At 43.3% G+C, this 72,089-nt stretch overlaps 3 protein-coding genes across 3 annotated transcripts in view; 2 read left to right on the plus strand and 1 right to left on the minus strand.

Moving 5' to 3' along the window:
• Positions 1-17,995: 17,995 nt before the first annotated feature.
• On the plus strand, positions 17,996-18,838 carry cldn2 (claudin 2; the record flags this gene model as incomplete). The annotated part of the gene is made up of 1 exon (XM_084320695.1): positions 17,996-18,838. One exon carries the CDS (start codon positions 17,996-17,998, stop codon positions 18,836-18,838), a length of 843 nt encoding a protein of 280 aa, XP_084176821.1.
• A 15,510-nt stretch (positions 18,839-34,348) lies between these two features.
• On the minus strand, positions 34,349-45,222 carry rbm41 (RNA binding motif protein 41). Its single transcript, XM_084319989.1, has 7 exons — positions 45,177-45,222; positions 43,721-43,837; positions 39,267-39,468; positions 38,788-38,992; positions 36,757-37,355; positions 35,712-35,859; positions 34,349-35,046 (listed from the first exon to the last, which is right to left on the minus strand). Exons 1-7 carry the CDS (start codon positions 45,182-45,184, stop codon positions 34,853-34,855), a joined length of 1,473 nt encoding a protein of 490 aa, XP_084176115.1. The 5' UTR covers positions 45,185-45,222; the 3' UTR covers positions 34,349-34,852.
• Positions 45,223-63,332: 18,110 nt separating this feature from the next.
• The window catches only part of klf8 (Kruppel like factor 8), a 112,374-nt gene continuing 103,617 nt past the window's right edge, over positions 63,333-72,089 (plus strand). The window contains exon 1 of the mRNA XM_084320739.1: positions 63,333-63,652. Coding sequence (XP_084176865.1) covers positions 63,626-63,652 — 27 coding nt within the window. The 5' untranslated portion in view covers positions 63,333-63,625. The remainder of the gene's footprint in view (positions 63,653-72,089) is intronic.

A 72,089-nucleotide genomic window follows, 5' to 3' on the forward strand; every position in this document is an offset into this window, starting at 1 on the left:
AATAATAATTATAGATTATATTTGTAATGTGCTTTACAGTTGTGGGGCAAATCTCAAAGCGCTACAGTTAAAAGAACTTAAAAACTAGCGAGAATAAAGGAAAGAAAGAATATAAAAATAGGCAAGACTAAACATAGAATAACAGAGAAACATAGAATAAATAAAACTGATAAAAGAAATTGGTAAAAGAACATAAAATGTGTGGAGCTAAGAATTTGATAAAAAGTCAACAGAAGGCTCTACTAAAAAGGTGAGTTTTGAGGCCTTTCTTGAAAGCATCCACAGTCTGTGGTGCTCTCAGGTAGTCAGGAAGAGCATTCCACAGACTGGGAGTGGAAGAGCCCGATCTCCCATAGTGCAGAGATTGGTCCTTGGGCGCTGGAGGAGGTTTGCCTGGCCAGAGCGGAGATGTCGAGAGGAAGAGTGAGGGGTGATGAGTTCTTTGAGGTATAGGGGGGCGTTTCCGTAGAGGCATTTGTGGGTGAGCAGGGAGATTTTGAACTCAATCCTGAGTGAGACAGGGAGCCAGTGAAGGGACTTGAGGATGGGAGTGATGTGGTGGTATTTCCACACTCTCATCAGGATCCTAGCAGCGCTGTTTTGGATACATTGTAGCCTTTGGATGTTCTTGCTAGGGATCCCGATGAGGAGTGCGTTGCAGTAATCCAGCCTGGAGGAAACAAAGGCGTGGATGAGCTTTTCGGCATCTGACAGAGTGAGTGAGGGGCGAAGTTTGGCGATGTTCCTAAGGTGGTAGAAAGAGTTTTTGTATAATTGATTTATGTGCGCCTCAAAGGTCCATTTTTACCCCTAGGTTGGTGATTGTTGGTGACAGGGTGATGTTTTGGCCGGAAAAGGTGATGGTGATGGTGGATGAGCGAACCTGGTGTGGGGTGCCAATAATAATGGCTTCAGTTTTAGAACTGTTTAACTGTAAGAAGTTGTGCTTCATCCACGCCTTGGTCTCCTCAAGGCAGGTGGTCAGAGTGGAAGATGGCAGAACTGTGGATGGGGTAGGGTGTCATCAGCGTAGCAGTGGAATGATATTCCATGCCGGCTGATGACAAAGCCAAGGGGGAGCATGTAGAGGGTGAATAGGGTGGGGCCGAGGACTGATCCTTGTGGGACACCACAGGTGACATGATGGGTGTCAGACCTTGCCTCCCCCAGGGAGACATACTCCGTTCTTCCGGTGAGGTAAGATCTGAACCAATCAAGGACAGAGTCTGAAAGTCTGATGGTGGATTGAAGCCGGTGAAGGAGGATGTCATGATCGACGGTGTCGAAAGCTGCTGTGAGGTCAAGGAGGATGAGGAGGGAAGGAGAGCCAGCATCAGCCGTCATCACCTTGACTGGTTAATATAGTTAACTGGTATACAGTTTATCAGACACTAGGGCGACAGTCTTAACAGTGTTCTTAAAACAACGGGCAAGGTCCAGGGCAGCTTGACTTAGGCCTTGGTTACACTGGGGGAAAACAACAATGTTGTATTTTCAAATTATTTCGTTAGATATGACACGTCCAAGAAAAATCACATCTTGTTCTTTTCTTGTTAGTCTTCATATCAGTCTTCTTGTCAGACATGACAAAACCCCTAAACCCATCTTTTGTTTGAATTTTTTCATCTTTGTTTTCATTTGTCATTCCCATCTGGTATAATTGAGCTCTTTCTCACTTTCTGGTCAGACGCTTGTGTTACACTTGTCTCTGATTGTAAACTGAGGAAACTGTGGCCACAGAAATAAAACAATGTTCTTTTGATACAATTTGAATTTGAATCTGAATTTCTACAGTTCCACTGTTTGGCTCCTTTAAAATATTCCACACCAGTACATAATAGCCTAGGTGCTGTTGTGGGAACAGAGTGTGGCCCCTGGGAGCCCAGTGTGTTTCTACTGAGGGTGAGACTCCTGACTCTAACAAGGTGCTAGGAGACAGAGAGAGAGTGCTGACCAGGCAGAGGTGTCAGGACAGAAGTGTGTCCTGGACAAACCACCAAATCAGTCTTCATTACAGGGTCACAGGTTTCCTTCTTCAAAATATCATCTCGAAATATCATCTCCTTCGACAGGCTGAGGGGGACAATGTCATACTACAAACTCTAAACAATAAACTGGATGAAAATAAGTGTGTGTGTGTAGGGGGTGGGGCTGCCTATTTTCACACCATTTCATCCCAGGGGCTATGGGTTTGCTGGACAATTATCACTATACAATATATTTTAGGGTTAGGCTTATGGTAAGGGTTAGGTTTATAAACAACTGCCCCTGGCATGAAATGACATAAAGATATGGAGTATAATAGTGGAAAATTATATCTATATCATATCTATATCATATGCTTCTCACATCAAAGTTCACCTGAGGGTCAGCAACTACAAGTTTGTCAGTGTGTCTGCAGTGTGTCAAGGCATGTTGGGGTGTGTGTATGGTAGGTGCTAATGTGTGTGTGTGTGTGTGTGTGTGTGTGTGTGTGTGTGTGTGTGTGTGTGTGTGTGTGTGTGTGTGTGTGTGTGTGTGTGTGTGTGTGTGTGTGTGTGTGTGTGTGTGTGTGTGTGTGTGTGTGTGTGTGTGTGTGTGTGTGTGTGTGTGTGCGTGCGTGCGTGCGTGCGTGTGTGTGTGTGTGTGTGTGTGTGTGGTACATATAGCCCAGGTGCTGTTGTGGGAACAGAGTGTGGCCCCTGGGAGCCCAGTGTGTTTCTACTGAGGGTGAGACTCCTGACTCTAACAAGGTGCTAGGAGACAGAGAGAGAGTACTGACCAGGCAGAGGTGTCTGGACAGAAGTGTGTCCTGGACAAACCACCAAATCAGTCTTCATTACAGGGTCACAGGTTTCCTTCTTCAAAATATCATCTCGAAATATCATCTCCTTCGACAGGCTGAGGGGGACAATGTCATACTACAAACTCTAAACAATAAACTGGATGAAAATAAGTGTGTGTGTGTAGGGGGTGGGGCTGCCTATTTTCACACCATTTCATCCCAGGGGCTATGGGTTTGCTGGACAATTATCACTATACAATATCGTTTAGGGTTATGGTAAGGGTTAGGTTTATAAACAACTGCCCCTGGCATGAAATGGCATAAAGATATGGAGTATAATAGTGGAAAATTATATCTATATCATATCTATATCATATGCTTCTCACATCAAAGTTCACCTGAGGGTCAGCAACTACAAGTTTGTCTGTGTGTCTGCAGTGTGTCAAGGCATGTTGGGGTGTGTGTATGGTAGGTGCTAGTGTGTGTGTGTGTGTGTGTGTGTGTGTGTGTGTGTGTGTGTGTGTGTGTGTGTGTGTGTGTGTGTGTGTGTGTGTGTGTGTGTGTGTGTGTGTGTGTGTGTGTGTGTGTGTGTGTGTGTGTGTGTGTGTGTGTGTGTGTGTGTGTGTGTGTGTGTGTGTGTGTGTGTGTGTGTGTGTGTGGTACATATAGCCCAGGTGCTGTTGTGGGAACAGAGTGTGGCCCCTGGGAGCCCCAGTGTGTTTCTACTGAGGGTGAGACTCCTGACTCTAACAAGGTGCTAGGAGACAGAGAGAGAGTGCTGACCAGGCAGAGGTGTCAGGACAGAAGTGTGTCCTGGACAAACCACCATGTCAGCCTTCATTACAGGGTCACAGTGAGGTTGACCATATCTGCAGGTTTCCTTCTTTAAAATATCATCTCTTTCGACAGGCTGAGGGGGACAATGTCATACTACAAACTCTAAACAATAATGGATGAAAATAAGTGTGTGTGGTGGGGGTGGGGGGGTGGGCAGCCTATTTTCACAACAATTCGCCCCAGGTTTTGCAGGACATAATTATCAAAATAATAAGTTTACTGTTACGGTAAGAGTTAGAGACAGGGTTAGGGTTAGCTAGGGTTATGGTAAGGGATAGGTTTATAAACAACTGGCCCTGATGTGAAATGGCATAAAAATATCGAATACAATACTGGAATATCATATCTATATCATATGCTTCTCAATTTTTCTCTCTGTTTGATCAAAGTTCACCTGAGGGTCAGCAACTACAAGTTTGTCTGTGGGTGTTTGCAGTGTGTCAAGGCATGTTGGGGTGTGAGTATGGTAGGTGCTAATCTGTGTGTATATGGTACGTGTAGCCTAGGTGCTGTTGTGGGAACAGAGTGTGGCCTAGGAGACAGAGAGGAGGTGTTGACCAGGGCCCTGGACTGGGCCTGTGAGAGAGAGATGGGACACCCCAACACCTCCCAAATAAAGAGACAGAGGTGTCAGGACAGAAGTGTGTCCTGGACGAACCACCAAGTCACCCTTCATTACAGGGTCACAGTGAGGTTGACCATATCTGCATGTTTCCTTCTTCAAAATATCATCTTTGCCCTGATATTTTTGAATGGCTCTTGAGTCCTGGGGCCCTCATTTATCAATGTTGCGTAGAAAGTGTTCTATATCCGTTCCTATACACACGGAATTTAGAATGTGTGTACGCACAGAAATATTGGGATTTATCAACCGTGCGTACACGGGTCCTACGCACACTCCGTATTGATAAATACCATTTGTTCTTACCGTCAATGCTCGTGCATGATTATCCATATATGGTAATGAAACACCCCCCATGGGATGTGAAATAATGGACTAACCCGAGTGAACTCTGAGAAACTCCACGAGTGAGATTGTTCACGGAGGCGCTGTCGAACCAAGAAGACACAACGCGTGTTATGGGATAAATAAAAGGCTGGCGGACTTGTACACGGTGATGTCAGGTATCAACGACTCCCTAAGACCATTGCTGCAATTCTGCCTGGACAGCTCAAAATACTAATAAAGACCGTTAACTACTGTTTGGTGTTGGTGTCATTCTAACCATGCTGGAATATGAATGCCATTATTCGTTTTGTTCGATTGGCTACCGGGTATAATATGATTTGTAGAGGCAAACAATCTATTTTGTTGTCGGTATTAGCTAGCCTATATGAATTACATATAATAGCAGCCATAGCCTACATTATGCAACAGTAACTTGCGTATATATAATATATCATATTCCTATATGTCTCCCAGGAATCGTGGGGCTCTGGGGAATAAAGGTTGGGAACTCAACAAATAACCTCTGTTCTCGTTGCAATGTGTTTTTTATTCTTTCTTATACAGTAGGAAGGGGGAAGAACACTATATTGTGCGTGTTCATATGACTTGTATTCTGCTTACAGCTTCGAAATTCCACTTATTTCATTTAACAATGGCAAAGCCTTTTAAATATAATCAAAATGTTCCCGTATTTCTGCAATCTATGCGCAAAATAATAACGAGTTGAGTTACACGGAGCGCAGTCAGTGCACCCCGTATATTCCGATAGCGCTATATATAAACCATGCTGCATTCATTCAGAAGGAAAGACCTATTATTACAAATGCTATTTATAGGGTTTTGACCATAATTACGCTATTTTACAATGAACTATAATGAATTACGGGGGTCATACAGAACACGTCAGTCAAACTAATGAACGAAAGCTTATTTCGGCGTTGAAACGAATGCATGAAACTGATGAAAGCATATGCCGTCCGTCTGCAGTATCCATATTCTACCGCCGGGTGCCAGGTACGCATGCCCTGAGCTGAGCGTAAATATACGCACAAAGTCAAGCACACGTTCAAATTGATAAGTCACACTTTGCTTAGAAATGATCGTACGCACGGGTTACGCACATATCTGTGCGTACGCAACATTGATAAATGAGGGCCCTGGACTCAAAGCATAGAATTTAAAATGGAGGACCCTGATGTAAACAAGACGAAAGTATTTTTCTGGTCTGCATCCTCTTAGCAGTTGTATTGAGCCGTACTGTATTGTACCCATTCTGCAATTTGTTAATAAAGTTTTCAATCAATCAATCAATCAATGTTTACATATAGCCTAAACTAGATGAAAATAAATACAGAATTGTATTACTGTTAGGAACCGGTTACTGTTAGGCTCAAATGCACAACACAGGAGACAGGAAAGTTCAACCCCCGAAGGGCATTTAATAATACATGTGATGTGCGTGTCTTGAGCCTGGCGGGTTGTTGTAGCCCCTTTCGGGACTGTGATGCACGCCAACATGGTTGGACGAGTGAATACACCGTCCCTTAAGGCTTATACGACCATTGAAAAATCCTACAATTAAAGTGGAGATGAAGCAGTGCGATAAATACATATTCATAGCATCACATTAGTATTTAGATAAGCCACAGAAGAAATCACGTTATAAAAATAAGCAGTTTCTAAGAAAAAACTATTTGTTGTGTGCATTTCTGAAGCATTTATCATTATGGGCGCGGCCATTTTGTTGCTGACGTCATGGGGCTTGTTTGGTGTATACACTGCTGGTTAGCTGCCTATAGTGAATGGGTCAGTCAGTAAATAAAATGTTGCCTACAAAACAACGGGACCGCGGTGGTTCTGTTTGTATTGCTCCTGGCTGTTCAAACTAATTTTACCATGTGAGAGAGAGGAAAGTTGGTTAATTTCCACAAACTACCAGTGAAAAAAACAGTGTTGTTGGTATGTTGGCTCAGGCTGGCTGCACTCAGGCGGCGCGACCAGCCTGTTGGACAGGGAAGGAGGATCTGCAGCGAACACTTCATTGCCTCGGATTATGTTGTTGGGGTGGGATGTTTGTCCAGAAGACCACTAATCAGCTGAAGCCGAACGCGGTTCCCTCAGTCTTCGACAGACAGACCGGCCCAGGCAGTTTAGCGTCGCGGAGCATTCAGCCTGCTGGCTACCTAGATCCACTTCAACCAGCGTCGCGGAGCATTCAGCCTGCTGGCTACACAGCTTGTCGGTGTGCTAATAGCCTCGGCAAGCTAACGGTAGCTGGCTACACAGCTTGTCGGTGTGCTAATAGCCTCGGCAAGCTAACGGTAGCTGGCTACACAGCTTGTCGGTGTGCTAATAGCCTCGGCAAGCTAACGGTAGCTGGATACACAGCTTGTCGGTGTGCTAATAGCCTCGGCAAGCTAACGGTAGCTGGATACACAGCTTGTCGGTGTGCTAATAGCCTCGGCAAGCTAACGGTAGCTGGCTACACAGCTTGTCGGTGTGCTGGAGCCTCGGCAAGCTAACGGTAGCTGGCTACACAGCTTGTCGGTGTGCTGGAGCCTCGGCAAGCTAACGGTAGCTGGCTCCAGGCTATTAGCACATCGACAAGCTGCTGGAGCTCCCGACGCTCGGCTGGTTGAAGTGGATCTAGGTAGCCAGCAGGCTGAATGCTCCGCGACGCTGAACTGCCTGGGCCGGTCTGTCTGTCGAAGACTGAGGGAACCGCGTCCGGCTTCAGCTGCAGATCCTCCTTCCCTGTCCAACAGGCTGGTCGCGCCGCCTGAGTGCAGCCAGCCTGAGCCAACATGCCAACAACACTGTTTTTTTCACTGGTAGTTTGTGGAAATTAACCAACTTTCCTCTCTCTCACATGGTAAAATTAGTTTGAACAGCCAGGAGCAATACAAACAGAACCACCGCGGTCCCGTTGTTTTGTAGGCAACATTTTATTTACTGACTGACCCATTCACTATAGGCAGTTAACCAGCAGTGTATACACCAAACAAGCCCCATGACGTCAGCAACAAAATGGCGGCGCCCATGTTGAAAACAGGGATATTATATTTGATTTTTCAGACAAATAAGATAGATTTCACATTTGATTATAGAACCCTGTCTTACACAAGGTACACAACAAACAAACTAGGATCACATTGTTCACTGCTTCATCTCCACTTTAAGCTAGGCGTTGCTAATAAATATTTTAAATAATTTTTTATAAACTGGTCAACACGGCTTTATTTCCGGCTTTGGGTGCCTGAAATAAAGCCGTTTTGAGCAGTGTTGACCAGTTTATAAAAAACATTTAAAATGTTTATTAGCAATGCAGAGCCTTCAAACCCTAGCGTTTGTCTGTCCGAAACCCTTGTGCAACTGTGAGTACCTTTGACATTTCTTTGCGACACCTGTACGACAAGCGTTTTGATAGAGAAAAGCGAAAGACAGACTTAATTGAAGGATTTTTCAATGGTCGTATAAGGGACGGTGTATTCACTCATCCAACCATGTTGGCGACGGCGTGCATCACAGCCCCGAAAGGGGCTAGGCGGGTTGGTATCCGTGACCGGGGGGAAGCAGAGGGTTGAAGTTGTGGGGATAACGGAGAGAGAGACGGGGTAAGTTTTCCACGGAGAAACGAGGGGAATCACACGGAAAAAATACGAGGTAAAAACACGGGGAAAACATCGTCAAAAATCATGGAATTGATTGATTGATTGAAAACATTATTAACAGATTGCAGAATGGGTACAATACAGTACAGCTCAATACACACAATTGTTAAGGGGATGCAGAACAGAGAAAGACTTTTGTCTGGTTTACACCAGGGTCCCCCATTTTCAATTCATCAGGACATATATGACATACATGACATACAGATAGACAGTACTGCTACATCTATACATTTATGACGTACCAGATTTGCAAATACAGTACTGTTTGTGATACAAAAAGAGTCTAGAAAAGAGTATATACATTTGACGTAAAAACTGTACATTGGGGGAGGTTGGGTAGGTGGGGGGGGGGTGCTGTACATTGGAGGTGGTTCGGTGGGTGGGGTGGGGGTTGGGTAGGAGGGGTGGGTGGGGAACACTGTAGAACTGTACAAGCAAAACTGTACATTTGAATATTGACAAAACCATAATTGGTCATTTACTGTACATTGGAGGGGGTTGGGTTAGGACATTTACATGGGCCAGTTTCGGATTGCAGTCTCCCGTAGGTGTTCTTTGAGAGTGTTTTTGAAAGTGGGTAGTGATTCACATTCCTTTACAGCTTCCACATTGATGTGGCATAATTGCGAAACGTGTTTAGTCCCTTGTTTGAGCCGAATCTGGGTTTAACATGATTTATGGAGCTCCCTCTGGTGTTGTGATCGTGGTATTCACTGACCTTTGGGAAGTATTTTGACATGTACATGGGTACCTTGGTCGTGTAGTGTATCTTGTAGACCAGGCCCATTGCAAGTTGCTGTACTCTGTCGTCTACTCTAAGCCATCCTAGGTTGTCAAAGTGGGCAGGGGTGAGGTGGGTTCTAGGAGTAAGGTGGGGTGGGGACACGAAATAATACAATGGGAGTAAGGTTAGCATGCTGATGGAAAAAGCATAAGCAATAGAGGTAATAATAATAATAATAATAATAATAATAATAATAATTCATTTAATTTATATAGCGCTTCTCAATGACCCGAAGTCGCTGACAATAGTCGGGAGCAAAGTAAAAACAAAGAAACAAAAACAAAGAAACAAAAACAAAGAAACAACAAAGAAACAAAAACAAAAGGAACATGAGACCATGGGGGGAACAGGGAAGACAGCATGATAGCACAAAAAGACAGGAGACAGACATCAATCAGGTTGGAGGGGGGGGGGGGGGGGGGGGGGGGGGGGGTTATGGGTGGGGGGGGGGGGTTGAAGGCAAGGGAGAACAGGTGGGTTTTGAGGCGAGCTTTGAAGGTAAAGAGTGTAGGGGAGTCTCTGATGGACTGAGGGAAGGAGTTCCAGAGTCGGGGTGCAGTGCGAGAGAAGGCCCGATCACCAACGTTTTTGAGTTTGGATGTCGGGACAGTGAGGGAGGCAGAGGAGGAGGACCGGAGGGAACGGGTGGGGCGGTAGGGAAGAAGGAGATCGGTCAGGTAGGGGGGGGGCAGGCTGTGGAGGGCTTTGAAGGTGAGGAGTAGTGTTTTAAAGTTTATGCTGTGTTTGATCGGGAGCCAGTGGAGAGAGTGGAGGACAAGAGTGATGTGTTCACGGGACCGGGTGTTAGTGAGGAGGCGGGCGGCTGAGTTTTGGACCATTTTCAGTTTATGGAGGGAGCGGGAGGTGATGCCAGTGAGGAGGGAGTTGCAGTAGTCCAGTGTCCAGGCGGGAGGAGATGAAGGCGTGTATGAGGGATTCAGCAGCAGGGGGGGAGAGGCAGTGACGGATTTTTGCAATGTTGCGGAGGTGAAAGTATGATATTTTTACGATGGAGTGGACGTGGGGGTCAAATGAGAGGGTGGGGTCAAGGAGGACACCAAGGTTTCGGACTAGGGGGGAGGGGGTGATGGTGGAGTCATTGATGGTGAGTGTGATGGGTCCGGATCTGGTGAGGGTGGTTTTGGTGCCAATAATGAGAAGTTCCGTCTTGTCACTGTTCAATTTGAGGAAGTTGTGAGTCATCCAGGTTTGGAGTTCGGTAATGCAGGATTCGATGTGACTGAGGGGTGGGCTGTGGGGGGATTGTGTACTGATGTAGATTTGGGTGTCATCAGCGTAGCAGTGGAAGTTGAGGTGGTATTTACGGATGATGTGACCAAGGGGGAGAATGTAGCAGATGAAGAGCAGGGGGCCAAGGACTGAGCCTTGGGGGACCCCCTGTGTGACTGGGGAGGGGGAAGAGGTGTGGGCGGAGAGGGAGATGAATTGGTGTCTGTCTGCCAGTTAGGAGGAGAACCAGTCAAGTGCTGTGCCCTCAACACCCAGTTGGTGCAGCCTTTGGAAGAGGATGGAGGTAATGTCAAGATACTTGCCAGACCGTCAATAAACGAAGATCTGACGCTGATGCATGGAGATCGTCTTCTTGTAGGTGGTGAGGTGATTAGATGGCAGGTGTGGAGTCTCCATCCATCAGTGTGATGATTATCAGCTGTGCCTTTTGCGCACCTGTAGAGCGCGCACCGAAGTGCAGGGAGTGAATGGGACAGACACAGGGTTAGAGACAGTCAGACACGGGGGTGTGTGAGGGAGACAGAGAGGATTGTGCAGGTGAAACCGTAACAATTACATTTTAAAACGCTAGCTGTCTCATTCTCTGAATCTGAATAAAAAATGCTCCTTATTGTCTATGCATACCATGTCCTTCAAGAGGAGAACTTGACAAGGTTAGATGAACAATGCCAATTATTGTTGACAGCTGGGAGTGTATCCCTTAGCACCCTCCGCTCATCCTCTACTGGGGATCATCCCTATGTTCCCCGGGTCCTATGTTCCCCGGGTCCTATGTTCCCTGATTGATTGAAAACCCATCTGTTTAAACTCGCATGCATATTCACTATAATCTATCTCACTGTTCTTCATCCCCTGCTGTTTGTTTGTTTTGTTATTTTAACTTCACTGTTTTATACTTCCTGTTGTTTGTTTTGTTTTTAACCTCGACTCTAACTGCCTTTCTGTGTTTTTATGATCTGTAAGGTGACCTTGGGTTGGGTGTCGTGAAAGGCGCCACCAAATAACATTTATTATTATTATTGTTATTGTTATTGTTGTTGTTGTTGTTGTTGTTGTTGTTGTTGTTGTTGTTGTTGTTGTTGTACAGTCACTTTGGATAAAAGCATGAGTGAAATGACTAAACGCAAATGTTCATGTAAATCTCTATCACAGTTATGTTGGGAACGTTGTTTACTACCTGATATTGGTGGTTTACTACAATGCAGTCCTTTCTCTCATCTGAATGCATGAAGCACACATATGACCAATAAGACCAAAAACGCATTCAAAACCAACAAGTAAACGGTAATTCACTTATTATTATTATCATTATTATCATTATCATTATCATTATCATTATTATTATTATTATTATTATTATTATTATTATTATTATTATTATTATTATTATTATTATTATTATTATTATTATTATTATTATTATTATTATTATTATTATTATTATTATTATTATTATTATTATTATTATTATTATTATTATTATTATTATTATTATTATTATTATTATTATTATTATTATTATTATTATTATTATTATTATTATTATTATTATTATTATTATTATTATTATTATTATTATTATTATTATTATTATTATTATTATTATTATTATTATTATTATTATTATTATTATTATTATTATTATTATTATTATTATTATTATTATTATTATTATTATTATTATTATTATTATTATTATTATTATTATTTATTATTATTATTATTATTATTATTATTATTATTATTATTATTATTATTATTATTATTATTATTATTATTATTATTATTATTATTATTATTATTATTATTATTATTATTATTATTATTATTATAATAATAATTAGTACCAAACATGTTTAATTATAAATGTCTTTCTCCTTTTATTGTAAGACACTCTGGATAAATGAAAATGGAAACATAAAAACTACTTCCAAGTAACTTCCTTCAATATGTATACTGAAATAGATCTGTGATTATTACCAGCCTGTCTGGTGTTTGTATCCATCTTGATAATTATGCATTTGTAAATACAAAACCTATTTGTAAGCACCATCTAGTGGTCTAAGCCACCAACTGCATCATCTTAATCAAAGCACATTAGGCATGCTGTCGTTAAAGAGCGAATACTACTAGTTTTATTACTGTTAGTTGGCATTTGTAAACATTAAAACTCTCTTCCAAAGCTATAAACCAGGGAATTAAGAGTGACAGTAAATTACTATTATTTGCATTATTAATGAATTATTATTATTAGTATTAATAATAATATTATTACCATTACTATTTATATTATTATCTTTTTTCCTGCCTGTGCTCCCATTCCCTCTCCCCCATGCTGTTATGACACCTAATGAGTGGCATTTTATTATTATTATTTTTTTACTAAAGGAACACTTGAACACTTGACTTGAGTTTGACTGAATGAGAGTTATAGGACTTGACTTGAGCTTGACTGAATGAGAGTTATAGGACCTGACTTGAGCTTGACTGAATGAGAGTTATAGGACTTGACTTGAGCTTGACTGAATGAGAGTTATAGGACTTGACTTGAGCTTGACTGAATGAGAGTTATAGGACTTGACTTGAGCTTGACTGAATGAGAGTTACAGGACCTGACTTGAGCTTGACTGAATGAGAGTTATAGGACTTGACTTGAGCTTGACTGAATGAGAGTTACAGGACCTGACTTGAGCTTGACATCTTTAAACTGGTGGGCACTCCAACTGAGAAATGTAGTCTTTCATCCTGAGAGACAAGCTCATGAAAACATAATGTTACTCTGACCATGTGTAGGCCGTACCCACCAGAGAAAGCCCCTCTGCCACAATTCAATTTTAGATCCATATTCACAGAGCGTCCCAGAGTAGGATCCGGGGTCAGTGACCAGGACCACGTGTCCTCATGACCTCATTCAAACTAACAGACTGGAGCTGATTCAAGACCAGCCTTTGAGAAGCTCTGTCAACCAGGACCCTAATCCATATTTTTTTAATGCAGAGCACACGTTAAATTAGCAATAATACCACCAAACACTCTTACATCTAATTCGGCACTAGTGACAACGGTGTAAAAAGGGTCAGAGGCCGACCTTAGTCACGCCATTATATGCAGCACATCCACATATAATGCCCCTCTGTGGTGTGTGTATAATGGCACAGTGTTTCTGGCCCAAGTGGACCTTGTTTTCTCTGTCTGCAGCCCTGGAAAAAGTGGCTGGATTACATGCTAATCCCATTATGCTGTTGGTGCCATGTGAGGGCAGATTTAAAACCGGTAAGTAAGTGGAACTCGCCTCTCATGGGAACTGAGTGAGTTGGAAACTGGTTAGCAAACTAACTAGAGCTCAAAACATTCATACATACCTATACTGTACGCTTTGGACGATTCTATGACTGACCAGTAAGGAGGAGCATAGCCCACTGTTTCAACTGGAGGCATGGATGATGAAATGGTATGTTTATTTATGTTGCTTGGTTGTGTGTGTGTGTGTGTGTGCACGCCTATGTTGTTCTTGTTGATGTTGTTTTCATAGGCATGAAGTGGAGACAAATATCTTCAATATGACAATCTATTTTGCAGCACTGTGGGATTTTATATGCACATTGAATGTGTGTGTGTGTTTTGTGTGACTGCACGTGTGTGTGTGTGTGTGTGTGTCTGTGTGTGTGTGTGTGTGTGTGTGTGTGTGTGTGTGTGTGTGTGTGTGGGGGGGGGGGGGTGTCAGGGGTTCAACCTTCATGTTGTAACATCTGTTTAGACAAAAGCTGTAGCTCAACGTTGTAGAGCACTAATTCTTAAAACACGTTGTAGAACAATAGGATCCCAAAATAATGACTTAGTGTAGAACACCACCAACCCCAAAGAATTCAATGCTAATAGATCAAATAATAAATAAAAAATACCTCCTAATACACTGTGAGAACCCCTAAGAATACTTTATAATAAAGAATAAAGAAGTACAATATCCCTATTCCCTACATTGTGAACCATCCCTTTGTTCTCTTCTGCTTCCCACTCAGTGGACACGGCAGGGTGTGTAGCGATGCTGCCCTCCGTGGCTCCAGCTGTACAGCTGCCTGGCTGTTGTTTCGGACCGGCCCGTGTGCATCGCACCAAAGGTCTGTCTTTTGGGAGGGAAATAATTGATGAACGAATGGTTAACTGATTGCCAGCAGGGATATGTCTGTGTGACCGTATCATTGACAGTGTCAGTGGCTAAATTCCAATCAGCAGGGATCATTTCACACCTACTATATCTACACCAGTGGTATTCAACCTTTTTCATGTCAAGGACCGCCAGATTGTTACACATACGCTGTGCACCCCCATTGGATAGCATTTAGTCTCAGGGACCACCCATCTGAGAATATTGTGGTTAGATATGATAAAGTCCGTAACTCCACAACTCTCTATAATGTAGGCGCTCCTCAAATGATCAATTAAATAGCCCGGAAAGGAGAAATTATTTTGTGTCAAAGTTCACAAATCTGTCGTACATTTGTTTTTAGGGGTTGCAAACCAAGAAGTTTGAGAAACACTGGCCTAGATAAAGTACATTTTCTTTTCAATCTTCTAAAAGTTGCTGTAGTTACATAATGTGTGGCAATGAATATAGCATATCTATCTAATAGGGCTGTCCCCGACTAAGGATTTGGATGGTCGACTATGATTGGCCAAAATTTGCTGTTAGTCGACTATTAGCAAAAAAAAAAAAAAAAAAAAGTATAATATATATATATTTTTATCATTCCATTTGGGCTGTGGGGGGTGCTTAATGTCTGAAGGAGTCGACTGAAGGCTTCTTGTCCTCTGCAAAAGCATGAAATTGGTCCACTGATGGATACATCTTGATATTTGTCTAGTCTAGTGTGTTCATTAGATGGGTGAAATCCTCTTTCAGTGCCTCTGTGCCTGTTTTCGTAGGCAGTTAGCCTCTGGTATGCATGCCATTAGCGTTAGCCATGCTTCTAGGCCTCTTTTCTTTTGGAAAGAATGATACAAAAAAATGTAAAAAATTATTATAAATATATATATATATTTTTTTGTATTCGACTAAGAGGTTGGCAGTCGACTACGGCTCCTTTCGACCGATTAGTCGACTAATCGACTAATAGGGGTCAGCCCTACTATCTAATGTTCCTTTGGTGGAGCCATACAGGTTCCTATCACTGTTGTCATACCAAAACCTGATAAGTCAAATTTTGTTTAGTTTCTTAATTAATTAATTAATTAATTAATCTTGACCAGAATTTACCCTAGTGCCCATGAAACCCATTCAGAACCTCAAGTATAGTTTAGGAAATTAAAGGGTCATTATCCAATAATACGAGTGTTCTATTAGTTCCTGACATTTCCTTTGGTAGAAACAAGGTTTTCATCTGATTGGAATTTAACCCTGTGTCACGTGTGTGTGTGTGTGTTGTGTGTGTGTGCGTGTGTGTGTGTGTGTGTGTGTGTGTGTGTGTGTGTGTGTGTGTGTGTGTGTATGTGTGTGTGTGTGTGTGTGCGTGCGTGTGTGCGTGCGTGCGTGCGTGTGTGCGTGCGTGTGTATGTGTGTGTGTACATGACAAGGTGAAGGACCGGATGAGCCACAGAGAGACAGGAGTACTGACAAACAGAGCATCTGACTGAGACACAGACACACACACCAAGACGGAGGTTGTACGAATAGGCTTCATCAGATTAGATAAACAACAATGTTGCAGTAAGATGAATCACTTATTAAGGTGAGAATCTTGTTTCAGTTTTGTTATTGTCAGTTGAGAGCTGGTCCGTTGACGGTTGGTCAGTTGATGGTTGGTAAGTTGATGACTGGTAAGTTGAAGGTTGGTAAGTTGACAACTGGTAAGTTGAAGGTTGGTCAGTTGATGGTTGGTCAATTGACAACTTATTATTTGAGGGAAGACCATAAGGAAAGAAAGTTACTGAGCAAAAACAAAGAGGATTAAACCTGGACTTGGAGTTTGAGGTTTGAGTTTTACAAGAACAAATAGATAAATAAAGAGTGTGGATTGAGTGTGTGCAATTGTAATGTAGAGTCACAGTGGGGAGTAGCAGGCTTAGCTGCAGGTCTACATGGCAAGCAGAAGTATCATACTGTAGATGAATACGGTTTTGTAGTTAGGTGAAGCTTTACCAAAGCCACAGCCTCAGCCTCCGACAGCTACAGAAGTATAGACTCTGTCTAGAGTATTTTATTCCACACAAGTTCAGACTGTACCTTGACCTCAGCTGATGCTACGACCAAAACAAGAGCTTCGGCAACGTACACCCTCTCATCTCCAGCTTCCGCCTCATCCATAACCTCCAACCTGCAACCTCAGGTAAGAAACTGCATGGAATGTGTTTGTGTTTCTGTTACCGGTTAAAGTGCTGGCGTTTGTATTTGGGATTGAGTCTGTGCTGGGGTGGGGGATGGAGGAAGTACAGTAGTGTGTGTGTGTGTGTGTGTGTGTGTGTGTGTGTGTGTGTGTGTGTGTGTGTGTGTGTGTGTGTGTGTGTGTGTGTGTGTGTGTGTGTGTGTGTGTGTGTGTGTGTGTGTGTGTGTGTGTGTGTGTGTGTGTGTGTGTGTGTGTGTGTGTGTGTGTGTGTGTGTGTGCGCGTGTGTGTGTGCGCGTGTGTGTGTGTGTGCCCGCAAGCTAGCCTAGCTTAACATACATGAACCCTTATGTGGTGTTAGGGTCTCCAGCGACCCGTTTCAAGGTTATAATATGTAATAACTACCATGTAGTTGATTTTATTAGAACAAGGTTTTATGATATCCTCCACAACACATATATAAGCACAGCAAAACTATGTTTCACCATTTTGAAAATTCTGAAGGTATCTGCAGAAAAAAAGGTACGACTGTGGTGTTAGGGTCATTCTTGACCCAGCAAGGTAAAACTATACTATAAAAATACTAAATATAAATAAATAAAATAATAATAAATATACTAAACTTTTTTTCAGAAATTATATTCTAATATTGTTCTATTATAGTCAGAAAACATTATTATCTATGGGTTTCACATTTAGTATATTATGATTGAACAACCTCATTTTCATCTTAAAAATAAGGGACATGATGTGTCTCGGGGGCCATAAAATCAAATTACAATGGGATTATATGGTTATGAATGCAATGCATATAATGTTAGTTAGGATGTAGTATTAACTATATTGAGTGATACTCCTTTCTTTTTAGTGGTCAGGACTGAGTTAGACCCCGGGTCAACATTGACCCGCTAACAACGGTCAGTGGTGCCAATTCCTAACACAACATGAGGGTTAATGGAAGTGGATACGGATCAGATAGCCTGGCTGTTGGCTACAACACCTCTCCCTGAGTTTTAAGCTAGGCTAGTTGATCCGTATCCGCTACCATTCATTTGTGCTAAGCTAGGCTAGCTTGTAGCTGGATAGTTTTGTACTGAACGCACAGAGAAGAGATTGGTATCTATCTTCCTGTCTGACTCTGGTGAAGACAGTAAGCACATTTCTTACTGTCTTCACCAGAGATATCTATATAATAAACAGACTTTGATATCAACCTTTTTGGAAAGGCAGCACACAACAAAACACTGACTAATAGTTATTGATCTATTGAAATGTCACATAAAGCCATGTATGATCATATAATAAGGGTAACATATATGAAAAAACTGTTGACAGGGACTGAAATGATCATATAATATTAGATCTATCTATCTTAAATATGATGTCTTATTGTATCTTATCTTATAGCCACGTCCTGAAGCATGGCGTCTGCAGCCCTCGAGTTGATGGGCTTCTTCCTGGGTCTACTGGGGACGCTGGGGACCCTGGTCGCCACGGTGCTGCCCTACTGGCAGATCTCTGCCCACATCGGGTCCAACATCGTCACGGCGGTGGCCAACATGAAGGGCCTGTGGATGGAGTGCGTCTACCAGAGCACCGGGGCCTTCCAGTGCGAGACCTACAACTCCATGCTGTCGCTGTCGTCCGATCTGCAGGCCTCCAGGGCCCTGATGGTCATCTCCGTGGTGCTCTCCTTCCTCGCCATCGCCACGGCGTGCCTGGGGATGCAGTGCACCGTCTGCCTGGAGGGCACCGGCTCGGCGAAAAGCCGCGTGGCCGGTGCCGGCGGGACCCTGTTCCTCGCCGCGGGGTTCCTGTCGCTCATACCCGTGGCATGGACGACGCACGAAGTGGTCCAGACCTTCTACCGTCCCGACCTCCCCCCCAGCATGAAGTTTGAGCTGGGCGAGTGTCTGTACATCGGGTTGGCCGCCGCTTTCATCTCCATGCTGGGAGGGGGCATGCTGTGCGCGTCGTGCTGCGAGGAGCAGCAGGGCGGGGCTCGGCCCATGAGGAGGCACGGCGGAGGGTACCCCTACCCCGGCATGGCGGGGGTCCCGGGGGGAGTAGCCGGACCAGGGGTCCGGACCAGCTCCCAGACCTACAGGAACCCCACCCTCCAGACCGCGGCGACCAATATGGCTACCAGACTCCAGACGCTGGTCCGCAACAGCAGCACCAGCACCCATCATTCTAGTGCGCACGAGGCCCCGGGCTCCAAGAAGCCTCCTGGAGCAGGATATGATGTCACTGGGTACGTCTGAAGATAACGCCCTTCCACTTTGCTGTCTGAGAGTAGGACTCTCTGACTCTCCGGTTGCTTATGATGTGTTTTTGATGTACAACCACTAACTGTATTCTCCAGTGGATATTTAGTGTCAAAGTATTTTGTTTGTTTTTTGTATAGTGTGGTATAATTCCTCACACACATGTGAAACAGTGTATTTTCACAGAGTGGCAAAGCCTGGACTGAAAACAACACTTCAGCCTCCTACACGAGCACGCCTGCTCCCAGGTCTGTTTCTACAGTAACCCTTCAGCCTCCTACACGAGCACGCCTGCTCCCAGGTCTGTTTCTACAGTAACACTTCAGCCTCCTACACGAGCACGCCTGCTCCCAGGTCTGTTTCTACAGTAACCCTTCAGCCTCCTACACGAGCACGCCTGCTCCCAGGTCTGTTTCTACAGTAACCCTTCAGCCTCCTACACGAGCACGCCTGCTCCCAGGTCTGTTTCTACAGTAACCCTTCAGCCTCCTACACGAGCACGCCTGCTCCCAGGTCTGTTTCTACAGTAACCCTTCAGCCTCCTACACGAGCACACCTGCTCCCAGGCCTGTTTCTACAGTAACCCTTCAGCCTCCTACACGAGCACACCTGCTCCCAGGCCTGTTTCTACAGTAACCCTTCAGCCTCCTACACGAGCACACCTGCTCCCAGGTCTGTTTCTACAGTAACCCTTCAGCCTCCTACACGAGCACACCTGCTCCCAGGTCTGTTTCTACAGTAACCCTTCAGCCTCCTACACGAGCACACCTGCTCCCAGGCCTGTTTCTACAGTAACCCTTCAGCCTCCTACACGAGCACACCTGCTCCCAGGCCTGTTTCTACAGTAACCCTTCAGCCTCCTACACGAGCACACCTGCTCCCAGGCCTGTTTCTACAGTAACCCTTCAGCCTCCTACACGAGCACACCTGCTCCCAGGCCTGTTTCTACAGTAACCCTTCAGCCTCCTACACAAGCACACCTGCTCCCAGGTCTGTTTCTACAGTAATCTCTTTATGCTTCAATAGATCCTGACCCATATTCACAAAGATCCTTGGAGTCAGAGTGATGATCTGGGGTCAGTGATGGGAAGACTTGTCTTAGTGACCTTATTCAAACTAAAAGACTGGAGCTGACTCTAGACCAGTAATCCTACTTTTTTTTCTTCTTTTATTGTCATACACAATTTTTTTTTAATAACACAGGATGTAACACATATACCGGAAGGTGTGTGACACAAAATGACACAAAATTCATTAAAGCACCAATGTGGGATATTTTCTGGCAATGGGCCCGGCTACATTTATCCATTGTTTCTGTCCATCTATGTCTGTTTTTAATAATTTTTCGATGAGGACTATAATTATGTTTGTTGGCCAGGGTTGACGATGTGTCCATCAGATTTGTGTCCGTTTTGATGGAGAGTTTGGAGAGGATGAACTTTTGGAACCGACGCACCGGCAAAGATAATATTTCTGCCAACGTGAGATTAAGTTTGAATTGAAAAACAAATCAATGGGCAGCAACAACCTCCATCTGTTTTATCTCTGTTCTTTTTGACAGATCAAGACTGAGGGAATTTATTCACATACATTCCTGAAGACTTTGAGTTGTAGTTGTAAAAGAACCATTTTGGAACGTTCCAAAGCAGTTGTAAATCAGAATATAGGTACTGTACGCCAAACCTTTTACAACCAGAGAATGAAAACATGTCTCTGTTCCTTTTCTTTCTTTCGGTTGGGCTATATCCATTTGTTTACATTTGGATTACGGATTGGGCCTTTCATGATGTGGTACTGTTAACCTGTGTCACCTTTCAACACATCTGTCAGTGTTTTGTTTAGAGGTTTTTTCACAACCTTGTGTTGTACATGTATACGTGTTCATGATCCACGATGCTTCTCGCCAAGCCTCTGCCGGTTAATGACGGATTTCTGTACATTCCGTGGAACCAAATTATCTTGTATAAACAGTTTTACAATCAGCACCAAATTGTTGTAATGCTCACTTAAATTGTTTTAAAATACCACTTTTTAATATTCGGCAGCAGCCTGTGACTAGTTTTAATTTTCTTGAAAAACAACATTCTGAAATGGCTGGGAATTCAAAAGTAATGTAAAGTTTGATCAAACACAAAAACACTGTAGACTAGTGTCTGTTACAGTGAGATTCCCACTCCAGAACGAGAGAAAGATCATAGCCATGAACTGAAGGCAAACACGGGAAAGCAAACTTAAACAAGCAAACAGAGTGCTACTGTGGCACTAATCAATAACGGTGACCAGAGGGAACACTAAACAGATATAAACCGGGTCAAGGCCATTATGACAGGGTATCTGTTGAGTGTGTACTCAGTGTATAACACACTAGAAACACTTTCCTAGTATTAGGTTCCACCCAGTGTTTTAATGTTATTTTGGAAGTGGGGGAGGAGCACACCTACTGTCTGACTGTGATTATAGGGTGTAGACCAGGGGTTCTCAAACTTTTTTATACCACAACCCCATTTTATTTAGGATTTTTTTTGGCAACGTCACCCCACACTTAATGTATTGCGTAATTTCAACGTGGAAATAAGGAATATCAAAATAAAAGCACACGTTGTTTCGAAAATGAAATTACAGCACTATGTTATCAATGAAATTAATGAATATTATCAACAAAAGCAATGGAATTGTTTCTGTATACACATTTATAAAACGAGACATATTTAGCCAACATTTTTGCCAGAACATGAAAATAAAATGCACTCACGTGCACTTTGGCAGAGATCCGCTTCTACTCTGAAAATCCACCCTCACAGAGGTATATGTTGATGCAAAGGGGACGCGTGTAGTCTTTTACCAACACACTTGCAGTTCCGCATTCCGCGATCTGATTGGCCACGCGTTTAGTTCAGTTAGCTGGATAAACCATGGCCACACCCTCGCAAAAAGAAATACCAGCTCGCTTCCTGAAATAATTCTCACAGTCTAGATTCCATTATACCATTCTGAATTATGTTTTTGTGCTTCGTTTTTCTAGAGGGGGCGTTTGAAATGTAAAATAATAGACCTAAAATGCTGATACTAAATTTACTTTGTCCTAAATAATGCACATTATATATACGGCGCTCGCGAGTTGCGATATACACATTATAGGGAGGCTATATACAGTTTCACTATTAATCAGGTTTGAATCTGTTTCGGACATCATCCATACATGCATTGAATTGATTAACCTTTGGTTTATACCAGTGACACCAGTCATGTTAATCACCTTCTTGTTCATCATCAGATAACACTAACAGTGCTTGAACAGATAAATGCATTTTCTCAAATGCATTCATCAAAACCTCAAAGGCTTGCAATTTCTCATTAATTTTCTCAAGTCACGTCCACGTCATCAAATCAAACAGTGCATCTCCTCAAACATTTGAATCCCAGTTACAATATCACAATAACGTGTGAGTGACAGTGACAATTCAACAATCCACATATTCAGATTCGTCGTAATTCATATCCACAATCCACGCATGAAGACTTCAATTTATGCTTGAATGAAACAAAATCCAGGCGCTCCGTTAAACATCCACAGCGTCGAATATGAAAGGAATCAGAGCCAAACGAGCGATAGGTTTCATTCATTAAAAACATCCCCGCGGGATTCACATTTGCAATGCTGCGCGTTATTAAAATAACCACATAATGTGTATATTGCACCTCGCAAGCGCCGTATATATAACGTGCATTATTTAGGACAAAGTACATTTAGTATCAGCATTTTAGGTCTATTATTTTACATTTCAAAAGCCCCCTCTAGAAAAACGAAGCACAAAAACATAATTCAGAATGGGATCTAGACTGTGAGAATTATTTCAGGAAGCGAGCTGGCATTTCTTTGCGAGGGTGTGGCCATGGTTTATCCAGCTAACTGAACTAAACGCGTGGCCAATCAGATCGCAGAACCCGAACGCGGAACTGCAAGTGTGTTGGTAAAAGACTACACGCGAAGGGGACACGCTTTATCAGCGCAGCATTACACAACACTGGGTACTCGTTCCGGACTGATATACAGAACTTTGCGAGGGCCTGTCCAGTGAACTTGACTTTCAGTAGCTCGTCACATGAAATATCATTGAGCGCCTCCTGCATTCTGTTCCTATTATGTTATGATGAATTGAAAATGGGGGACCCTGATGTAAACAAGACGAAAGTCTTTCTCTGGTCTGCATCCCCTTAACAATTGTATGTATTGAGCTGTACTGTACTGTACCCATTCTGCAATCTGTTAATAAACTTTTTCAATCAATCAATCAATCAATCAATCAATCAATCAATCAATCAATCAATCAATCAATCAATCAATCAATCCTACAACAAGCCATCAAGCTGAGTAAATACCCCCAAATCGCAGCTGATTATCCTGGAGTGCCACTAACGGAGTTTCCAGCTCATTATCAGCACATTTCTCTGCCAATGTGTTGTTTTTGTCTGCAAGGAAAATCTGCACTTCTTAACCAAGGGCGAATACTCTGCCTCGAGAGGTTATGCGCAGAGGCAGAGCCCATTTCATCGCGGCCAACCAGCAACGCTTCTGACAACAAACCTATCCATTGCAAGTCCAGGTTACACACAAAAGACCAGACCCCCCTCCCACGATTATAAATGCGCAGGGTGTAGTGAGATGTGTATTGGAATACGTATGTCGGCCTCCATTGATGAAGGGGCGAGACATGGCAAATACACACAGCTGCCAGGTGGAAAACTCGATCTGAATTTTTTTGTTGTTGCCAATGCGCTGTCACCTACCTGCGACCCCACTTTGGGTCACAACCCGTAGTTTGAGAACTGCTGGTGTAGACAGAGCACATACTGTCTGACTGTGATTATAGTGTAGACAGATCACCTATTGTCTGACTGTGATTATAGTGTAGACAGATCACCTATTGTCTGACTGTGATTATAGTGTAGACAGATCACCTATTGTCTGACTGTGATTATAGAGTGTAGACAGAGCTCCTACTGTCTGACTGTGATTATAGAGTGTAGACAGATCACCTATTGTCTGACTGTGATTATAGAGTGTAGACAGATCACTTACTGTCTGAGTGTGATTATAGAGTGTAGACAGAGCACCTATTGTGTATCTGCCTCCCAATCGCACGCATAACCCTCAGACTATTCTCTCCTCCCCCTAAGCCCTCTCACCTACCTCCCTCCCTCTCCCCCTTTCTTCTCTCTCTCTCCCTCTGGTTCTCGCTCTCCCTCTCTCTCCCTCTGGTTCTCACTCTTCATTTATCTTTTTCCCTTTATCTTTTCCCTCTCTCCATTTCCTTCTCTCTCCCTTATTTATTGTTGTCCTTGTATACTATTGCTACTGTAATTTTGTATTTTATTTACTTGTATGCATGTACATAACCTTGTTTTTGTTACAGCCCCCCCCCCCTTCCCACAAAAGGCCTTTACTTTTTGGACAGGCTGCTTTTGTATATAAGAATTTGTTCTTAATTGCTTGCCTGGATAAATAAAGGTTAAATAAAAAATAGTGATATAGACCATTGAATGACCACTTAGAAATAAGTGGTCCCCTACCCCCCACTACACCCCCATTTCCACTTAACTTGTCTCCTCCACTATCTACATATCCCCTTCATGACTGGGTTTAATTGAACAGGTGCCCCAAAAAGTGGCCATTTTTGTTTTTTCGTTTTTGTGGACTGCATACTTTTTTTGCAAACCAAAATACTATACTTTATACTTATAGCACATGCATAAGCCTGGTCTCTTTTGAAAGATAACATTCTGAAGTTTCTGATACAATAATCAGAACACTTTTAGTGCTAATGGAATAGAGTAACATAGGTCTGAACTTGAGTTGTAGAAAAACGTGTTACTCACGTTTTTCTGTAGTAGTTGCAATATCCAAATATAGTATTTCCCAAAATGTTTTGCTGGAAGACACCCTGGGTCCATAGCCTGAAGCCTTATACATACATCATAAACATCAGTTCAGAAATGAGTGATTAGGAGCAATTTTGGTAAACTGTGAAAAAAAAAAGCTCTCCAGTAGACCATTTCCTCATTGACTTCAATTCATTCTGCGTTTTTTTCTCTTCCGGTTTTCGCTCGTGACTTTTCACTTTGATCCCTGATTCGCACGGTACATCCCCATGTGGGGTATCATTGGTAGGCCACACTCATTGGCTACAACCCTGTCCAATCATTTTCGAGATCGCCAAATGATTGACAGAGCTAGAGCCTCGGGAGTCGGGGTGGTAATCTGACTCTGCCGTGTACTTTGGCGCACGCCTCACATATCGGCACGTAACTCGAGAACCGCTGAACGGATTTTGTCGCCTGAAATGGCAACCGACAGGCAACAAATAGGGCTTTAATTCTATATATGGGGAAATCATCCTCCGTTAACACATCCTGCGCCATAAACATCGTACGACGGGTTTCAAGTTCATGCAAATTCTGCCAATCCATGGCGTACGACGTTATTATGATCATATTTAATTTTTCGCCATGTTATTCATATTTCCCTCACGGAGCCTGGTCTGATGCAGTGGGACTCGGCACAACTCTGCAACGCTTCAATACTGCCCCCTGGTGGATGAGCAACCGGAAATGGCCGAGTCGACCTCGGTGCGTCTCCGAAATGCGTCCGGCACTCACATATTGTCGCAGGACTCTAGCCACACACTGTGGATATGAATCGCTGCCATAACTCAATAATCTACATGATTTGGGCGTGTATTATTATTATACAAAGGGAAATGGATCGACTCGATCGCCGTCAAATAAATGGTATTTTTGCTCCAGTCTCATCGCCCAACGGTAAGAGGACGCTGACGTTACTTTCAGCCTGTTTGTTTATTATTATCCATGCAAACCGCTCTGATCACTATATCACCCATACTACATAAAGCATTTAACAACGATCACGGAATTATAAACGACCCCCCCCCCCCCCCCTCCGTTCATCCGCGCATGATCAGTCATAACGTTTAGGATAATGTATAGTTGAAATTTTTAATATAGCATGGATCGGCAACAAACGGCATTTGATAATCTATATATGCGTTTCTGCCTATATCTCACGTTCTAGGAATTACTGCAGAAAACGATAAAAACATATTTATATTCTAGACGGTATTTTCGTATGAATGTATGCATGAAAAAGTAAAACGTTCCTACATCCTGAATGATAGATAATCGATGTTGAATGGGCCATAGTAATGTCAATTTAGCAATACAATTTAAAAAGTTATAGCCCTGCAAAGAAGGTGAACATCTCCATAGGCTTACAGTACTGGCAGAGAATGGTATAAGATGCTCAAAGTGCGTGGCAGGGAAAGTGTTAAGAGGTTAAAGAGTCAAATACATTGTCAAAGGGATTATTGTTTTCACCTTGTCAACATATCTCATGAAAACTACAAATGTTTATATACCACTTCAAACTCATCATTAGACTCTAAAAGAAAAATATGGATTCTCTAATGATTATCCATATTTTTCAGTGTAAGGAAGGACAGAATGACCAATATTCCAAATTATCCTAGTCAGAAACCTTTGCTTTTGTATTAAATGAGCAGGTAAACCTGAAATATGAATTGACTAGAACCTGAAATATTAAACATTAGCTCAACAGCTCAACCTGCCTGTCACTCCAAGTGATTGTGTGAGAAGTTGAACTGTGGATCACTCACTTTATTTGATGTATTTGTATATTTCAGACCCTCAAAGTTTACATTTGACATATCACTATCAATATGCTGTTACTGCAAACCCAATGTCATCGTTCACAATTGTAGGTCTACTAAAACTGTTCCCATTTACTGGTGGGTGATGTGAAATCCTTTCTTACCAGATTATTCATGGAGGCGGAGTTTACTGACCTAATGACATGTTGCAACATGGAGAGACCCAGGTTACAGCAAGGTTACCCTAGATCTCTGTAGAATGGCAAGCTAACAAAGTATTTATACAGGAGTAGACAGAATAAAGACATATGAGAAGGCTATGTAGACAGAAGGCTACGTGGATGTAAGTGTGTGTGTGTGTGTGTGTGTGTGTGTGTGTGTGTGTGTGTGTGTGTGTGTGTGTGTGTGAATGTGTGTGTGTGAGTGAGTGAGAGAGATAAAATGTGTGTACGTGTGTGAATAGGTATGCAGACAGAGAAGGCTATGTGGATGCGAGTGTCTTATGTGGAATATGTGATAGCTATGTGAGTGTGTGCGTGTGCGTGTGAGAGAGAGAGGGAGAGAGAGAGAGAGAGATAGAGAGAGAGAGAGAGAGAGAGAGAGAGAGAGAGAGAGAGAGAGAGAGAGAGAGAGAGAGAGAGAGAGAGAGAGAGAGAGAGAGAGTGTTGGGAAAAACTGGTTCAAGTTATATAGGTTCAATGGCCTGGAGAATGTCCACATGTTCTGCCACACAAACACACTTTACTGTGGGAAACACAAACACAATCTGAAAACACTATCTACAATATATTGTATTATGTTCAACATAATGTACAAACCAGCAAATAAGTTGTAAACATTTTCTTATAGACTAAAGCAGTGTTTTTGCTTTGTTTTTGTGCAGGTCATGGGGTCCCCACATAATATACACACATATATAGATGTTTAGGGTTGCAGTGGTGTGTAAGCTTTGACAGGTAATATAAACTGTTTCTTAGGGTTGTGGTAGTGTGTAAGCTGGGATAGGTTATATACACAGGTTCTTATGGTTGTGGTAGTGTGTAAGCTGGGATAGGTTATATACACAGGTTCTTATGATTGCGGTAGTGTGTAAACTGGCACAGGTTATATACACAGTTGCGCAGAGTAGGACTATGTATACATGCCGGATGGGATTTAACTTATTTGTTATTGTATCATTTTATCTATTTGTTGTGGGCCTGTATGATATTGTGGTGGGCTGTCACAAATAAACCCATTATGTTAACACTGTTAACACAAGTCAAGGACCACCATAACTGAAGTCATGCACATGGTAAGAACCTACATGGCTGTGCCACCAGAGAGGCATTAGGCACATAGGATGATGTGTCAAGTATCTATGGTGTCAAGTATCATGACACCACTGAAGCCTTTATATACAGTATCTCTTTTTATTGCCTGATAATAGGATTCAAGTACATTCATTTCTAACAGGAACTAATGGGAACTCTTACCGATTTAATTACATTTCAAACCTTTATTTGATTACCCTCATTTACAGCGACAACAATCTCAATTAAATTCAAACTTTATTACAGACTCATGGTCCAGATAAAAAAAATAAAACATACACAACCTATATAAAATTACACACAACAGGCAAAAATACACATTATCACTTAAAATACACATCAACGTCCCACAAATAGACAGCTGTGCCAATGTCTCCACATAGATGAGTGGTAACGTTTGGCACTGAACCCAATGTCCATTAAAACCAGAATGATCTAATTTCCAGAGTCATTTATTCAACAGATGAATTTATACATGAGATTTCTTACAAAATTATACAAAACGTATACTTCCTCTCGGCCGCTCTCAGGACCTGCATCCTCAGCCTTGGGCTGGGTGGGGAATGACGGGCAGGCTTCTCGGCAAGGGGACAGAGCTTGTCACCTCACCTCACCTCACCTACCATTATTAACTCTTCATCGGAAAAACAAGAAGGAAGATCCGCCAAGACATCTATGGAACCCAGATCCACAGATGGGGGTCTGTAGACCTCTACCACAACCACAGATGTAGGCCCCATCTGAACTCCAAACATCTTGGTCTCGTGACATAATTCAGAACAGACACAGAACGATTAAAACAAATGTGTTACCCCCTCCCCCTTCCAACTCTGTCCACTCTATAAATGTTGTAGCCCATTAAAGCTACATCTGAGTCGTTAATGCTTTTAGCCAGGATTCACTAAAGACCAGATGTCGGGATCAGTCTGCATAAATAAGACATGTACACCACATGGTAAATGTGGTGTAATTGACCTTTCGCAAAACCACGCCCCGCGTTGTCCAATCATATTCTATCCCGTGCGAGGCTCTCTGTGGAGGTCCGACAAGGCGGTGCTTCAGCATCAGCAGAAGGGGCTCCCTTGTTAAATAGGGGAAGCTCCACAGAAAAAGAGAAGAAATTAGAATTAGAAAATGATAACCTGAAAGTGATGTCGGCTTTAAAGGAAACAGAGGTTGGTCATGCTGACATGGTAGATGAGGATCACCAGTATTATAAAGGTTGGTCATGGAGAGGTAGGTCATGCTGGTAGAGGAGGATCATCAGTATATGGAGAGGTTGGTCATGCTGGTAGGAGGATCATCAGTATATAGAGAGGTTGGTCATGCTGACATGGTAGAGGAGGATCACCAGTATATGGAGAGGTTGGTCATGCTGGTAGATGAGGATCACCAGTATATAGAGAGGTTGGTCATGCTGACATGGTAGAGTAGGATCATCAGTATATAGAGAGGTTGGTCATGCTGACATGGTAGAGGAGGATCATCAGTATGTAGAGAGGTTGGTCATGCTGACATGGTAGAGGAGGATCATCAGTATATAGAGAGGTTGGTCATGCTGGCTGGTAGAGGCTCATCAGTATATAGAGGTTGGTCATGCTGACATGGTAGAGGAGGATCATCAGTATGTAGAGAGGTTGGTCATGCTGACATGGTAGAGGAGGATCATCAGTATATAGAGAGGTTGGTCATGCTGACATGGTAGAGGAGGACCACCAGTATATAGAGAGGTTGGTCATGCTGACATGGTAGAGGAGGACCACCAGTATATAGAGGTTGGTCATGCTCTTTTTTCAGATATATCAACGTGCCCATATGTGTGTGTGTGTGTGCCGCTGATCAGGAAATGAGAGAATCGATATTTCAGCCCGCTTCTATAGCGTGCATAGGTACACATATACTATCTGTTGCACTGTTCATATTTATGACACGGATGTCTAGCTACATACTTATTAGGTATGTTATTAATGTACTTTTGTTGAGTTAGACTGCAGGAACAAAGACGCACGCCTACACATGAACTTGGCGGGGCAGGGAGAGAGTTTATTGCACATGCGCAGAGCAGTGATGCAGTGGTGGTCCCACTCAGTACCACGCCGTCCTAGCAGTTTTTTCTGAGCAGAAGTACGCGGACGGATGTGCACGCACACAAAAATGCGTTCACAATTTTCACTGGACTCGTCGCGCCGTGCGCCAAGTACCCGGCACTTATCTATCACCTAGACTTTGCATAATAATAGGATACCGATAGCATAACAAAGAACGAGAAGAGCCAAACCAAAATACAAGCCCTGTGGGGGTTTGCTTGATCTGTGGAACCTCTCACTATGTGACAAATGGTCCCGACTGGAAGGATGAGGCATTAAGTTGTGCTTCAGAAGGAAACTGTCCTTCTGTAAACTAAGTTACATTGTTAATTTAGTTTGTAGTTACTTTTCTAGTTTAAGTTACTTCAATTAAAGAAATTGTAACTACAATTACATTTAAAACATTGTTTGTTTTTCAACCATATCTGTTGACAATATAATTTCTTTATATTGAAGGCTACATCCTGCTACCTTTTTCAGCTTCTCTATTTCAAAGCAATATTTACAAAAACTAAACTAAAACTAGTAATTTCCTATACAAACATGTTTCCTACTATTTATGCATAATAATCATCTGTTCTGTGTGCAAGCGAGGGAACATGTATGCGCGTGCGCACGCACGTGGCGTCCAGGCAGTTCTGATATCACGACTGCACCACTGGCGCAGAGGTTATATACACACATGTATGGATACCCGCAATGATCAAATGTGAGACTGTACATTACATTATGTTCAACACTATCGATAATCTAGCGTTTATTTGAAAACGATTCATAAATAGGCCGAAAAATTACAACGTTTTTGTGTATTCCAGAATATTCCAGTAAAGGGCGATTATCACAGAATCTATATATTTTCCTGAAAAAGTAGGGCTTTTCAAAATGCTATAAAACGGAAATGAACCGATTAAAAAACAATCCGTTTCGACAATGTTGACTGCAAACAAGTCATTGATAAACGACGGGCAGATTAGACACATAGCCATAATTTAAGACAGAGATTATGCGTTCACAACGCTATCATTGAAGTGGGTGGTGGCATTTAACCACGTTTTACCATGTTCACCAGTGGTAATCAAAGTGTTAAAATAGACACTTCAAGGATTAAGAAAAAACAGGTGGTGAAAAAAAATCCACCCTATGCAGGTGGACCTATGTTTCCATCTAGACGAGTCTCTAGAGTAGACTATCTGGCTTTGTGCCATTGTTGAGGTTGGCTTGTGGAGGCGATCTCTTGTTTTTGCACACCAAATGTCCAGTGTGTGCATCAGGCCCACAGTATGTGAACAGTAACCTGGCATACTGTAAAAAAATATATATTTAAAAAAAATCAGCTTGGTTTATCCAAAGCGATTTACAATTTTTTGTACAACAAGACAGCAGGAAGGGGGGCGGCTAGGTGGTGTAGTGGGCAAGGCACTCGCCACCAATGTGGAGACGCTGGGTTCGCGTGTTCGAATCCAGCTCTCCACATTGTTTTCAGTTTAGCTGGTCGTCCGCAGTAATACACATTGGCCGTATTACGGGGAGGGAAACTGAAGGGTGGGGATTGGGCGTTGTGGACCGCGTCTCCTACAGGTCGGTTGGTGCGCCTGCGCAGTAGAATCAGGAAGTGTCGGGGGCAGCGTGAGCCTCCCACGCGTTACTCCTCGCCACTGAGAGATCGAGCTGCGCAGGTGAAAAGATGCGACTGCTGTTACCTCAAGTACCGGAGGGGACTTGTGCTATGTATGACTTAGTCCACATTGCAGCCGGCTTGTGGGAGGCAAGAAACAGCGTTCATGACAGGGGAGGGTTGAATTGGATGATACGAAATTGGGATGGGAGAAAACATAGAAAATGGGAGAAAAAGTGGATCAAACAAAAAAAAAGACAGCAGGAAGGGTACAACTCTATCAGCTACAGTGTAGCCTATGTGTAGGTTCGTTTTTTTCCTTTCATTTCAGATAGTGATTGAAGAAGTGCGTCTTTAGTCGACACGTTAGCTACATCATCCTATCAAGCTAGCTAATGCCGTCCTTAACGTTAGCCCTTTGTTCGTTCGTCGTCGACTAGACGCACTTCTTCAATCATTATCTGAAATGAAAAAAATAAACTAGATGTTGACTGCTAAAAGATTTCAATAGCAATCACAACTCGATATTACAAAAGCAGAACTTACCCAGCAGTACACGAACAAGCCTGGTCCACAATATTGTGCTGGTCGAATTTTACAGAACTCATGCGGTTTCTCATTTTTGCACTGCGACCTGTATGCTAGTGCTGCGATTGTCGTTGTGCACCCCCCTTTTTTTTTTATCAACTTTTTTCTCCCATTTTCTATTTTTCTCCCATCCCAATTTCGTATCGTTCAATTCTACCCTCCCCTGTCTCGAACGCTGTTAGGCCATGCCTCCTACAAGCCGGCTGCAATGTGGACGAAGCCTTACATCACGTGTCCCCTCCGGTACTCGAGGAAGCAGCCGTCGCATCTTTCCACCTGCACAGCGCGATCTCTCAGCGGCGGGGGTCTGCATGGGGGGGAGACGCCGCCCCCGTCGCTTCCTGATTCTGCTGCGCAGGCGCACCAACCGACCTATAGGAGTCGCTGTCCACAACATCCGATCCCCACCCATCAGCTTTCCCACCCCTAACACTGCCAATTGTGTTAGTATGAACGACCAGCCAAGCTGATAGCAATGCGGAGAGCTGGGCTCGAACCCAGCGTCTCCTGCATTGGTGGCGAGCGCCTTGCCCACTACACCACCTAGCCGCCCCTCCTCTTTCTGAATCTTCATATTGTGGATATATCCCTCCATAGCGTATTGTAACCCCTTTTGTCGGGAACTGGAGGATATTGCTGTGTTATTGCTCCAAAATTAGTCTGTTAAGGCGACGTTATGGAGACCCTCCATGCTAGCTTTGTTGAACGTATCTGGCTCTCAGACGGAACAACAGTAACCAAGGGGGGCGGGGCTTTGCGATAGGTAAATTATTTCTAAATGAATGACAATAATTATTGTAAGTAGCAAATACTCCCATCCTAGTTTGTGATGATTCTATGATAAACTGTTTATTTATGCTTGACCATACTGTATATCTGTGTCATTTGTTAATAAGAGGTAGAAGTGTTTAGGTACACTGAATGGAATATGGCTCCCTCTAGTGTCCAAGATGCAAATAAAAGTTGACACAGGCTCTAATGTTAATTGACAACCCCTTGTTGTTGAAACAGAGTAGGAGGAATGAATATGTTAAACTCTGTCACGTTAACACAGCCAAAGGTTCTACTGTTTGTTTGTCTGTGTGATTGATTGCAATGCAGGATTTTCTTGATAACGTAAATCGTGATACAAAAGGGTAAAGGTTTATCAGCATACATTACAGACTTAAGAGTCCCCCCCAAAAAAACGATAAGCCACACCAGGACCATCAAGCACAAAAGCTCCATAAAAAAGAAGAGATGCCACCTCAGTCGTAGCAGCCCATTACTCAGGACTGAGTCATCGATCACATTAGTTTCTAGGACCTGGAGGTAGTGAAGCCCAACCCAAGGAGTGGTAATTATGATTAACAGCTAAACTAGAGGTAAAATGGACACATAGCTTGAATACCACGTCTCCAAGGGGATATTTCACTTCAGTAGCACTTGTCAAGAGGTGTCACACCTCTGTCTGAGGTCATCTACAAGTATAGCTAGCAACTTTGTCATTTGCGGTCAATACCACCAGTCCTCCCAGGTGTCAGGCTCCCCATTCGCTTCCATTCATTTCAGGGACCTAGTCTAAATATAGTTCTTAAAGTATAACCCTACTGCTGAATTTAACTAAAAGATAATTCTGAGTGAAAGGTAACATGTTTGTTTTGTATATTGACAAGTTCTACTAAGTGAAACATGCCTTTAATGAAATGTTGGATATGTTGTGCTTTTTGTGACCGTAGTTTTTGTCCTATACCTAGTGTACATGTACTCCTCTTGCCTTGTTTTGTGTACCCGTGTCTTCCATTGGCCTATCTCAAACCTCAGTTTGTCAGAGGGAAGCAACAGTTGTGATTGGAGGATCAAGAAAAAGGGGCAGGTTTGAGACAGGTCAGGTGTGATGTCACATGGACACCAGCAGTGGCCCTCCTCATCTCTAGGGGACTGTAGGGCCAGACCCCTCACTGTACCTGAAGAAGTCTTCCAGACCAAACGCATGACTGTTTGTATCCACGTTGTATCCAAGACATTTGGAGAACTATTTGGATACATCTGCATATATATCCCTGTTCACTTACCTCATACATACCTGTATATATTCCATACCTACTCCTACTAGTTATATCACTGGCCAGTATGGCTTACCACCATGGTATATTTATCACTCTACATAATTATACTGTACCTACATCAGTTTAGCATATATTAATCAGTAGCTTGTTATATATATATCACATTTAATCACTTGTACATTGTATATTGTTTACAATCTAAACAACACTTTACCATTACATGCACACAATAAATGTGGATCTAATCGGATTATAAAAAAGTAAATACTAAAGTCTCACAAGATAATGATCTATGAAATATTGAGAATGTTAATTGAAAAACACCCTCATCATACAGTTATCACACACTATTACCATATGAATCAATATGTTGAAGATCAAATTCATTATCAAGCAGATAGTGATTTATGGTTATATAGTTATTGAAAAAGGTCCCAGAAAACATTGCAATATTTAATGTATTTTTTCCATATGGCCCAGCCCTGCCCCCTAGGGACACGTGTAACAAACTGCTCAGAGGACGTCCGTTGAAAACTAGTCCAGAATAATTAAGATACTGCAATCCAATGCAATGGGGCCAGTTGGTCGCGAGCGTATTGAGGCTGTAGGTTACGTGTCCTTGTGTTTCCATTAGAGGTAGGCTACTATTTTAGTTATGCACCGCCGGTCCATTATTCATTCTGTCGTCTGGCCCGGGGCCACCGTGTCTGTGGGGGGGCGGGGGGGAGCTTCACTTTCTCCCCGTTTCACCCCCTCCTTCCTGTGTGTTTCCTCGCCCCTCCGCTCACGGCCAAACTCCATCACCAGGGGTTTCCCTAGCAACCTGTAACCGTGGACCAACTCCAAGGCTTTCTGGGCTGTTTCTTCATCTGGGGAATAAAAGATGAAAAACACCTTATAATGCTACTTGTAACAGTGTTTACACTGGGCGAGCACGTATCCCTCGCTTCTCCTATTCTTGTGTCTTTCTTTGGTAATGTCCTGCAGACCAAGACAAACCCTTAAAAATTTGCTCTTAAAATGTAAAAAAAAAAAAAAAAAAAGAGAAATAAAGCCAATATTATGAAATTCTGCTGGTATTTATAAAAATAATTATCTTAATTGGGAATTTTGGATATAATAGCAGAAACATGAAAACTCTTTATAAACCTGTTATATGGCAGTGTATTGCCTTTTTTGTCTGGCTTTGCATTCTCTATTCTATTGAATTCTATTGAATGCTCTATTCAATATTAACGTAATATTGTAATAAAACTGTTTTGCTGATGGTGCTCCTTCATCTGAAAATAGCCAACACACTCCAGTCATTCAGGGTTGAGAGAGTCGAGCATTAACCCTTGATCAATATTCACAAAAGCCTCCCAGAGTAAGGAGTGCTGATCTGGGGTCAGTGTACCAGGAACACTCGTCTTCATGACCTTATTAAAACCCAACACACCGAAGCTGACTCGAGATCAGCTCTGTATGGACCACGGCCCTGTTTTCCACCCTATGTAATGTGAGCCGGTCGGGAAAGGTCTCCCAGGCGTGTTACCTGAGAGTGTGATGAAGGCCTGACCCTTCAGTCTGCCAGTCAGGAGGCGGTAGAGGAGAGGCGGGCCATCGGGGGGCTCGAACCTGGAGAACAGGGACACCAGCTGGGCCACAGATGCCTGCACGCTCAGGTTCTTCACACACAGAACCTACGGAGAGCCACAGGGACCAGAACACGTAAAAACGTCTGCTTGAAGAGGCAGTACGTGAATGGACCCATCTCAAAACCCTGCCCTCCTCCGATCATAACTGTTGCTGATTATGGTGGGCCACCACAAATGATGATGTTTGCGAAACACTGGAGGAAAAGGGGGAATAGCCAGTAAATACTGGCTTCAAGACGAGTAAAGGGAACACATGGAATGGAGAGACGATGAATGTGTTTTTTTGTTTTGTTTCTTTTACATAACCCAATTGACCCGTCTCAAACCCCGCCCTCTTTTATTGATCCTCCAAGCTGTGGCTTCCCTTGGACAAACATAGGATAATTTGCGGTGGCCCACCAAAATATCAAGCAGGCCCACAACAAATATATTTCCCAAACGGATACAATGACACATTCATAAATTAGGGATGTCCCGATCAGATTGGGAGCTGATCGTGGGATATTTTAAATCGATCAGTTTTGATCAAATTCAAATCCTTTTTATTTAGTTAAAAAAATTAATGAAAACCATTAAGTTGTGATGTAGGCCATTTCTTTTTATATACTTGAAGAAGTGTGCACTGTATTATCTAGGAAAATACAAATATCCGACAGGGACTGCGTATCGGCCTATATTCAATATTAAAAAAACTTGATTGGCACGTCACTATCAATACTAGCTCTTCTGTCCCAGCTTGCCACCACCACAAATAGGAAACAGTGTCTTCCAATGGGCTTTTACAGTTAAGCATAAAAGACTAGATCTACTAATTTAATTAAATAAATGTCATGTCACTTTCTATCTTGCAAAGATAACTTACATCTGCCCATTGGTTAGATTTGAAGTTGAACTGAAGGTATCAATAAATCAAGGGAATTAAATATAAACTCAACCCGATACCTTAGAAGGTTCCCCGGGATGATAATTCCTGAACCTTGGGATATTCTGGATCCCTTCCTCCGATTCACGATTCCTCAGAATCTCCTCATCTGGAATATCTTCTATTTCCCCCCCGACAGTCAGTGGACCACCTATCCCCGCCTTCACTGCTCCGCACAGACTTCCGATTGGTGCGCCCACATTTATCCTCTTCGGAGCGGCCAATCGTTGGTGGTGCTCTGGTCTGTTCCGAGGGTGTGCTTGATGATCCGAGGCGGTCGAATTCAACTCCGACCGGCCAGAGAATCCATTTTTGTCTCCCAAAGGTTCCGACCGACAGTCACCCTGTTCTTGTGATCGCTCGACGTCTTTCTGTGAGCTCCGTGATTGGTCAGTGTATTTCTGAGAGCTCTGCGATAGGTCAGAGTCTTTCTGTGGCCTCTGTGATTGGTGAAGTACACTTGTAGGTGGAGGGTGAGGTGGGTGTGTTGCTACAGCAGCGTCCTCCTCCGAGGCCCGTAGTGGACCATGTGTTCTCCCCTCACTGAGAACGTCTCTGTAAAGACAGTCCATTGGATCTGAGGAGGAGGCCCTTTGCTGGCGTTCCTGCTCATCTTCCTCTGTAAAAAGAGAAACACAATAATAGAGGTGTCCGAGAGGTAGAGAGGTCGAATAGAAACCAAAAGGTCGCTGGTTTGATCCCCAGCAGTACTGACAGGAAGGTGTATTCCAGTTACGATAACTAGTGGAGAGGGCTCATACAGAACAGGTAGGACTACGGGTGGAAATTAGCCCTGTGCTATTCCCGGCATATTTAGGTCCTTATCATGCTGTGATGTTACGCATACACTCATGTAAATGATGTTCATTCATTTGGATTGTCCTTAATAAACAAATCTTTAACAAAGCATTTCACTGTGAAGTACATGTAAGTTTATATGTGACAAATAAAAACAAACTTGAACTTGAGGGGGACTGGTATTACATCTGGTGTTACATCTATGGTGCCAACTATCTCTGCCAAAGAGTCCTTGAGCAAGGCACAGAACCCCAAGACTGCTCCTCGCATGCTGCACTGCATGCCACCTTGGTAAATGGACTGACTTTACATAGCAACTTATGCCTCACATTCGCCCATTCCAGGGTTTCCCATCAATGACCTAGACTGTGGCGGCCCGCCAGTCTAATTAGTCCCGCCACAGTTGTATAATGAACCAACTTTCTTTTTATAAAAAAATATATATATATTATTTTTTTTTATATAAAGTTTGCCAATAGGGATGTATCAGTAGTATTGGCAGTGGTAGTAGTCATAATAGTAATCCACTATATTTTTTTATTTTCTAAAAAATAAACCAGTTCAACACAGGTAACCACTTTTGCTTAATTTTTTTGATGGCTCAAATGTATGCTCTAGTCCAGTGGTTCCCAAACCTCTCCTCGAGACACCCCAGCCGTTCCATGTATTTGTTCAATTCCACCACCAGCACACCTGATTCAACTAACGGCTGGGGTGCTTCGAGGAGAGGATTGGGAAGCACTAGTCTAGTAAATTTTGTGTTTTGAGCACAAAGTTCATCATAGATCTAGCCTCTTTATTTTGCTCTCAAAGTGCACCAGATTGATGCATTTAACTTTAAAATGTACACACAAAAAAACCTAGAGGGTCGGAGGTTCACCCCCCATAGTCTGTGAAAATCCTGTGGGAAACACTGCATTCACTCACACATTCACACACCGACAGTAGAGGCAACCGTGCAAGGTGCCAACCTGCTCATCAGGAGCAGTTAGGGGTTGAGTTTCTCGCTCAAGGCCACTTCGACACGCTGCCGGGAGGAGCCAGAATCGAAGCAGGACCCTTCTGATTACCAGATGATTGCTCTACCTCCTGAGCCACTGTCGCCCCCACCTTGGACCTTGACCTCTGAAGAAATGCATGTGTGGTGGGACTGTGTGTATGTGCAACTAGGAGGGGGATATGCGGAAAGACACATTTCAATTGCCTTGTGTGAATTGACAATGAAGTTGATCTTCTAAATCTTCTTCTCATACCTCGGTGATAAAGCGCGTTGAGGAAGCCCAGGCGATCACTGCCGTGGAACAGCGCCCTTTCGATCTCCATTTCCCTGCGTGACAGCGGCCGACTGGCGGCGAAGCGCTGTGGGCGAGACATCAGCTCCTCCCTGGCCGCCATCTTGTCTCTGATCACCTGCAACCGCTGCTGCCGCACAGCCGGAGCCGCACACACACCGTGGACCTGAGAGGGAATAATAATAATAATAATAATTGTAATAGTTCTATTCATTTTGGTCAGTTGGATGTGAAAATGTTAAAGCTCAATATCTCGAAACAGATTGGAACACAGATGAAACCTGGCCATTCCAATCTTAGGCTATGTCAAATATCTTCCCATCTCTCAAATTAATTCTGTGATTTCCGACCTATATACCGTCCAATAAAGCAGAAATAGCCCCCCCCTAATTGCTAAAACAACAAGGTAATATACAATTTGCTACACAAACAAAATGTACCTTTTCTTCCGTCTCAGGCGCATCCTTGCTCTGCCATAGCTGGATCTCGGTGTCTGTGAGTCCCAGCTCCCGCAGGCCGGCGAGCTCTTTCTCCCCGTCCTGGAGGGCCTGGAACTGGGACAGGCTCCTCACTCCGACGGCCTGCTCCCCAAACGGCTTGTACAGGGCCGCTGGAGCAAAACATCGCTTCTTGGCTACACATCTGTATGGGACGAATAATATGAATGTATAATGTCATGGATCCATGCAATGGTATGGATTTTTGCTGTAATGTCCACAATATATATATAATAGACATGAATATCACATTGAAATTGTACTGGAAAACAAAATACTGTTACTTGTACCGTCAAAACGACATCACCCAGCCCTAATTCCAATTAGTGCGAGTTCACACGCTTCAACCAGCCTGGTAGATGATAGAAAACGTGGTGCTCTCTGAAGAATCTACTCTTGATTAGAGAATTAACTCAAGATGTTTTTCTCTATTATTTCATTTTTAACACTTTAATCGCCGGGAACGCCGTAACTCGTCTTTGCTCGCCATGCTCATTCTGCCGAAGACGCCGTAACTCGTCTTTGATATCAATATTTCAAAAATCTGTGATCGAAATCATATTTCTCCTCCGGAGACATGAGATGTACTGGTGAGCTCCACTCAACTGTCTAACGGTTCAAGAGCGCCATCTGGTGGCCGATCGGCAGATCGGCCAACAGGACGTGATGCGCCAAACAGGAAGTGCTCATCCATATTTCGTCCGGGCACTCGCGATCGTTAGCCGGACTCCATCTCAACACACTGGATAATCAATCGCTCGCCCTAACTCAATAAACAACGTTATTTGGACGTATATAGTATTATACAACCTGGAAATTGTTCATCTATATCAACATCCCATAATCGAAAACTGTCTACTCCAAGCTGATCGTCCAACGGCGCGAGGAAGATATGGTAAGATCCAGCGTTATTTTCCAACGTGTTCCATATAAACTGCTCTGATGACCATATGACCCACACTAGACGAATGATATAACGTTGCCCACGGAATTATAAACGACCCCCCGCCCATCCGGTCAATATCAGATGATACGTAGTAACTTCTAGAAGTACCTCCAGTTGAAATTTTTCATCTGGCACCGATCGCTACCAAACTGTATTTGATCATCAATATAATGCATTTGGGGCTATAAATCAAGTTCTGGAGAAAGCTGCAGAAAACGATAAAAACATACTTTAGACCATATTTTAGTATGAATATGTGAATGAAAAAGTATAACGTTGCTACACCCTGAACAATGGATATAGGACATTGAATGGGCCATAATAATGTCAATTTAGCAATAGAATTTAAAAAGTTATAGCCCTGCAAAGAAGGGGAACTTCTCCATAGACAAATAGAGCTGGCTAGGGATGGTAAATTATGAATTTAACCATGGCGATCAAAGTGTTAATTTATTTGCTATTATCACTGTTGTTGTTATTTTTCTTGTATATGTATGTGGGGACGAGTAGGGATGGATACTAGATGTATACCAGTCCAGGATCTATACTGCTGTTCACCCCTTTGTTTGTGTTTATGTCTCTTGTTCTTCGTATGGGTGATGAGTTAAAAAGAAGAAAAAAAAAGTGTCAAGATTTAAAATATGCGTATGTACATTTGTGTGTGTATGTACGTATGCAAGTATGGATATGTAGAGTTATGTATGTGGGTACCGTACACATACTATACCTAAATGTAAAATGACTTTCTTTGACACAATAAAGTATTAAAAAAAATATATATATGTTTTGACACTTGTTTGAAACATATCTGATAATAACTGATCCGAGGATGATCATCCGTGTGCTCCGGTGTCTTCCTCTCCCAACCGATTACTGTGTCTCACTGTATTCCTTATACAACACTGCCTCAACAACACACTTAAAAAAAATCGGGGGGTTGAATTTGGCTGAAGCCATCGACATCCAAAAGTTGATTCAAAACACTTTTAAATGTGACACTTCACACACCATTTCTTTTTTATGAAATAGCCTAACTCTCATACAGCATGGGAAAAAACCCTGTAAAAAAAAGAAGAACACTAATCGACTTAATCCTAGTCGACTATGACCAAACCGACCCATTAATCCATTCGTCGACAAAGAGTGGACAGCCCTACGCGTATATTTACAATATTAAAAAAAGAAAGTAGAGAAATTAGAGATGTGAAGAGTAGGGATGCCCCGATCGATCGGCCACCGATCGTTATCGGCCGATAATCAGTATAAATATGCGATCGGGGAATTCCGATAATTAGTCATATTCGCCGATCGCGGAAACTGATCAAGTGGATATCTCACTCGCTTGTCTCAGACGCACAGGACCTGCAAACTGCTCCTCCTCCCTAGCCCCGCCCGTACCCGTGTAGAGTTTGTAAACACAGAGGACGCGCGGACCTCCTCTGCTGAGTCTAGATAGTGCATTCGACCTGAGCTAACGTTAGCTACCTAGCTATCGTTACTGTTTAAACAAAACAAAATCAACTATTCACTTTTAGTAGGCATTGTCTAACGGTATTTAGCCGGCTAGCTACTGATAGCTCCGGATATCAACAAATGCCCCAGGAAGTCTAGTAGCCCATGTTGATATCTCCGTTAGCTTGCGTTAGCTGACGTTAGTTCACGGTTCAAAACGAAATGTCCGATTGAACTAAATAGTTGTCTTTTTTTTTTTTTTTGTCTTTTTCCCCCTCCATTTTCCTCCGATTTTCTCCCATCCCAATGTTAGTCGTATGCCAATTCCCAGTCCCTTCCTGGTCGCTGCGCACTTACCCCCCACAGTCAGATCATCTGGGAGAGTGGAGGCTACCACGTGCTTCCTCCGACACACGTCCAGCCAATCACCGCTTCTTTTCACCTGGCAGCGTGGATTCTCATCGAGAGGGCGTAGCGTGTGGGAGGACCACACTATCCCCCTCAAGTCCTATCCGCGCTTAGCAGGCGCCCCGACCGAACTGTAGGAGTCGCTGTTTACAACGACCCGGACCCACCCCGCCAGCTTCTCCCACCCTCTAATACAGCCAATTGTATTAGTGCAGACGGCCAGCCAAGCTGGTGACAACCCCGGAGCTGTGAGCTGGATTCAGCTCACAGCTCCGGGGTTGGTGACGAACGCAATCTCCGCTCGGCCACCTAACCGCCGACCTAAATAGTTGTCTTAACGTCATCTAGCCGGCTAGCAGTAGCTACAGATAGCTCCTGATATCAATGTCTTATAACATTGATTGAATGCGTATTCGAGCTGAGGGCTTGCTGAATGTGAAATGACCAAAGCATAACGTTACCAAGGCAATAGGGTCCCGCTGCAGCGCCGGAGAATCCTTTTTGGAGCTAGGGCTACTAGAGTACACACAGACAGTGGAGCTGTTTGCAGATAGCGAGCATTTTGACTTGTTGCGTGGTGGCGATGTCTCGCAGATAGGCCTGCCACGATAACACATTTTGCTGGGCGATTAATTGCCCCCGAAAATATCGCGATAAGCGATATTATTGCGACCGGTTAGAGCATTTTTTTGAGAAATTTATTTCCCAAAACTTTTATTTTGAAGCCCACCGCTCCGTCTTTTCCGGTGTTTAAGACTTTTATTTTGAAGCCCACCGACCGGACCGGAAGTATTGTTGTGATTATCCTAGCCGACAACTTGTCTCGTCCGGTTGTGTTTTTTAGTTTTAACGTTAGCTACTAACGTTAGATGCAGCTACTACAGGCAATCAACGATGAGGAGGAAGCGTCAAAGCAGTATATAATAGAATAGCTGTGGTGCGTAGGCACTGCAGCACGACTCGAAAACGACCCGTTATAATAAATTAATTCATGTTTAACTTGTCCCCGTCTCCAGTCCTTTGACTAGCCCCACCCGTTCATTGTAAACAATGATGCATGTAATTGTATTAACGTTATTCTGTGTTATTCTAACGTTACACTACAAATAACGCTACTTGGTTAAAAGGAGCAACACTATTGAGAAATGTAGTTAAGCTATATGTGGCGTTGCTACTGCCCCACGGAGCTCCCGTGCTGTGCTCTGTAGTAACGCCAGCGGCCCCCCACACGGAGAGAGACTGACAAGGGGCACTGGTTCCGCCTCATTAAAACAAACGCGCAAATAGCAATTAATCGCGCCCGTCAAAATCATTGCATTCATTTTAATTATCGCGGCAATTAATCGATTTATTGCTTATCGCGGCAGGCCTACTCGCAGATAATACAAGTACAAGTCTAATTATATAATATATATATTTTATTAAAAAAAAAAAAAAAAAATTATATAAAACAATTTTTAATTTCTTTTTAATCAAAAACGATCGGTATCGGCCGATATGGCTCACGACGATCGGTGATCGGTATCGGTGGCAAAAAACGTGATCGGGGCATCCCTAGTGAAGAGCCATACTCGTCCACACAGTCCCTCACCGGTCGACGTCCACATCGGTGTCCAGCTGCTGTAGGAGAAGACTATGCAGCTGCCTCTGTCCCTCCGTCTCCTGCTCGTCCAACACCGGGCCGTCCTCACAGGCGTGGCGGCTCACCCTGTCAGACACACAACAGGGAAGGGGAAAGGTGTTTAAAAGGTTATCTCATTAAGATATTTGATTGTTTTGAATGAGAACCATGTGTAGACCCAATTACATTTCACGGAATAAGCAATAGGGGGGGACAGGGTTGGGGAGACACAGGAGAGGAAGGCTGAGAGGGGGACGGAGTTGGGGAGACACAGGAGAGGAAGGCTGAGAGGGGGACGGAGTAGGGGAGACACAGGAGAGGAAGGCTGAGAGGGGGACGGAGTAGGGGAGACACAGGAGAGGGGGACAGAGTAGGGGAGGTACAGGAGAGGAAGGCTGAGAGGAGGACAGAGTTGGGGAGACACAAGAGAGGAAGGCTGAGAGGGGGACAGAGTAGGGGAGACACAGGAGAGGGGGACATAGTAGGGGAGGTACAGGAGAGGAAGGCTGAGAGGAGGACAGAGTTGGGGAGACACAGGAGAGGAAGGCTGAGAGGGGGACGGAGTAGGGGAGACACAGGAGAGGAAGGCTGAGAGGGGGACGGAGTTGGGGAGACACAGGAGAGGAAGGCTGAGAGGGGGACGGCGTAGGAGAAACACAGGAGAGGGGGACAGAGTAGGGGAGGTACAGGAGAGGAAGGCTGAGAGGGGGACAGAGTAGGGGAGGTACAGGAGAGGAAGGCTGAGAGGGGGACGGCGTAGGAGAAACACAGGAGAGGGGGACAGAGTAGGGGAGGTACAGGAGAGGAAGGCTGAGAGGGGGACAGAGTAGGGGAGACACGGGAGAGGAAGACTGATAGGGGGACAGAGTTGGGGAGACACGGGAGAGGAAGACTGATAGGGGGACAGAGTAGGGGAGACACGGGAGAGGAAGACTGATAGGGGACAGAGTAGGGCAGATAGAGTAGAGAAGGTCTTGAGACTGCTCTGATAGATAAACAACTTCAGCTCATGTGAACACACTAGAAACCTTGATTGGCTCAAGTGTTATTGGGGAGAAGACGTTCATACTGTTACGTTCCTAACGTTACCAAGACCACCCTCGTATCGTAGCTCATTATGCCCAACACATTACAGCAAAATTGTACTCTCTTTTGAAACAGGGTCAGGACTTTAAATACAATCACAACGGTCTAATCTTAGCTTCTCGTCCAGAGGTTAGGTGTCTGCAAACTGCAATCCAAAATAGCTAACGTTAGCACAACGACTCTGCGGCTACAAACATTAACGTTAGCTAGACACCTTGTAACATTCTTTGGCCATATGCGTATACAGTCTAATTATAAACTGCTTGATTCGGGTGACAATATATGTAATAAATCACTATAAGCCTGTTTTAATGTGAAGCAGGGTGAGGGCATTGCTTACCGTCGCATGCTTCCGTTGATGTTGTTGTTCTTCCTGCAGCGGCGTGGCCGTGTGGGATCATGGGAGGTTTTGATTGATTGATTGAAAACTTTATTAACAGATTGCAGAATGGGTAGAATAAGGTACAGCTCAATACACACAATTGTTAAGGGGATGCAGACCAGAGAAAGACTTTTGTTTACATCAGGGTCCCCCATTTTCAATTCATCATAACATTTATGACATACATGAGATAGACTGTACTGCTACATCTAGAAATTTCTGACATACCAGATCTACAAATACAGTACTGTTTGTGATACAAAAAGAGTCTAAAAAAGAGAATATACATTTGAGGGGGAAGAAACTGTACATTGGAGGGGGTTGGGTTAGGACATTTACAGGGGCCAGTTTCGAATTGCAGCCTCCCGTAGGTGCTTTTTGGTTTTGAAAGTGGGTAGTGATTCGACAGCTGTGGGTAGGGCGTTCCACATTGATGTGGCATAATTGCGAAACGTGTTTAGTCCCTTGTTTGAGTCGAATCTGGGTTTAACATGATTTGTGGAGCTCCCTCTGGTGTTGTGGTTGTGGTATTCACTGACCTTTGGGAGGTATTTTGACATGTGTCAGTGGCGAATCCTCCTGGAAGCCAAGGAAGCAAGGCTTCCCCATTAAAATATGAACAGTAAAAAATTTACAATTTTTTTTAATTTAAATAAAAAATAAAAATAATATATATTTTTTATATAGTTTACAATAATAATTAAAAATTAAAAATTTTCATCTCTGTGTTATAATTTTTTTTGTTGAATTTTCTCCCTCTTCTCCTTCTCACTCTCTCTAACACTGTCAGACTCACTGAGGCAGGCTGGCAGTCACTCTGTGCTCAGTCACTGTAGCTCAGGCAGAATATAGAGCAGAGGGGAGGGGGGAGGGGTCTTTTTCAAGCGTCCACCATGTGATTCATGGTTGTGGAGTCCACAACCAATTATTAGCCAATAAGATTTGAGCATAATAAAGGGGTTCCCACACCTTAACACGGTCCGTCTGACAGCGAAGCACTCTAGCGTCTTCAAATTTGCCGCCCTGGAGGTGGGCCAGTCCAGAACATTTCCACCGATTGACCAATCAAATCACATTAAAAGCTAAACATCGCCTCTGTGAAACTGCGTTGGGGAAAATATACACGCCTCGCGGCCACGTTCGAATCAAAACAACGCTTAGGCTGGAGGGAACCCCGGAGATAGCTACCTAACGTTATGTGAGTCTTAATGTCTAAACAAACAGCATTGTTTGATTGATTGAAATTCGGATTCCTCTCTCGGATTAATTCATTGAGGAGACCTGAAATTCGCTCAGCTGCAGAAAAGTTTAGGAGAATACCCACAGGACTTGGAGAACTTTGTCGACGTTGCTTTACTAACCAAGGCGCGTCAGCTGCAACAACGGTGACTGTGAGTACCTAATAACCTAATAACTTTTCATAAGTGATGCCGCTGTGTGTGTGTGTGTGTGTGTGTGTGTGTGTGTGTGTGTGTGTGTGTGTGTGTGTGTGTGTGTGTGTGGGGAGCTATACTGTATATTCTGCTGTGTCATATCATACTGTGTTATTGTGTTGATGGGGCGGCGCCGACTCGCCGAGTCATACTGTACTGGTCTGCTTGTGTTTGATGGGCCGAGCCACAGGCTACTGTATACATGTATGTTCTTCCATGTCAGCAATATCTTGCAAGACGCTGAGAAACGCTCAGAGGGCGACATCAGGCCAATCATTAATTTCAACCTAGAACCTAAATGATCTCTCTCTCTCTCTCTCTCTCTCTCTCTCTGTGTATTTAATAAGTGTGGTCTGCCCTGACTTCCCTGTCGCGTCATTACTCTGTGTTCCCTGGTTCCTGTCGTGTTGTGCTCGTGTGTTTGTCAGCCGTTTGCTGAACACTTGTTGTAAGTAGCATAACTGTTCTTGTGGAAGTCTCTATCGCTCCTTGTCACGGAGGATAGTATTATTTATATTGTTTATGTTTTGTAGGGCAATTAGCACGTTTGGAGACTTTCCCTCTCTCTTTGTTTTTGAGCTACTCGTACCGACATAAAGGAGCATAGGGCTGGGCGATATGACGATATTATATAAATATCGGGTACAGTTCATTAACGATACACTTTTTAAACGTATCGTGGATATCGTGATGTTTTGCCCAAGAGGCTTGTGTCGCGTCAATCTGGTCCACACGTTGAAACTTTTGAACAGCGCCGCCGCCCCACACACACACTACTGCATCAAAAGTTACTACTTATGATAACAAAGGCATTCGTTTTGTGGCATTGACGTTATATAGTTACACTTTCAATAACATCAGCGTATTTACATAGCAACGACCGAGGTCGACCTAGATATAGCAAGCATTAGCCGTTCATATCTCAGCCCGTGCTGACTCCGTTGTGCCCATTCTGCGGTCTGTTAATAACGTTTTCAATCAGACAGATGTATGGAAAGGCTTTTATTATAACATCCGTTGCAGTAAAATCATTATGCCTCCAGTCGTTTAGTCATTCTGCAGAGCTAAAAGCTAAACGTCGGCCGCGGCGAGCTACCGCTGCCATTGTTGTTTTCATTGAGCTCTCCAATAGCGGAAGTAAAAAATTTATACGCGTTTGCCGATTGGTGCTAATGGTGCGTTCACGTCAGGTGGGAAGAAGCGGACGAACCAGATGACATCTCGTTGCTACAACTAGGAAGCATTCACGCGTTGAACTCGAGGAAACGCCCACATCCAAGATGGCGATCTTAGCCTACTGCTAACCTATTGCTACAAGTCGTTAACAAGTTACGTTAAAATCAACTGTAGACGAACAGCAGCAAGTATAGCTCGTTTTTCATATGAAGAGTACAGCAGTATGATTATGACCTAGTAGGAATTACCACTAGGAGGCTGACGTGAATGGCTTTTCCCAGTCGGAAGCTGGTTCTTCCGCTTCTTCCCACCTGACGTGAACGCACCATAAGAACAGCAGGGCGGGTGCAAGCGATGTGACGTAATTGGCAGACGCGACTGTCAATCAAAATTATTCTGTTTGCACACTGAATGAATATAAACGTTATTAACAGATTGCAGCATAGGTACAATACAGTACAGCTCAATACAACAACAATCAACAGTGGACTGGAGGATGCAGACCAGAGAAAGACTTTCGTCTTGTTTACATCAGGGTCCCCCATTTTCAATTCATCATATTTCATATCTAAATCATATAATATCTCATTGCTAAATATATGCAATATATAATCTAATAATCCAATAATCTAAATCTAATATATAATATAAAAATGCTAAATGCATGGGTATTTTATTTTGTCTTTAATGTTAGCTTGCAAACTCAAATACTGTCTGGGTAAGCCTCATAATGAATTGTTTGGGGAAAAAAAGAAAAACATCGTGATGCGTATCGTGTATCGCCGAAAGGTCAGAAAATATCGTGATATCATATTTAGGCCATATCGCCCAGCCCTAAAGGAGCAGTGCTCATATTTCAAGATTCAACACCTGCCTCCTGTCTATCCTCTGCTGGTCTGCGCTTGGGTTTTTCTCTGTCCACCACCGTCATATCTAATCATAACAGTATTCTTGTGTACCAGAGAGGAGATCTGGTACAAGAATCTAGTTTGTTGGTTTTATTACATTGGTTGCCATTTTGTCACAGGAAAGATTTGCCTCTAGGATGGAACCTAGGTATGTAATTTCATCTTACCGTGTGACAATATTGTCACCCACTGTAACTGAGAAGCCGTCGGTCTTGCTGAGTTTGTTATTTGAACCGAAGAGAATGGACTCTGTTTTACCCAGGTGTAATGATAGTTTGTTATCAGCGAGCCAGGTGCAGATTTTGCCTAGTTCCGAGCTGACGGTTTTTTCAACCTGTAACCTGTTCTTGTCAGAGACCAGCAGGGCTGAGTCGTCCGCGAACAGGAACAAGTTGCTTGCAGTCACAAGCTGACAACATGTCATTTGCATAAATTAGGAACAGTAGCGGTCCTAGTATGCTTCCGTTTACTAGGGTACCGTTTACCTCCACCATCTGTTCTCTCCCCTCCAGGTATTGCTGGTGTAGTGATGATTCAGAATCCAAATAAGAAAGGTCTTTATTGCCAAGTAGTTTACACATACAAGGAATTGGCACGACTAAATTGGGATGGGAGAAAAACACAGAAAAAACAGGAGGAGAAAAGAAAGTGGATCAAAAAAATATATAAATAAACAACTAAAGCTAAACCTAATCCTTTAGATACCGGTATATATACTGTATACAGTATATAATTTAACTATCAAACCCACACCCAATTAACTATCTTTAAATACCCTATGATCCAGCATTCAGACCCATAAATATAACAAAAATTCCTTTTAAAAAGATCCACTGAATGACATTCCGACTTTAAAATGTCAATATGTTTCTAAGACCCTAAACATCAAATAAGCCTCCTCTACTATTACTCCTCTACTAATAAGGATTATGATTAATTCATTTTATGATTCATTCCATTCATTCAGAGACGATTCCTTTCCGTCTCTGCTCTGATCTCCCTCACTGTTCTTGGACACTGAGTGTCCACTGTTTCATGATTGCCTTCACAATGCAGAAGACACTCTGCCGCCTCTATCTCAAGATTGCACTGACTGAGCACCCACCCTGTCCCCACCCACTGCACCTACTTGAAGTCCTCCTACATATTCCTGACATAGGAAGCATCTAAGAGGAGAGTGTACAAAAGGTCTAACCCGATAATTTACATAATCAAGAGAACCTTTCTAGGTAACTGCTCAGTGCTCACCATAACACAACAACACAGACTCCGAGGCAATATTTTCTCCTTGTGCATTGTGCCTTGACTGTCTTCTCACCTCACAGACACCCTGAACTTCTTTGAATCGATCAATATCCAATGATACAGGCACCCTGGCTGAAACACAACCCCTTTCAAGAGCCGTCTTTGGAAGAGAGAAAGAAAATCTGCCCTATGACCCATCCTGAAAATTCAGTTGTCTCATGGATTTCTTTTTATAGCAGCAGCTTTAAAAAAAAATAATAATAAATGAACGCATTCGTCTTCTGATCATTTTCCTGATATTTCTTTGAAAACATTTGTACACCTTTACTGCTCAATGTTTCCCTTAAAGGCTCAATCAGCAATCCAAATGTAAACAAATGGGTAGCCCCACCAGTGCCACCACCAAAAATAAGGATAGAGACAATCTTTTCATTCTCTACTTGATTTACTGAGATCTTTAACCAAGGACTAATGACATACAACAGATACATATGAGTTTGTTTGTATTTGCTATATTATTATTATTTATATTTTTACATTGGTAGGCTAATGTTTGTAAACACTGGATTAAACAGATCTATATTCCAATAGATTAATTGGTTAATGTAGTTCCAGATTGCGTATTTTCCATCTATCAAACTTCTTCAATGTGTGTGAATGTACCCCACGCTCATATGGTAAAAAAAAATAGGAACTGATGTGCTCCTATCTTCTGTGTATTTCCATTTATTTTGAACACTCTACGTTCCACTGTTCCAGTCTGCTGACAATAACCACACCTCCTATTAGGCTGTTTCTACTTAATTATGAATAATGTGTTATTAATCCTGTGTGACCCATTCTCATCCTAGTCATTAATGATTCCTCTTTTCCACAATGCCCTAAACTTATCATTTTCACCACCTGTCACCACCAAGGAATCCCAACCTGAGCATGACATAAGAGCAAAATGGCAGCCGTGTGACTATGGTAAATTCCACACACTTCCATTTTCCATTTGACTTAGTCTCTCTATTTGGCTTCTGTGGCTTCTGCATTGGGGTGTGATATCTCAATGTCATATCAGCAGGTATTAACATCCACAGCACCCTAAGCAGCAAATAATGCCAAACAATATCAGCCTAACAATAAACAGAATGTCAAGTAATTTCAGGTCATCACTATCTAAAGGAGTGAATTGCCCTCCTGTGGTTTCTTCCTTGTTTTTCCTCTAAGGTTTGGTGGGAGTGTCAAGAACCCCCAAACCTACATATTAAATCCATTTGATAATATTTTGTCTCAAGGACCCCCATCTGGGAAGATCTATTAGATATGATGACGTCCACAGATACATAGCTGTTGTTTATACTGTAACTGTGGAGATATTTACTATTTATATGAATGACATTGTCTCACCTTTGAGTTGATGACACTGTTGTCTATTGTATTGCTGACTCTGTACAACAAGCTATTGAGAACCTGCAACTCCCATTGAATGCTCTGCAAGATGCACTTCTTGGCCTTAAGCTTGTACTTAATGCAATCAAAACGAAATGAATGATGCTTTCTAGGGCTATAGATGTTGTTTACATTGATTTGCATATGTGGACTGTGAATGGGACACCGAAAGAGTTACAGAATACAAATATCTGGCCTGATGAGAAGTGTACCATATAGACAATCTTGCCTGTAAATTGCAGAAGAAATGTTGCTTCTTTCAGATTTTTTTCTTCTTAGTTATTATTTGTGTTTTACCTCTTGACCTTGAGCAAACCAAGGCACGACATACACGTGCGTTTGATCCCAACGATAAAGTCATTTACAAAAACTGGACCATTTTGCAAATGTCCTAACCCATATTTTCTTTCAATGTAAAAATAAATCTCATATGTTCATACATACATTTTAATATTTTAGAGAACCCAAGGCCCCCCCTCACCCTCCCCCATGCCATGTACTGCACCGATCTACCCCATACCTAAAATAAATAAAAAAATATATAATAATTATAAATATATATACAGTATATACATGGACCACACACATTGACAGTGTAGTGAAGAAGGCACGGCAACGCCTCTACTTCCTTAGGCGCCTAGGGAAGTTCAAAATGAGTCAGAAGATCCTCAAGAACTTCTACTCGTGCACAATAGAGAGCATCCTGACTGGTAACATCACCTCCTGGTTTGGGAATAGCACCGCACAAGACCACAGCAGACTACAGAGAGTGGCCCGTTCAGCCGAGCGCACAATTGGAGGTGGGCTTCCCACTCTCCAGGACATTTATAAAAAGCGTTGCAGGGTCAAGGCTAAGAGAATAATCAAAGACTCACCCAAACAACTGCCTCTTTGAACTGCTGCGGTCAGGCAAGTGCTACCGGAGCCTCATGGCCAGTACAGAGAGACTCAGAAGAAGCTTCTATCCCCAGGCCATCAGGATGCTCAATGACAATGACACTATATAACAACCCATCATCTACACACACTGCACACACATCCACATGCACACACTCACTTTAAACAAACACTCACCCTACCACTCACTTTAACACACTTTATATTTATCTATTATTAAAGAGATTTGCACTACATTCATACCTCATTTGCACCCTACCCCAAGTTTTGTACCTCTGCATTCTACCTCACTGTTACTCATTTGACTCTGAATTGTACTATATTGTATATATGTATATTGACTTTACCTACGTTTTACTTACTCCTTAATTTTTTTTACTTACTTTCTTTTTACTGTATGTAGCACACTCTCAGGGACTCATACAGAAACAAGCATTTCATTATAATTTAAAGTATTCTGTATTTTGTTCTGACAAATAATAAACAAACATGAACTTGAACTTGAAACATAGTCAAGCATAGACCATTCAGGCTATTTTACATGATTTATTAGGAGGGCTTTAGACTTCAAATATTCTTTCACAAAAAAAAGCATCTCTACCAAAGATATTAAACAAGATGATATATATCTAACCTGCCACAGGCTGCAGAGAACTGATAGCCATCTTGTTCATATCCTTGGCGAAGATGTTGCTTTATTGTGCCATAGGCCAACTTCTCACATTGTGATCTGTCATGTTTAGAATGCTACCAGGTTTAAGATATGATAAGATAAGATAAGATTTATTAATCCCCTTGGGGAAATGCAGGGGTCATGAGTACAGGGGAGGGGAGGTACAGAGAAGGTAATAGAAATTACAATACAAATATATGAGAATAATAAATATAAGTATAAATTATAAAGAACACAATACTATATGAATGGAAACAATGAGGTCAGCCATGTGAGACATATGTATACTCTACTTCTTCTTTCTCATCCTCCTCTCTGCATCCACCTCTAGATTGTCCAGTTTGACTCCCACTATCATCATCATCATAATTTTTATTTATTCGTACATGGAATTGTTACAGTCCAACAGTGTCTTCAATACATTACATTAATATGATCCACTAAATTCCATGGCCAAAAAGAACAGGAAGAAGAAAACTCTTATTGTACCTGCCCCTACACACACATACAGTACACTGACTGTTCATAGCGCAATGTTTATCAAACCAAACAAAATGTACATACTTATTTAGCAGAAATGAAAACATGAACACAATTAAATTAAATAATAATAAAAATAATAACAGGGAACTATATGAATACACAGGAACATAGAGCCACAGTAACAGACAACAGGAGCCGGTAGGGGAGTGGAGGCAGAGAGGGGAGGGGAGGGGAAAAGGGGGGAAACAGGTTGGAGGGGGTGGTTATGGGTAGGGAAGGTTAAAATCTAGGGAGAACAGGTAGGTTTTGAGATGGGATTTGAAGGTGGAGAGTGAGGGAGAGTCTCTGATGGTCTGAGGGAGGGTGTTTGTGATTCTCCTAGACCTATCTGCAGCCTTCGACACAGTCAACCATCAGATTCTCCTCGCGTCCCTCGCAGGAATGGGAGTGGCTGGCTCTGCGCTGACATGGCTGACATCATACCTCAATGACCGCTCCTACCAAGTGTCATGGAGAGGGACCCTGTCTGCCACCCGCCCCCCTGCGGACGGGTGTCCCCCAGGGCTCGGTCCTTGGACCCCTTCTCTTCTCCCTCTACACTAAATCTCTGGGTAACATTATCACGTCTCATGCCTTCTCGTATCATTGCTATGCTGATGATAGTCAACTCTTCCTCTCCTTCCCTCCCTCAGATATCCACGTCTCTGAGCGGATCTCGGCCTGTCTGTCTGACATCTCCACCTGGATGACGACCAACCACCTCAAACTGAACCTAAGCAAAACAGAATTTCTTAACCTGCCGGCCAAATCCTCCCCCCTGACCAGTGTTGCAGTGCTGGTATAACTCGGTATAATGGCGTTATACCTCGCTCACTGAGGCTGAAGTACGCGCAATCGCTTTTTACATGGCATTATCCAACCGGACTCCCGGAGAAGCATGCAGCTGCAGAGCCGCAGAGCCAGCGGCGCTCTCTGGGCCGCGCGCTGACGGCCGCGCTGTGAGGCAATAGTATCCAGCTGCAGGACGAGAGCAGCCAAAAAAAACTGTGCATGCGCGCGCACGCGCACGCGCGTGGAGCGTTTGACCTACTGTCAATTTGCCACTGCACCACTGCCCCTGACCGACCTCTCCATCACAGTCGAGAATGCAACTGTGGCCACGTCCCCGACCGCCAAGAACCTTGGTGTTGTCCTTGACGACCAGTTCAACTTATCCGCTCACATCGCAGCGACAACCAGAACCTGCAGATTCCTCCTGAGCAACATCAGAAGGATCTGCACCTTCCTGACAAAAGAAGCCACCCAACTCCTCGTCCAATCAACAGTCATCTCCCGCCTCGACTACTGCAATGCACTGCTTGCTGGTTTTCCGACCACTGCCACCAAGCCTCTTCAACTCATTCAGAACGCAGCGGCCCGCCTGATCTCAAACCTACCGAAGTGTCACCCCACTTCTCAGGGACCTGCACTGGCTCCCCATTGCCACACGAATCCGCTTCAGGGCCCTCGACCTGGCATATCGTGCGGCGAAGGGAACGGCTCCCGCCTACCTCCGGTCAATGGTCTCTAACTACACACCCTCAAGACCCCTACGCTCTGCATCTTCTGGCCGCCTCAGACCTACTCCTATCCGAGCTCCGGGAGGGTCATCAAAGAGAAGTCGCCTATACTCGGCCCTTGCCCTACAATGGTGGAACGAACTTCCCACCACAGTTAGGACAGCCGAAACCCGTCCAATCTTTCGCCGTCGACTAAAGACGCACTTCTTCAATCATTATCTGGAGAAAAAAAAACTCTAACCCTAACTAACCTTACTGTCATGCACTTGTCCTAATATACTAACCTACACTGTAGCACTCTCACACCTTGATGAACATTGTTACTCAGCTGATAGAGTTGTACCCTTCCTGCTGTCTTGTTGTACAAAACTTGTAAGTCGCTTTGGATAAAAGCGTCAGCTAAATGACAAAATGTAAATGTTTTTGTTAACATAAATAAATATGTGTATATCAGTTAATTGCATACTATGAAGCTTCTTCACCAGCTTGTTCAGTTTGTTAGTGTCTCCCGACTCCTCAGTCTTCACATTGTCCATATAATGCCCATAAATGAAGTCTGTGACATGGGGACTTTAATTACAAATCGATGTTCAGTTCAGCCCTACAGGTGACAGAATATGGACCTGTGTCTAGTCACCTCAGTTTTATTTTTATTTGGCTTTTTCTCACCATCCTCATGGGATGGCACAAACATACATGCAGTTCATAAACACATAAATACAAATAGAAAACAAGGATACAGTGTCATAGAGGCAAAGCCAACTGGTCTGACACAATGCAAATGACCTGAGAGCCATGAGTGACTGACTGCATGTTCAGTATGAGTGAGTGAGTTAATAAGACTGTCATACACTTTCCTTCCCACCAACCAACCAACCAACCAACCCACCAGCCTCCAAAACCCGCCCGCACCCCACACCTCTGCCACGTCATAGTCCCCTGCATGGCCACACAAACTTGAAATCACAGACCATTGAAATTCCTTATTACATGAGGCATACAATTATCTCCACCAAGCAACACACACACGCATGCATGCACGCACACACATATATATAATTAACCATCTCTCTATACCAGTGGTTCTCAAACTGTGGTACGCGTACCACTAGTGGTACTTGGTGGTACTGCTGGTGGTACTTGAAAACATTTACAAAAAAAGCACACATTTTTTTTTTTTTTTTTTTTTTAGGCCACTGAACTTAGAAGCAGGCCAGGCCAGTGTTTCTGGTTGCGGCGGCGCGATAGTTAGATAACCTAAGTGGGGAACAACCAGGAGATAACTGTGACAGAGAGTAATGCAGTCTAAACAGTCATACATCTTTAATTCAACTTCAGCCCTGATCATAACCATTTATTTTTTGATTTTTTGTAATGTCAGATAAAAAATACTCCCACTTTTCTGAAAAGAGTTGGTGTTAAATCTGACATTACAAAAAATCCATCAAAATCTTTGTTGCTGCTAATCATTGACACATGCCTATAGCCTGTAATAATCCCCCCCAGAAAAATGTACTTTGCATTTGATATATTGAAAATATTTTACTTTTTTGTGTTTTTTTTAACAATAATTTGTGATGCCATCACACAAACGGGCATTTAAAGGGTAAACATTCAAAAATGTATTGAATATGTGTTTTCTTTTCTTTTTTACAATAATTTGTGATGCCCATCACAAACACTGGCATTTAAAGGGTAAAAATTCAAAAATTCCTGCACCAGAATGTAACAAATTGTAACACAATAATTGTGTGTGTGTGTGTGTGTGTGTGTGTGTGTGTGTGTGTGTGTGTGTGTGTGTGTGTGTGTGTGTGTGTGTGAGAGAGAATGACGGACAATTGCTTGCTGTGTGAGAGAGAGAGAGAGAGAGAGAGAGAGAGAGAGAGAGAGAGAGAGAGAGAGAGAGAGAGAGAGAGAGAGAGAATTAAGTACATTTGCTGAAATACAGTTGTTCTTAATTTTCTCACTTGCTATGTGAGAATGTTAGTTATTATGTTCTCAATGCCCCTTGCATTGTATGAGTTGTGTGGAAGCGTTTGCTAGTTCTAGTGCTATCCCTTTGTACATTGTGGCTGTGTCTGACAAAAGTTAACAATAAATAATGGTATTAGGAATACATTTGCCTCCTGCGTGAACTGTGCATAGCTGAATAGACTATTTTAACGCCGGTCATATGGTGGTACTTAGAGAACCAGCTACGTTCTCAGGTGGTACTTGGTGTAAAAAGTTTGAGAACCACTGCTCTATACAGTATATATCAACACATACAACATACAAATCGGGACACTTATTTTTGAAAAGGGTGTGAAATCTGTGGCCGGTTGTCTCAGGAAAAACTGGTCACCTAAAACCACACGCCTGGTCTAGGGTGTTTTAGTAAATAGAATAGAATATGTTTATTGTAAAGTACACTTTTACATATACCAAAAATGTGTCCTCTTTATTTAATCGATTCTAAGTAGTTAGGAGCAGTGGGCAACCAGTCGGTTTACAAACAAATTTAAACAAAGCGCAATACCAAGAGGGGTGTGAGGATTGGTTCTTTCCCCACCACAGGCTTCCTAAAGTACTGTGATGATTGGTCTGCTCCTCACCCACACGCTCCGTTCCTTTAAGGTATTTTGTTAATTAATTGCATTCCCCGCCACACGCTTCTTTCCTGTAAGATGCCGTGTTGATTGGTGCTCTTCCCACCACACGCTTCTGGAGCAATGATCAATTTCATCCCGCAGCTGTCACAGCTTGTCATCAGCGCCCTGTGGCTTTATATACCCTGATCTCCCTAATATCGATGTTGGATCGTTTTGAATATTCCCTGCATCTGCCTGTCTTTCCCGTCGCTGTTCCCTGTCTGTTGCTCCCCAGGACTCTCGTGAAGTATCCCTGTGGAGAACCTGATTCCCCATACGAAGCTGCGCTTCGTTTATCTGCCCGCTTTACGCGTTGCGCTCTGGTGAGTTTTTGGAAACAGTTCTTTTTGGATCACCCGTTTTTTGTGTGTTTGTAAAACACCGAAGAGATCCCGTTTTTGTTATACTGTTCTCACCTATTTTTTTGTTGTTGGATTTACACCTTGGATTACCGTATTGTTTTTTCTCTGGACTCTGCTAACTGTGTGTATCACACCGAAGATCAAGTCACTTGGATATTTGTTTGGATCAGTCACCTCTCTGTTTCTGTTGTGCGCTGAGCTAACTGGGATTTCTCTCTCTCCCTCCGTTTCCACCTGGAGTGTATGCTGGGAGGATCTGCAGAGCGGCTCAGACGTCACAAGCTAATTCCTCACCATCACCTACTGGGAGAATCTGCAGAGCCGCAAACATTCTTCACATGCCAGATTCCCCGTTTGTTCTGTTGCTCAACCTAATTCTATCTTGTGACTCTGAGAATAAATACGCCCTTGCTTTGGCTAACTCTGAAACAACTCTCTCTGTGCCGTTGCGCTTGGGGTCGGTTACAAACCCTAACAAGGGGCTCTTTTGCCTAGAGGTCGTTGTTTGATAGCATTACTGTGAGGTTTTGTCCATTGCTCACCTACTCGCTCTGTTCCTTTAAGCCTACTCGCTCTGTTCCTTTAAGCCTACTCGCTCTGTTTCCTTTAGTTTTCTGTTAATCAATTGCACTCACCTCACTAGCCCCCACCCTCGCGTTCGTTACTCTCTTTTTCTCTTCAGCAGCCACACCCTTGGACTACCTGTCATTATGTGTTTGATTGGTCTGGTGCCGAACACACACTTTTAGTTCAAGTATCAATTACCTTCACGCACCTGATGTTTATTCTAATTAGTTCCCCTGTGGGCTTTAAGTACCTCGCTCTTCCCCTCTGTCCCTTGTCGGGTCGTGCCGTATCATTCCGTATCATATTCTCTATCACCAAGACTCCTTCGGGAGGTCCTCTGTCTGTTTATGCTGTTTTCATCTCCGGCGTGAGATGCACTCCAGCCTTCGCCTCCTGTCGCCGTTGCCTGAGGGAGACACTGGACTGCGCTCTCTAAACTTCCACGGGAGGTATCCCAGTGATCCACTTCAGACCTCCGCGCAGCAGACGTCCTGACGCGCATCCAGACCTCCGCGCAGCAGACGCCCAGACGCGCATCCAGACCTCCGCGCAGCAGACGCGATCTTCACTCCAGACGCGCATCGCTTCCTAATACTCTACGGGAGGATGCGTCTCTCCGAGCCGGCGCGCTCTTCCGCGCAGACGCGCTCTTCACTCCTGACGCGCATTCAGACGCACTCCAGATGCGTCCTCCGTACCGGCGCGTACTCCAAGCAGTCGCGCACCCCTCAGACCTCCGCGCCAGATGCGCCCTCCGTACCGGCGCGCACTCCAAGCAGTCGCGCACCACTCAGACCTCCGCGCCAGATGCGCCCTTCGTACCGGCGCGTACTCCAAGCAGTCGCGCACCACTCAGACCTCCGCTTGGACAACCCGTTTCCCCGTGGCGACGCGCTCGCCCCGTTTTGATCCAACTCTCTTTACGCACAGCGCCTGGGTGAGTTTTTATGACTTTTATCCTATTCGTTTTTCGTGTGTTAAAGACACTGAAGAGATCCAGCTTTTTGTCAGACTGTCACTCACCCAGCGTCAGCTTTTTGGACTGTTCATTGGGATAATATTTGGCCTTAACATCGCTCACTGTGTGTATACACACCGAAGATATTATCACTTGGATTTGTATTTGGGACTTCGCTCAGAGTGTTTATTTGCACCGAAGATTCTATCTCGTGGATTGTGTTTGGGACGTTACTCACAGTGTGTATATACACCGAAGATTCTGTCACTTTGATTACTCTGTTTTTGGGACAAGTCACCTCTCCTGTCATCTGTCCCTGTTCCCCACCCAAGTCCTCCTAGTCCTCCCTCTCCCCAGCCCGCCTCCGCGGGCCTCTGTCCCTGTCTCCCCTCTCTAGTCCTCCTAGTCCTCCCTGTCCTGTCCTCCTAGTCCTCCCTGTTCCTGCCTTGTCCCTTGCCCCGGCCCTGTTCCGTTAGCCTTCCCTTAGCCTTCCCCTTAGCCAGCTCGCCTCTTAAAGGCACTGTACCTTTCCCTTCTTGTTATCCAGTAATTGTGTTCTCCCTTAAAGGGACAGTGCCGTTTTTCTTTGTTATTCAATAAATGCCCAGTTCTTGGCTTACTCTCATACCTGTCTTGTGTTGTGCGATTGGGGTCGGTTACAAACCATAACAATTACAGATTCTGCCTTTAAAGGATATTTAGCATGCATATCTTTGGACCAGTTATGGAACAGTTTTGAGCTGTTCCATAATGACACACAGGAAATAGTGAAATAGGAAATGGAAAATGTGTCTAGCCTCATTTATCAAAATACTTTTTGACTTTGATCATAGATTCTCATATATCATCATATGATTATTTAAAATTATAATAAGAACAGATGGAAATGATATATATAGCATGCATTAATGTAATGACAAATGTGTTTTAGCTTTTGCTATACAATATCACACAGAACATTTGATAAAATAGGTGTGTGCCACGCCCTATCACTAACTTGTATTTACACAGGTCAAATGCATGCAGTACAAATAGTCTTTTTCAGGAATGCTCGGCCACACCCCAGTCGCTTAGTACAACCAGCTTTATGCTGTTTACTACTGAGCAGCAGCTCCTGGAGCTGTGGGTAGTTAATAAGTGCCTTGCTCAAAAGCACTTCAGTGGTAGTTACTGAGGGAGAGGGGAGGATGGTACTCATTCACATCCTCCACCCTGATCTCACTGTCTGTTGGAGGATTTGAACTATAGTGACCTTCTGGTTACAAGCACACTTTTGTTTATTTTGACAATCAATGATAAATGCAGTCGACACAGTCATGTGTACATTATAAAATGAACATGATAAAGTTTAAAATACCTATTACCATTGTGGTCCTCATTTAACACTTTGGCGACTTTGTACTTTCTAAGAGCTATATATATAATTTATAGTATTGCTATCTGTCCATTCTCATTGTCACTTGAGTGCATAAACTGTGCCTTCATAATGGTTTAAAGAAAATAAAAATCCATCGGTTGGTTGTCATTTTATAGCGTTGTGAATATAAGGTTTATCGCGCTTTTCGTCTCGTCTTTTTTCCAGGAAGCTAGATAATAGGCTAAACGTTGGCGCCGTTATATCAAACGCCATTTCTGCTGTATATATACGAATGAAATAAAACAAACTGCGTAGCATCCGGACTATTACAGAGCATCTATGGATGAAATGGGGGCGGCGGGGAACGCCGATTAGTATTATTTATTAGCAATATAGTGTGCGTTCAATCAGCCATGTTCACTGATCGATCACGTTAGGTTTTAAAACAATGTCCAATCCAGCTGTAATTTGGGGGAATAGTATCCTACCGTCAGGCCATGTGATCGCCGGCAGCATTTCTTCATTAGTCATCGGATTCTGGTAGATCGATATGTCCATTGGCTAATCATAAATCCCATTATTCCAGGCTGAAATATGCGTTCGGTAACGTGATCAAAGATGGAGGGTCTTCATTTGGAATCGAGGCTCATATGATCCGCCCACAGACTGTAAAATACATTTCTTTTTAAATCCCCTCAATGATACTGCAGTGGAGCGATGGCCCCCCTAAGCGGATCTGGCCGGTATTGCATGTTTCGAAAATCAAATATGTGGGTAGGTCATGGATCTCGATCGCGGACGTTAATAGTGTTATAAATATGGAATAAAACAATAACAACTTGCCACGGCTATATATGTGGCTCTGGTCCACAACGCATGGAATCGAAACACGTATATATATACGTGGACGGTCCTTAAAGTGTTAAAAGACTAAATAAATAGGCAGACATGACTGTGGGAGGTCTAAACCACAGTTTGTATCATAAAACACATAAATATATTAAAGAAATATACAGCATATCAAATGTGTTCACAGTTCACAGCAGCTCAAAATACTTGGTGTAAAAGGAGTGGTTTATTCTTCCATGTTAAAGGAACAATTTCCTCTGTGTGTTCAGTAGAAAGCTATCTGGCTGCATGCTAGCCTAGCTTAGCACAAAATGAATGGAAGCGGATACGGACCAGCTAGCGTAGCTGTTACCTAAAAGCACCTCTCCTGGAGTTTTAAGCTAGGCTATAGTGGTTAGTTCTCCTACATTGGCTATGCTATGAACCATGCACTGTAATGTCTCGGAGCTGTATGCTGTGCATTTGATTTGACCTTGCTTCAACAGGGAGCCAGTTAAGTTGTTGAAAATGGCTCCTGCCCACATGTGCACTGGGGCCCAACCTCAAAACAACCCTGAAAGAAAGAATGTTTAGGCTGTTTGTAAATAATTTTTTAGTAGTTGTAAAATGCACTATACCACTGGAGGACTGCTGGACTGGCATAATCGAAGTGGCACTGTGTACATCCCTAACCTTGAGCTTTCCACTACTAAGCTATCCGTCAGTGCCGTCACACACCTACAGTACATCGAATATCACATTATAGGAAGCCAAGTTGATTTGGGCTGTGGGCATCTTGCAGCTGCAAAATCTTATTCTATACACAGACTGTTAAACACCCCCCTCTCGGCTGAAGCTAGTGTCCTCACGTAGCCTGGAGGCTTACGTCATTTAGGTGACATGGGAGCTTCCCCCCCACTGCTACAGTATACAGTCATGCCAGTAGGCTACGTTATTAATGCAATGAAGTTGGCGACATGCTCGTCCATTTACGGTGGTGTGCGCTGTTTACGTGCGCCAATTTCGGCTGCAGTGTTTAGGCTTTTTTTTGCTTCTGCTCTGCTGCTGCATTGAAGGAACTGACGACTAAAAAAAGAACACAGGTTCTCTTCTTTGAGGGACAAACAATAGTCTTTTACTTTTGCGGACATTTCGATTAGTCCCTTTTTTCGTGATGCGCTTTTGAACTTTTTTGGAGACCTCCCGGCGAACGCGGCGCTCTAGTAATGTCCTTGTTTGATATTATATTTGATCCGTTTGGCTTTCGATAGTTTGGGTCATCTTATCTATGATGCGGCACCTGCCCAAATCAGCTGTGTGTGGAGGCGGAGGAGGGTCATTTTATTCTTCAACTACGCCCATCCCCCCCCCCCCCACTTATTGGACAAACATGTCATTGCACACATCCATGAAGGGGGGGAAAAGAAAAAAGTATGAAGTTGAAAGAGACACTCCCGACCCCCCGCGGAGAGAGAGAGAGAGAGTCAGGGCTGCGCGCCGGGCTGAGTGACAGTAGAGATGAGGGGTGGAGGAGATGAGGGAGGGTGGGGACGCAGGGTGGGGTCACAAGCAGGGAGAGGCGGAGGAGAAAGGGAGAGAGAGAGAGAGAGAGCCCAGCCCTGAACACACGGCAACAACACCACGCCGACACAGACTCGGGGTGGGGGAAGGAAGGAAACGAGCCTTCTTCTTCTTCGACGGTGTGTGGATAATATGATCTGAAAAAAGAATAATTCGAAGAGGCAGTGAAATAGTATTCTGTCACCGTAAAGGTGGAAACGAGCAAAAAAAAAGAGACCACAGTTATTATTCAGATAGCCGAACTACTCCACCCGCTCGACCCCCCTCTTCTACTACTCCACCCCTCCGACGCTGCACCCGCTTAGCGACCGAGATGCACACGGAGACTCGTAATAAGAAAGTAAGTCCGTCTATCAATCACATTATTGATGAGCCTTGCCCTGTTCATTAAAGGTACCGTCCTGCTGCTGGCCCGACCTGCAGGCGGCTGGAGTTGACATTTGGCTGCTCAACATGTGCAAGGAGCGGTAATAGAACGGTAACAGTCTTGGAACAGTATAGCAGGGCCTATAATATAATGTTATCATCAGCCAACTATTCCGTTGTATTAGCGAATATGCTAATATAATTAATTTATAATGTCTCCAACGTCCCGCCTTTCTCTGTCAGAAATTGGAGGCTAATCGAGCTGTCAATAATATCCTGGTTGACACTGACTTGGGGTATTGCCTCTCTCTCTCTCTCTCTCTCTCTCTCTCTCTCTCTCTCTCTCTCTCTCTCTCTCTCTCTCTCTCTCTCTCTCTCTCTCTCTCTCTCTCTCTCTCTCTCTCTCTCTCTCTCTCTCTCTCTCTCTCTTCCCCCCCCTGTGATCTGAGAGGCAGGAAGGAAACGGAGGCAGAAACTGCAGCTTGTAGGACACCATCTTATTTTTAAAGGCACAGTAGCTCCCTTTTAAAGAGAAAGCTGGGAACTAGCCAGGTGCTCTGCCTCCACCAGCAACACTGTACAGTATGCATGCGCCCTGTGGCCGCCTTGTGCCCATATCTGCAACACTGTACAGTATGCATGCGCCCTGTGGCCGCCTTGTGCCCATATCTGCATAATTTACAACATTTAAGAACATTAAGCCTACAAGGACATGTAATTTAGAACTCAAGACAGGATGAGGTAAAATGGCCTGAATACAACGCATTCAATTATACTCTTATTCTATTCTGTCATTCTAGGAATGACAAGAGAGGGAATGGGGTGTGAGTTGTCCCTGGTGAGCCAGATTTGAGCCTACTGCGTCACAAATACTGAGCACTGTGTCAGAGAAGAGGATGGGACAGTGTCGTCATAGAAACATTTCCGAAAATGGCTTTCCCTCGTTACTACTAGGGAGGCGAATCTCATTGTAGGAACCGGCATTGTCTCCTGGTGCTGAATAAGTTCTGTGACTATCCTCTCCTTATAATTATAGCCTGGATCCTTCTGGATCACACCCCTCTGACCTTTTCCATAATCCTATGATTCAATTCAAGTGATTCATCACCTTTTTATATGTATTTAATGTTATCCAAAGAGCGGCCACAGTTTCAACAGATCCATCGGGTCAATCATTATTCTCATAGGGTGTCCTAGAGTAGGAGTACTGATCTGCGGTCAGTGACCAGGAGCACTTCTCCCCGTGACCTTATTCGAACTAACAGCCTTGAGCTGACTCTAGATCAGTGCTTCTACTTTGAGAGGCCTTGTGAAAAAAAAATGGACCCCAGAACAGTAGTTCTCCTGCTTGTCTTTGACGAGTAAGGCTGTGTGTGCGCTGCCCTCTACTGGATGCCACCAGTACTGCATGGTTTTCCAGTTGGCTTGGCTGTCATATTTAAAGGGCTCCCACTCCTCATTCTCATCATCATCATCACCTGTGTAAGCTGCAGTTTGGTTCCCATGACCCAGGCATACACAGGACTAGATCTGCACAATTACATTTTAAAGGGGAATGTCAACCATTTTAAGAATTCACATACAGTATGTTCTTCCTGTGCCCCAGGACAATTCCTTCAGTATTTGTGAACACGCACCACTCTCTTCTAAAGATATAAATCAGAGAGGTCAAGTGGAGTGCTCTCTAGCCTTCGGAGAGAGTGGTGCGTGTTCGCGAATACTGCCTGAACTGTCCTGGGGCACAGGAAGTAAACATGCAAATTCTTAAAATGGGTGACGTTCCCCTTTTTAACAGTGCAAACACAATGTTTAGATCTCACTTGATGTTCGTCTCACTGCACACTGTAATGTCTCGGAGCAGTATGCTGTTGTTACAGAAGATTCCTTTTCCTTCCCCAGCGTTAAGGTGGAGAGGTAGAGGAGGTAGGGTTTATTAACGTGTCACTCATACATAAATAATGTCAATATTGACAAAAGATCAGATAAACACTTTACTTTTTGAGACACTATATACATTTATAAACAAAATATATAAAAATAGTGGTTTCAGGCACAACAACAACAGACCTTGACCTTAATATGTGGTGTCTGAGGATGTTGTGTTAGTCACAGCTCAGTGAGATGATGTAGAAAGATGGTAAAGAAATAGCATAGCCTGAAGCTGTGTGGCGGAGATGCAATGCATTAGTATACTTAACACTGCAATGTTTATTTTAGGTATGCAAATCAAAACAAAGCATTTACAACAAAATATTTTGTGAACAGCAATAATTTGTACTCAGAAATTCCAACTACACTGATAACCGGGACAAAATAGACCCCAGACCAACATCTTACAATTTACTCTCATATTGACTTTTGCTGGAAGACAATTCTATTTAATTTGTTTAAAGTTTTTACATGCATGATAGTGTCAGACCTTACTTTAGCAGAGTGACCTGCTGCTGGCAGTGTTTGTTTCTGGCCAGAAGACCCATGTTATTGACTCCTCCTGATTTACCTAATTAATTATAGCATTATTGAATGGATGCGCAGTGGTTGATTTGTTGACATTTGACGAGATTGGATGGTAGTCGGGATAGGCGATAGACACAGACAACAAATTATTAAGTTAAATTTGTGTGTCCACTCCAGACATCACCATCCTATCTGCATGGATTGCTATGCTAACGCAGTTAGCTACCATTAACGGTAGTCTGCAGTTGCAGGCCCAGGCCAGGCGGTAGTTGACAGTGACACCCATATAACAATAGCTAACTGTTAGCCAAAGCTATGTAATGTTACTAACATTAGCTAACTTGCTACAGAGTTGATAACGTTAGGTAACGAAAAACTAACCTTACTAAGTTACTGTGTATTTGACGTTGTCATCACACATACGACACTTCAAAAATCCTATTTGAGACTCATTATGCCAGTGGGATTTGGGCTGGCAGTCGGAACATAATCTCAGAAAGTTTATGTGTCACCAAGGCATCACTGGGATGCACATTCCAGTGCCAGTGATGAACATTCCAATGTTCTGTGTCTCGTGCACTGCCCAGTGTGCCCCAGAAGCACCACAGAAGGAGATGTCAAGTTAGCATAATAACAGAGGAAGCTTTCAAATGTAAACAAATTCATGGGGCCGGTGTAATCGGTTGCCATGAGAGATTAACATTGGCTAACACTGGTTTAACCTGTGCTGCCTGCTAGCAGGTGATAAATCAATTGCCACAGTAGTCGATGCAGATGTGCTCAAACCACTAAATCAATTGAAGTTGCATTACTCATTTGTCGACTAAGCTAGCTAGCTCCATTACGGATGGTGAGTTTACATTTGGATGTCAGATTTGGTGCGTCTGGCTCATTGACTCATCCATTCATTCCAGCTGTTATTCTGGTCCCATCCATGTAGAGGAATAGGTTCCTCATAAAGGCGAAGCACTGTGGGATACATTGTCTTCTCCTTCTATGGTGCTTCTAAACTAAAGTGTGCCCTGCAGTGCACACAATGCTCGTTGTCATGGCAACATTATCAAAATGTTGGTCCAGAAGGATGATACGTACATATACTATGATACACTAGGAAAGGCCTCTAGCCATTCAAGTTGTCCTCATATTGGCTCCCTACCAATATGAGGACCTACGCTGTTAATATAAGCTGCCTCTATATCTTTACCTTTGACCTGACAGTTTGTTTTTGACCCTAAGAGTGGGGTCTATTTGCTCTTGTTGTTGTCGCTGTTATGACTGGAGGACGTGGCCTGTGTTTGTCAGTGAAGTGAATGGGTATTATTGCAGTGATTGTTGGGCAGGGCATCACATTATTCACACATCAGAGGGCCCAGAGCGGGACCTGCATGTTCCCCTCACCTGGCTGTCTGTGTGGATTGCTCGCACGTGCTTGTTTGTGTATGTGGTGTGTGTTTACAGATGTGGTGTGTGTGTGTGTGTTCTGGATTAGCTGGCTGGACTGTGTAGATGTTTAGGCTGTGAACGGGGTCAGTGACATATTCCTGCACATTTAACTGATGGGCTTGTTGGATTCAGAGAGTGATAGGCTTATTAGAGAGAGAGAGAGAGAGAGAGAGAGAGAGATACATTGATTAGAGAGATACTCATGAGAGATGGGGAGAGAGAGTCTTGTTAGTGAGAGACGAGAGAGAGAGGCTCATGAGAGAGGGAGAGAGTCCAGCTGATTCTAAGGAGTGCCATCCAGCTGTCAATGATTAACAGTTGGGGACAAATGTTGATCAAACTGGTTGATACTGGACCAATCTTGTGTGTGTGTGTATTTATTTATGTACTGTGCCTGTTGCATTGTAACAAGGACGGTTGATCCACTAAGTGGTCGTGGAACAGTTTTTAGTGCTTTTTCTCTGAGGCGTTAAAATTACTTTATATTGTTAATGTACACAAGGCAATTGAAAATGGTCTTTTCGCACATCCCTCCATAGTTACACATACGTGTACAGTCCCCCACACACATACATTTATTCAATGAAGCGTCCCTGGATTCAGATTTTATATTGTCACAGCTTTAATTTTTTTTATGTACATTACATTCAGAAAAACGTGAGATGCTTGTTTTTCCTGGCTCCTCAACCGTAGTAGTTTGGTGGACAATAATTGAGAAGTTTGGCTTAGCTCAAGGGCACAGGATTGTGGGCACCGTAGATGTAAATAGAAATGGAACTTTGAGACAGTACAGGTCACATTACTGACCTAATCTCGCTGGTACAGATTTCTGCTGACATATATTCTTAATTTCTGCACGTGTGCCAAGGCAAACCGCACCAGAGGTGCATTCACCTACGTTGTTTGCTGCTAGCATTTGCAGCAAACACTGTCTACTTTCAACGTTACTTATTTAATGTTTTTTAACCAAATGTTCAATTTAGCTCAGTTTGTGGTCATATTTGATAGATTTTCATTACAGTGACAATTTTACCAGGTTTACACAAGGCCCTTACAAAACACAATAGCATAGGGACCTACTGTATTTCTGGTCGTGGATTTATGCTCTGCCCCTTCCATTGTAAGCGGCACGGTGGTGTAGTGGTTAACACTGTCACCTCACAGCAAGAAGGTCCAGGGTTCGATTCCGGCTTGGGGACCAGGTTTCCGCGATGCCAGGTACCCAGGTGGGGCATCTCCCAGGCCTTTCTGTGTGGAGTTTGCATGTTCTCCCCGTGCTCGCAAGGGTCCCCCCCCCCGATAAGAGAAACCCAATGGAAAAACATGCACAACAGATCGCTGTCGCGTCCCTGACGTAGACGGGCAGGAGCACTTGGATTGGTCCCCGGGCGCGGCCCCTCGCAGACGCCTTGTCTGCTCCCGGCTGCCCTTGGGGGGAAGGACGACGGGATGGGTTAAGAGCAGAGCTCAATCGCATCGGTGATCCTGAGAAAGACAATTGCATGTGTGTGTGTGTGTGTGTGCCGCCCATTGCATGTCGTTGCATGCCGAATAAAGACCTCTCTAAAGAGGTCCTGCATTATTATTATTATTATTATTATTATTATTATTATTATTATTATTATTATTATTATTATTATTATTATTATTATTATTATTATTATATTGTGAAGAGGCTTTGAGGAGAGAGCTAGTAGCCTATTATGCCTGCACTTTTTGAATTGTGTCATGGTCTCATCTCCTCCAAACCGTGAAGATGTCTGATGCCTTTTCTCAGGTGAACGAGAGTAATCCACTCTACGTACAGTAACTGCGACACCCAAATCTAGGCTGTGCACTCCCATTTCTCCCCTTTATAGTTTTGAGCAACTGTGCCTAACTGTGAAGCTGTTATACTGTATATGCTGCACATCTTTTCTTCAACAAAAAAACCCAACACTATCGAATCATTCCAATACTTGTATTTGTATGATTGATCTGCACCCTGTTTGTGGAAGGCAAGGCACTTTTACACAGATACCTGGCGTTGCCTTGTAGTCATTGTGTCCAACAGGCATGTTTATGAACAAATACGATCATCATGCCCTCATCCTCATCTTCATCATCACACTAGTTAATTCTATTGTGGAGTGGTAATCATTGCATGTGAATGCATGAACGGGCCAGACCTGCGCTCTGGAGGAAAGCCATTCACGCCTCTCCAATGCGCAGTGGCGTGCTGAGGCAAGAAAGAGGGTGAACATGTCTGCAACAATTAAAAAATATATATATATTTTTTTTAGAACTGTGAAAGTTCTGGCATTTAAATAACATTTTCGGAAAGGAGATGAGAGTAATTTCATTTTAAAATGTCAACGTCCAGTGCTTCTTGTTAATCAAATTATTCTTATTCTCATTTGCATTTAATTGCGTAGGATTAAGCATCAGAAACGATCGTGCATTTGAAACGTGAACGTGGTGCTTTATGTGAGCAGACTGCTGACAGACCTGCTGTCAAAATCCAACTTTCCCCCTGGATGAGTTCCTCGTCTGTCCTGCACCGGTAGGCCGGCTAATTCATCTATTTCTCAAACCGTCAACTTTCTGGCCCACTTCTTTAACCTCTATCTATTGCCCCAAACATGCAGGGGGAACTTGCTGGGTATAGAGCCCATGGAAATGGTTTACTATTGGAAATTATCTAATTTCTTGAAAGAAAACATCTTTAATTTCTGATTAGTCTTCCTGACAGAACAGGTGCAACCATCATTGAAGTAATGTTTGATTTTAATTTGCCGCGCGGGGGGGGGGGGGGGTTGCGTGGATTGCAATAATTGGGCCCATTATTATAAATTATAGAGTATGAATTCAATTATACTAGCCATAAAGACACCATTTGAATTGAACATAAATAACTTAAATTGCCTCCGCTTTGTCACCCTCCTTTCAATCCACAATGGCAATTGTTACATCATAATCTCTCCAATACACTCTTCTGGTTGCTAACGCCTATAATTCATACTATGTGACATTTTAATGATGACAATAAGGAACTGGTTTGGATGGAACCAGAAAAGGAGTTTAGCTACTGCCGTGCTTTTATCAATGCTTTATTGGCGGCATGTTTGACGATAATGATATCGGTAAAAGGCTCACATGAATGTTTATCGACCCCAGAACGTGGCACAGCCTTCTACATGGAAACAAGATACAACCTTATATATCATATATTATATATCATATATTACGGGGGAGTGACCAGGCGATTCCTCCCCCAATCACAATAGTGCCACCAAGTCAAATATGAACACGCGCTTCCCCTCAAAAAACGGTTGCGACCATTGTACACTCAGTCTAATGTCTTGAATTAAGGTCCTATATAGTCTAGAGCCCTGCTCAAAAAGCAGTAAATTATAATGTTGACTAAATAGGAGGCAGAGAATCTGAAATATTAAGTTGAATCTCCTATTAACATTGTTTGCCAAAAATTTTGATCTACGGTTCTGTCGCCCGATCGTTGAGTGCCGGAAACGTAGATCTACATTTCTGTCACAGTATTTCTTTTATTAGCTATTGTTCATAATTCAGCGGGGCACCTTGTGCATACTGTTCTGAGTGTGTCTGAGCTGACAGACAGTCTTATACCGCCCTCTTCTAACGCCTTCCGGCATTATTGCACCCCGTTAGAAACGGGTTAGTTTATTTTCCCTACCGAGCTGCGGCGTGGGGGCGGGTCCTAAACACTCCGGCAAAACACACGCTTGTAGGGATAGTTTGGACTACTGACCCCGCCCGCCCGTTGAAGTGCAATGCCCAACAACATCGGAGACGGGATCGCTGTGGATAACTGGAATGGCGATGAGATTATTGGATTCTTTTTTTTGCATTACTTCAGAGACCAGGTAAGGCGTTGATCTGATATTTATTTCTACAGCTATTGAAGCTATCTGTGTTTTATGTGTATGGCTGTTTGCCGTTGGGTTGCAGGAGGGGGGGGGGGCGGTCTAAATCACATTGCATGCATGCACGACGAAGGATAATAATGATGATCTATCGTTGATTTCAGGAAGATCCGATAATCAGGCGAAAAATGAAAACGTGTTTATTGAATTACACAAAAACGCAGTTTTCGTGTTTTTTCCCTGGAATTGCTCAGAAGCGGCCCGACTACGTTCATATTCAAAACGGTATAAAATGGAAATGTACGGAAAAAGTATCAGTTTTTTGCACGTTGACCAGAAGCAGCTCACTGAGACTCGAGGGCGTTATTATACCCATAGCTATACTATAAAATATAGGTTTAGCTCTACAAACTACAACTACGTTTACATGGGTTTAATGGGCGGCACGGAAGGGGTCACTTCCCGGAAGGGGCGTGGCACTCAATGTGTTAATTTGATTCAACACTTGCCTGACTTATGGCTATTGAAACTGTAGAACCAATCGCATCCCCTCTTACATACTGTATTATACATAATTGGCAATATATTAGCCTAGGAGTTCTCCAATTTTTTTATACCACAACCCCATTT

The sequence above is a fragment of the Notolepis coatsorum genome (assembly GCF_963971535.1).
Source record: "Notolepis coatsorum genome assembly, chromosome: 8".
Taxonomy (NCBI): domain Eukaryota; kingdom Metazoa; phylum Chordata; class Actinopteri; order Aulopiformes; family Paralepididae; genus Notolepis; species Notolepis coatsorum.

Bases quoted from the DNA above. Each gene is read 5' to 3' on its own strand.
- rbm41 (XM_084319989.1), bottom strand. The intron at 38,993-39,266 runs GTACATTTTGTT...ATTCCCTCTCAG, and splicing joins CGCCTGAGACGGAAGAAAAG to GTCCACGGTGTGTGTGCGGC. The intron at 35,860-36,756 runs GTATCGGGTTGA...GGCTCTCCGTAG, and splicing joins ATCCCGGGGAACCTTCTAAG to GTTCTGTGTGTGAAGAACCT.